Source organism: Haliotis cracherodii, unplaced genomic scaffold (assembly GCF_022045235.1).
Source record: "Haliotis cracherodii isolate W230 unplaced genomic scaffold, xgHalCrac1.p SCAF_17, whole genome shotgun sequence".
In the NCBI taxonomy this organism is placed as follows: Eukaryota; Metazoa; Mollusca; class Gastropoda; order Lepetellida; family Haliotidae; genus Haliotis; species Haliotis cracherodii.
The window spans coordinates 24,440,025-24,512,113 of NW_027266272.1; the positions used below are offsets into that span (position 1 = coordinate 24,440,025).

The 72,089-nt window shown below is 41.2% G+C and overlaps 3 protein-coding genes across 3 annotated transcripts in view; 2 read left to right on the plus strand and 1 right to left on the minus strand.

Annotated features, from left to right (window-relative positions):
• Positions 1-1,545: 1,545 nt before the first annotated feature.
• Positions 1,546-10,808, minus strand: LOC139464719 (5-hydroxytryptamine receptor 1-like). The gene is made up of 2 exons (XM_071246234.1): positions 10,735-10,808; positions 1,546-2,472 (listed from the first exon to the last, which is right to left on the minus strand). The coding sequence occupies exons 1-2, from the start codon at positions 10,806-10,808 to the stop codon at positions 1,548-1,550; spliced, it is 999 nt and encodes a 332-aa protein (XP_071102335.1). The 3' UTR covers positions 1,546-1,547.
• Positions 10,809-35,903: 25,095 nt separating this feature from the next.
• Positions 35,904-48,944, plus strand: LOC139464561 (uncharacterized). Its single transcript, XM_071246082.1, has 8 exons — positions 35,904-36,126; positions 37,281-37,368; positions 37,729-37,916; positions 40,635-40,762; positions 42,919-43,100; positions 45,278-45,388; positions 46,005-47,649; positions 48,207-48,944. Exons 1-8 carry the CDS (start codon positions 35,997-35,999, stop codon positions 48,459-48,461), a joined length of 2,727 nt encoding a protein of 908 aa, XP_071102183.1. The 5' UTR covers positions 35,904-35,996; the 3' UTR covers positions 48,462-48,944.
• A 21,956-nt stretch (positions 48,945-70,900) lies between these two features.
• The window catches only part of LOC139464720 (mucin-2-like), a 6,001-nt gene continuing 4,812 nt past the window's right edge, over positions 70,901-72,089 (plus strand). The window contains exon 1 of the mRNA XM_071246235.1: positions 70,901-70,943. Coding sequence (XP_071102336.1) covers positions 70,901-70,943 — 43 coding nt within the window. The remainder of the gene's footprint in view (positions 70,944-72,089) is intronic.

Here is a 72,089-nt window from a genome sequence, read left to right on the forward strand (position 1 = left end):
TCAGTTTATAGTGATGCCGTTCCTTTGCAGAATAGGAGAGTGAGGACGAGATCTGTTCTGTTTTGTTTGTTTGTTTGCCGCACTCAGCATTGTTTGTTTGTTTGTTTGTTGTTTAACGCCGCACTCAGCAATATTCCAGCTATATGACGACGATCTGTAAATAATGGAGCCTGGACCAGAAAATCCAGTCATTGACATCATGAGCATCGATATGCTCAATTGGGATACGATGACATGCATCAACCGCCTCTCACGGCAAGTATGTGTTGCTGAAGACCTATTCGAACCTTGAACTTCACGGGTCAGAATAGGTGTACGGTTTTCCGTATTGATACTAACAGTTTATTAATACAGAATATATCAGAATACTGTGGAATTATCTTTTCACGTTTTTATGGTGTAACCAGGCCCAGTGAGAGGGTTCGGGGTAGAATAGGTCTTCAGCAGCCCATGCTTGCCGTAACAGGCGACTATGCTTGTCGTAAGAGGCGACTTACAGGATCGGATGGTCAGGCTCGCTCACTTGGTTGATGCACGTCATCGTATCCAAAATGTGTGGATCGATGCTCATGATGTCAATCACTTGATTGTCTGGTCCAGAATGCGTGAGTGAGTGAGTTAATGCTTTACGTCACATCGGCAATATTTCAGCCATATCGTGACGAGAAATGTTACATTTGTAATGCATACATTTTTAACTTAATAAAAAACCTGTCATCGATAGACAGTAAAATTACTAGAATATCACAGTTTATTATTTAAAACTAGCATACAACTATAAAAAAAAAAGATAGCACTGTAAATTACGGTTCAATATAAAAAAGGGCTATAGTTCGCCAGCAGCTGAAGGTAGATCACCATGCTAGGGTCCATGGGGACTTACAGTACTTTTGCTACCTGCATGGACCCCAGCCGGATTTACATCATCCCTTCAGCTGTTGGCGATTAATGACAAATTTAGCCAGGTTAAATGAACATATATAGTACGATTAAAATTGTGTTAAAAAACATTACTTTGAATGACGTGGTCTGACATACCCTCTCAGGGGGACAATCATTTTACACTACTTCAACCCCCTTCAAGGGTAAAGCCACGAACAATCTCAGTTAACAAGTTTTCCGCTACCAATACTAAAATACTTATTATTTACAGAACATAGCGTCTGGTCCAGACTCGATTATTCACGTGCGCGTTTATGGTGCTGACAAACCGTGAAATAAAATCATGGCTAATCAGGGATTCGAACCCACGATCATAAGTGTCTGGCACGCCGAAGGTAGGTAACTCTGCGCAGCGAATTGCGTCGTCATGAATGACTGTGCCAACCGTTTTCTATTTGTGTTAACCAATTATGTATGAGTCAAAATTTAATGAGTGCGATACATACATACAGACAGACAGACAGACAGACAGACAGACAGACAGACAGACAGACAGACAGACACACACACACACACACACACACACACACTCACACACACACATACACACACATAAATTAATAAGTATTCCGTAGTGCATGAATATAATTTCAACATTAAGCATATTAGTGATCAATGGTGCCAACATCATCATTATTTGACCTTGTCCTGACACAGAAAATGTCCTTGACCTCGTCTCGAAAATCTTTACTACACAGCCAAATCCAAGGAAGTATGGCCGACTTCGCATACACAAGATTTCCAGTAATAAAAAATCTTGAAACAAAATACATATAACACTCATTAGGATGACAGTCGTAGGTGTTCAGCTGTAGAACGGCGAAGGGGATATACAATCCCAACGTCACACACGCCGTAACGAAAACGTCACAAGGAAAAGCTGTGTCGGTAGAGTAACCTCCCGCTTTTGTCTTAAAGTGTACAAATATCACAAATCCGGACGAAATAATAATTGCTCCGGACGGAATAAAAAACGCCAGATATATGAAAAATTTAGAATTTTCATCCAAGGTAAAGAAACAGTGGGCAGGGTCGGAGTTTCGCATCCCCATGGCAATGAGTGGCCCTAACGATACACAAGGCCCGATCCAACACAACATGAGGAGGACGGTTGTTATGGCACTTCGTAACTTACCACGGTACTGGGTGACCGCTCTGCGAAATGTGAAGTCCGTATTAAGGGCTACTACAGAAAGGCTACAAACTGTAGCAACGCTGTTGCCACAAGCCCCTGCTAGATAGCGTGCCAAACAGCTGTAGTTGACTCTCTGCTCAATCAAGATGTCGGTCCACATGGGTAGGAGTAAACCTCCATCTGATAGGTCGGCGAAAGCGAGGCTGGCGACTAAGATGTACTTGGACGACCTTCTCAGCTTCTTGGAACCGACGACTAGGAGTAGCACCAGCAGGTTTCCCAGGACGATTCCTACAGTGAAGACGAAGTTAAGCACAATCCGGGTTTTGCGATCCCCGGTTGGGGGGATTCTGGGAAGGTTGTCATACGTCATCTTAAAGTTGAACTTGACAGTCCTGGAAGACAAAAATCGCATAAAGATGATAAATTAATTCACTGAGCATCCCAGGTTTAGTAACATAACAGTGTTTATCCGAAAAGGTCGAAATGTTGAACAAAGATCAATTATTGCAATGGTTTGATAAGCTTGTACTGGAATAATATTATTATGATCGTTCTCTTGATCAGTTAACAATAATAATATAGAAAAAAATTAAAATGCCTCTCCGTGGTGGGACTAGATAGGGAGGATTTATTCCCCTGAAGTTTGTTTGTTTGTTTGTTTGTTTGTTTGTTTGTCGTTTAACGCCGCACTCAGCAATATTGCAGCTACATGACGGCTCTTACGACAACCATAGTCGCCTTTTTCCACCCCCCACAAAAATCCCTGACCAGCTCCGGCGACTAACATAATAAATGCGCCGTGAACCTGGTGAGTTAACTGCCAACAGTCGACAGGCACCTTTGCATGAACCCTCAGCTCCAACAGTAGAAGACCCGAAATTGCGGATGATCATTCGCATTAATCTCCCTAAATTACCTGACGCAGTTGTCACTCGTGACCCACATATGGGTCACAAAATGAAATTCCTGGTGGCCTCGAAGATTTTGAGTTTTCTCCCGATTCCGAACCCTCTTCTGTCAATGATCTTTCTAATGATGCGTTGCATATTTTATTTATGTCATTCTATAATCAAATCTGTGATTTACCGATTGAGAAACGGAGGCCAATTAAACAACTGAACCAATCATTTCAAACAGAATCAGCTTGATAAATTCAATTACATTCTGTCACTCTCAACGCAGACTGTTTTTTTACATGACAATAACTGATGCGTGTATGCTGCTGCATACAAAATGATCAAAACTAAAACCGGCTCCCAGTCAAACTTGGCTTGAAACTACGTTCCCCAGGAGCACCGATGTCAAAACGCCAATAATCAATTTGCAAAAAAACTAAATGCAAAGTGTGAGACAACAAAAGAGAAAATTCTAAATCAAAATCTTGATTCCTTGAATGCAAAGTTAAAGATTTGAACAGAAAAAAAAGAAAGTGGGACAATAAAATAAAAATAATTTCATAAAACAAAATAAGCTGTTCAAAACTGATGAAAAACAGTTTTATGGGCAATTAAGTGCAAACACTGGCATTGATGCGAAAAGACCCACATTTTGATTCGAGTGAAAGGTTTTGGACACAGTTGTGGTCAATCCCAGATAACTGCCACCTCGAGGAGTGTGAGTGAGTGAGTGAGTTGGGTTTAACGCCGCTTTTAACAGTATTCCAGTTATATCACGGCGTGTCAGCTTAATGTGGGAGGAAAGCCCGAAGTGATGCAGGTCTCAGACAAGCATGGGTATGGTGCTGACAAACCTAGAAACATAATTGGGGCAAACCGGGACTCGAACCCACAATCATAGGTTTCTGGCGTGTCTAAGGGACGCAACTCTGCACAGCGAATCACGGCGCCTTAGACGACTGGGCCACCCGTGCCCCCGCCACCTCGAGGAACTAAGGGGAGAGGATTACAATAATAATGTACAAGAATAAAAAGTCACCATTGTTGTGTTTCATTACACCTTGTTTCCTGAAAAAAAATTAATTAAAAAGTCGAAATACCATACGGCGCCAAGGCCTCATGGTATTCGAAACCGGTTTGGGAAAATGTTCCCATGTGTCCGAACACAATTACTGCACTGTTTATGTATACAGGGGCGGTGGGGTAGTAAAGTGGTTAAAGCGTTCGCTTGTCACGACCAAGACCCGGGTTAGATTCCCCACATCGGTACAATGTGTGAAGCCTATCTCTGGTGTCCCCTGCCATGATATTGCTTGAATATTGCTACAAGCGGTGTAAAACCATTCTCATTCACTCACTCACTCCTCCACTCTTGTGGATACAGGGGATGTTCCTCCTATGTTGTGCAAAGGTCGAACAATACTACTCCCAAAGAAAGATGATTTGACTGACCTTAAAAACGTGTCTGAACACACAGTACAAAATATTTACAGAGTGTCTGACAGATCTTGTGTCATCATACAACGCTTTACAGTATTTACATGAAGCAGAAAGGAGTCAGAAAGGGATGTTGGGGTTGTACGAGGTAGGGGTCAATTGCTGGTTCAGATAATGAGCCTTGAAGAGGTTTCCACCGTAACCCCTCAATGTGTTGGATAGACTTCAGAAAAGCTTATGATTCTGCATTTTGAAGTCACTGGAATGTATTGACACGAGCAGGAGGTGACTTCGGAACCAATTTCTATTAGAAGAGGAATATTTCAGGGCGACTCTTCTACTCCTTTGCTTTTCTGTTTGTCACTAAATCCTTTTAGCTTTTTGCTAAGCAAAGAGGATAGTTATAATCCTGGACCCCCTCAGCACAGATCACCAACACCCCTTACTCACCCCCTTTGCATGGATGACGCCTAACTTCTTGCCAATGGAGAATTAACTCTAAAAATTCTCCTTGTTGAGTCCTTTTCTAATGATATTGGCATGTCCTCGGGACTCGACAAATGCAACATTCTTCATCTGAAAATTGGTACGATAGAAAAGGGAGGATCAGTCAGTTTACCTGGGGGGAAAGCTATTGACCATCTCGTGGAAGGTGGGGCCTACACTTACTTAGGGATGCAGGTTAGGGACAAACTCCAGAATGCCCATATCAAGGGAAAACTTCGGGGCAGAGTACAAATGTAGTACTCTTAAGAAAATCAGAGTTCAGAGCTGAACGCTCACAATAAAGTCATTGCCACATATACGTATGCTGTACTCGTCCTTTCATATTATGTCACGGTATTGACAAACTCACACGAAGAGTCATGTCCGACAATAGATCCCACCACCCTAGCTTTTCCTTGTTTACCAATTATTATGAGAGGGCGTGGTTTGATTAACGTGGATGCTCTTCATGATGAAATTGTATTGTGCACTTTTGTGCACACTTATTTGTCTGATGATCCTCTTGTGAAGCATGTCAAGATGAAAACAAGACATTCATTCCACAGTTTTTTAAACACGCCAAGGGTTCGGGACATGTTGATTTTGTTGATTGTTCTGTGCTACTGGACGTTACAGAAATGAGTGTCAGCAAAGCGAAGTGCAATATAAAATCATCCCAGACACTGGATCGAGTTTATGTGCAGTGTGTTGAGAAGATCAACAATCCCGCAGAGTCCTTTGTTTGGATGGAGTCGTCTGCCTGAAAAGTGAAACAGAAGGTTTTACTGTTTGCTTTCTCACTACCAGTCACTTCCCACTTGAAACGGTCAATGCATGATTTTGCAGCAAAATGTATATGACACAGTCCCAACACAGTGTCAGTGAATTCCCAGCTTTGGCACAAACGCATTATCTTAAGTGACATGATGGAGTGGCGCGATCCTTTTAATACCACCTTCGCCATTCTTGTGGTTTTGACACAGAGGTCCATCCATGGTACGACCCATAATATGTAGAGGATGTCATGGAAAATCATAAATACAAAATTCTTTGGAATAGGCCCGTATACAGCCTCAGGCCTATCCATGCCAACAAACCTGATCTTGTCCTTTTTGATAAATCTAATGAAATTATTTATATCATTGAATTAATTTTCAGTCCCTTTTGACACAAATGTGATTGACAAGATTCAGGAAAAACATGGCAGATATGCGGACCTCGCTTTTGAAATGTCACGTTTTCATCACGAGTACCAAGTTGTCTGATTCCAAATTCTACTCGATGCCTTTTTCGGTTTGGTACCTCCAAATCTGTTGACTGACTTTGGGAGAGTACCCAGGTTTGCTGCCAGGAATACAGCCCTACTGACAATCTGGATTCCACAAATCGCTTAGAAAAGTAGACGTGAATGTGTCCAAAGTTAAGATATCATACACATTATTAATTCTTGATCTAGTTGATCCAGTTGATCTAGTCACTCAAAGGTGCCGCCATTCACATACGAGACCAACTGGTCTTTCAGGTTACAGAAGAATGCAGGTGGTGATGAATGCCACAATTTGATTAGAATTGCGTCCCTGAGGCGTGTAGACATTTTCTCATTCTTTTTCGTCTGAAAACTACCATAAAGATTTTAATAGGTATAACTGCTCTCTTTTTCATTCTGCAGATGATGTGGCCCACCTCCACCTCATCCAGCGTAGAATCGTTAATGCTCAACGTATGTTTAGGTGTCCATGTACAACATCGAATATTCTGAAAATACAGTCAACTGAGTTATTTAAAACAAAATAATTTCAATTTGAAGCCTTTAAAGGCATAGCTGCATGTGTTATGTAGACATTGTCATAATGTAAACAGATAATGCCGTCCCTGGCACAATTATAAAGGTGAGGTCAAATGTTCAGTATTCGAACACGTGGTCAGTGCGCTCATACACAATAAAGCCACCTTGAAGAGGAGGCATCACAGATCACAGATCGGCCAACGCTCCATTGTCATGTAAACATTCTATAACTTGTCGCCGAACGTCACACGTCTGATAAGGGCTACTGGAATCCGTTGCCATTCCTCAACCAGTGCTTGAGCAAGGCCTTGTCTTGTAAGTGAATGAAATGGTCGTGCTCTACACCAGCGATCCAGAAAATCTCAAAGGTGCTCTATGGGGGAGATGTCGGGAGATCTCAGCGACCAGGACAAGACGTTGGCGTACAGAAAGTTGATCGTAATCCTTACCGAGTGCGGTCTGACATTATTGGAACAGGTTGTCTGGGTAGTGCCGCAGAAATGGGAGGACAGCGGGATGAAGCACTTGATCGATACAGCGTTGGGCAGTCAGTTTGGCACCGAAAACGACCAGATCTGTGTTTACGCCACACCTGATTCCTCCCAACACCATTACGCTACCTGCACCAATCAGTGCGACCTCCCAAACACAGAAACATGCCTCCTGTTCCCCTTGCCGGCGGTGTACTCTGATTCTCCCATCAGCCCTGAAGAGTTGGAACCAACTCTCGACAGAGAAGAGAACTCTTTGCCAATTCCTGTTCTGCCACTGATTTTCAGTGTGTGCATCTCTAAGACTCTGACGTCCACGTTGGCGTTTTAGGACGGAACGGTCTATCAGCCCGAATAGGAGCTCCTAGACCCTGTCCCGCTGACTCGACGAAAAAGGGTGCTCGCAGATGATGACGTCACCATCACGAATCGGTTCCTGAGGTACAAATCCTGAAAGTAGTGGTCCCCGGTGGATCTGGTAACGGGTTTTATGCTCGTATGATTTGCCCTGGCACTGCTCCTTTTGGACGTTTATCATTATTACAAAAGAGCTGCTTCGTACGGAATAGTTTTCAGGAAATTGCAAAAGCCTCCATGCTTTTTTCGTTTTCTGCCAATCAGGTCAGTATGGCAGTTCATCACCTGAATAGACATGGGGCCATTCCATTTTATAAAAGGATGGTCAAAGTTAAGGAAGTCCTTCATACCAATTTAAAGCTGAATTTGAAGAACAAAAACAGATGGAGAAAACGTGAAACGGAGACACATATCTGAAGTCTAGCTATGTATGAAGGTGCAGAGCGGGACCACACTAGTATCCGCCAAACAAAGGCATGGAAAGGTCGGTAGTGAAACTGACAGGGTATGGGAGCTGGACACCTTCTCATTGAATGGACATCACATGTCGATTATCTTGATGTAAGTTATGATGTGAACCCATAATGGATGATGTCCTCGACTGTATAAGTGAGTGAGTGAGTATGGTTTTACGCTGCTTTTAGCAATATCCCACCATCATCACGGCGGGTACACCAGAATTGGGCTTCACACATTGTACCCATGTCGGGAATCGAACCCGGATCTTCGGCGTGACGAGCGAACGGTTTAACCACTAGGCTACCCGACCCGCATGTCCAAAAATTTAAATTGCATCTGAAATATATATAATATATGGGGAAATATATGTGAACCATTTCGCAACGAGTTGACAATTGTTTTAGGTATGCCCGTTTGCACTAAGACGGAATCCGGTCGCAAAAATGGCCACGAGAGGGGCACGAGTCACTATTCGGCTTGTCCCGGAATAACACGAGTTGGTCAAGAATGGAGTCGCTATTCGGCTGGTCCCGGAATAACACGAGTTGGTCACGAATGGTATTCGTGATTTAATTTATAACTACAAGGTAGCCATAGTAGTACAACGGTTCCCTGTGTCGTCGGGTAAAACTAATTCCGGACGGAACGTCCGAGTAAAAATGACCATTTTACTGATATTGATATTCATGTATACAACAGGACGGCCATTTTTATATTGTGCTTAGCAGAAAACAGGCATACACAATTTAAAGACAAACTATTAAACATTATAGGTTCACGACTGCCGCTAAATAGTGTTGGTATGGCTTTGTTTGGTATTGTGTTGGAGTGGGATATTCAATATAAACTGCAGTATGGTATCTCAGTGGGCTAGCACTGTAAAACCTGTATAAGTCCGGACTAGTACAAGCAGCCACACACACACACACACACACACACACACACGTGCATGCGCATTGCTATGTAAGTGCAATAATTTTGAACCCAATTCCACCTCACGTCACCCCCACCTCTCAAAATGGATTCGGTGATTTAAATTGAAATCATAAGTATATCAACGTGAACCTACCTCTGTCCTGATTATTAACCATTTAACTGACATGTGCACACGGGTTGAGCATATAGATCTGTGTCACCGATCAAATCTGCCACAATGTGTCTACACCTTCCCCGTTTGACCGTTATCTTCGCCTTTGTTAAACGACGATAACAGTGATATCGCAACAGCCGTGCACTATTTGCATATATTGCGTCTTACTTTGGACTGAGCGGAGACTTTATATCCAAGGACGGGTCTCAATGCTATTAATTAGAGACCAACATGTGTCCCACTCTGATAGAAGCCGAACAACTGAATGCTTGTTTCATAAGGCAGATACAGTAAACTACGGTTATAACGAACACGCTTATAACGAACTACGACTATAACGAACTAAAATTAGTAGTCCCCTTGGGTTCTTTATAACCGTACTTTACCGTATTTTTAGGACAAGCATGTTTATTTGGAGACTAAACCAGAGGACAAAATATTAATTTTCCAGAGTTTCCTTCAACAGATTTTTTTGAATCACATATCATGGAATCACATTCAATTTATTTATTTATTTATTTAGTTAGTTAGTTAGTTAGTTAGTTAGTTAGTTAGTTAGTTAGTTAGTTAGTTAGTTAGTTAGTTAGTTAGTTAGTTAGTTAGTTAGTTAGTTAGTTAGTTAGTTAAGAATTATCTTTGAGTGAGTTCATTGGAGTATGAATGAGGGCCAAACTGTATGAACATCGGGCTTTGTGGCGTGAATGGAGTTTGAGCTCACTAACATCGATTCATCGACAGAAAGGCACGACTAGAGAGAGTGAGTAAGCTTTACTAGAGTGAGTGAGTATGCGTTTGCGCCGCTTTTAGCAGTAATCCCGCAGTATCACGGGGGACACCAGAAATGGGCTTCATACATTGCATCCATGCTGGGAATACATAGCCACAAAATAAAATTCAAAATTCAAATGGAACCCGGAACATTCCTTAATTTCCTAGCGCTGAGGTAATCTAGACTTGCCAACTCATTCTAGACTTGAGTTGGACTCCTCATTTAATATATCCTCTTTGGCCTTGGGGATGGGGGGGGTGTGGGGGGGGGGGGGGGGGGGGTGTGTCAGGTTAGAACCAATGTTCAATACTTTTAAAAACGGACCACTAACGAACGAGGCTGTTCCTCCGCTAACGCCATTATATTCACAAATCCCTACCCAAGGGCAGATAATCCAAAAGTAACCGTTCATGGTAAACCACAAGATAAGCTCTCACACGCATTTCAATGAGGGATTTCTCACTGACGTTTATTCCAAATTTTTCTCAATTTTGTTGTGCTACACTAAAACGTTGATGTCTAGATTTAAATGTAGCTCTGTATCAGAGACCAGTAGATGCCTGATAGTAAAACTGTAGCAGCAGAACAGAACATCGCTATGATTTCGCAGCTATCATTAGAGATTTGAGACCCAATCGGCCGACCTCGCCCCTTTCGGATCCGCAATGGCTAAGGGACGCAACTCTGCACGGCGTATTGCTGCGCCAAAGTTTTCCCCACAAAGTGAGTGAGTGGGTATGGTTTTACGCCGCTTTTAGCAATATTCCTGCAATATCACGGCGGGGGACACCAGAAATGGGCTTCACACATTGTACCCATGTCGGGAATAGAACCCGGGTCTTCGGCGTGACGAGCGAACGCTTTAACCACTAGGCAACCCGACCGCCCCTTCCCCACAAACACACTAAATACATGTATATCTGTTTCGACAAAGACATATATTCTTGACTCAGGCATTTGGAATCGATTTTAAGATTATATAAGATTATACTTAAAATACACTTATGACGTCTCGGTCTTCTTTCAACTGTAGACTAGGTGAGGTGAAATTGGGTTTAACGTCGCGTCCAAGATTATTGCACTTATATAGCGACGTATAGTGTGTGTGTGTGTGTGTGTGTGTGTGTGTGTGTGTGTGTGTGTGTGTGTGTGTGTGTGTGTGTGTGTGTGTGTGTGTGTGTGTGTGTGTGTGTGTCTGTGTGTGCTTGTACTGGTCCGGACTGATGCCGATTTATAGTGCTAGCTCACTCAGATACCATGCCGCAGTTTAACATGAATACCCCACTCAGACACAGTATACTGACTCCGAGCCGACCAGTCCTTGTTTTAACCTCTTAATGCCGAGCGCCAGACAGGGTAACAACAAGTACCATCTTTTAACCTCTTTTGGTATGACGCGGACGGGGATCGAACCCCGGACCTTCCGCTCTCCGGCGGACGCTCTACCACTAGATCAACTGTAGACTATTTGTAACGAATTAACATCCGTGCCGGAGGGAGATTATTTAAATAATTCTGAAAGCTACTTAAAAGAACAAAGCTGACATAATTTATTCCGCTTGATATTTGGCTCGTACTTATTTTGTGGATTTTTATCGAGTTTTTTTCAGAAAGATATGCGCGACCATATGAATTCAACTGTCCGCAATAGTACAAAAACTATGGAACCCAGCTTGTCCGAACCCTGCTTATCCGCCTATCGGAAGACTTTTATGAAAAGCGAAAAATTATACTTCTGTGTATACAAAATGTACCATTATATCTAATCCGGACAGTAAATTTCTTACCATCAATGTAATTGCATATTATTATGCTAAACCGGCCGGTAATAATGCGTGACGGACCCGTGACGATCCGACGATCTTCAGCAACCCATGCTTTTCGCTAGGGACGACTAACGTGATCGGCCGGTCGGGCTCGCTGACTTGGTTGAAGCATGTCATCATTTCCCAATTGGGTGGATCAATGCTCATGATATCAATCACTGGATTGCAGTGAGTGAGTGAGTGAGTTGGGTTTAACGCCGCTTTTAACAGTATCCCAGTTATATCACGGCGTGTCTTGCAGACTATATTAAAGTTTCAAGGAATAATTTGTTGTTTTTATTTATTGAAAAAAGAATTGAGTGCCTGTTTAAGTTTGGAAAATCATTTAAAATAAACATGCTGGTCTCAATCCCAGCATGTTCGCACACGCACACACATACACACATGCGCGCGCGATGAAAATCAAATGGTTACAGACCCTTAAAACCCGACTCACTCACACAAAACTAGTCCTGCACCATGACTGTGGAAAAATATTTATTTTGTGAGAAAACACATACAAAAGCAAGTCTAGCCAGCTCTAGCTAGCTCTACTCCTCACTGGGATTTTTGAAAAATTATTTTTAGACTCAGGAAGGATATTAGGGAAGAGAATATATGGATGTCAACTTCTTTATTATAAGGAACACAACGGAGTATATGCTTACTCCTTCATCAGGTGAATGAATGCCATGAGGCAGAGAGCATATATATGTACATGTAAGGACAACAAAATTAATAAGATAAGGTGGAAATTAACAAAGGGTAGAAGCTAACAAAGGAAGCCAACAGATGATTGGCGCTGATAGGTGATTAGCAATAGTGAGTGAGTGAGTTGGGTTTTACGCCGCTTTTAACAGTATTCCAGTTATATCACGGCGTGTCAGCTTAATGTGGGAGGAAAGCCCGAAATGATGCATGTCTAAGACGTTTACCACTTCGGTGAAACCCACGAGCACGGGTATGGTGCTGACAAACCTAGAAACATAATCGGGGCGAACCGGGATTCGAACCCACAATCATAGGTTTCTGGCGTGCACAAGGGACGCAACTCTGCACAGCGAATCGCGGCACCTTAGACGACTTGGCCACCCGTGCCCCCGATTAGCAATAGACAATAGAAGCCAAGTTATCATAGATAGATGGTACACTGATTCACATAATATGTCAAGTGTATATTGAAATATTTCCCCTATTAAAAGACGAGTAGTATATATCTGGATAGCCCCACAGCTTCGGATTAACAAGGTTCAGCGATTTATGCTGCAAAACAACCGTCAGAAACACTCTTTCAATCGCCCAATCAGTCAAGCGTGACTTCCGTGTGACATGTCACGTACTGGTATTAACATACACCAACGTCAACAATATTCTTACAAACACCCTCCTTCACGCATGACACTCTGCCATCATCATAACAATAAGAGCGAAGTACGATGGTCACAAGTCAAGGTGAGACTGTATTGCTGCGAGCCATATTAACCACCCTATCCGTTTATAAAGCCCCGCGGAGACTTAGGCTTTCTGCCTACGGCCACCCCACCTAGCAGCTAATACATTCTATCAAAGCCATTGAGAGGTGAATGGAAACGCTCAAAGCCTATTGAACATACCCGAAGCTGTACTGTTAGTTCGATATAAGATAATTACTTTTTATGCGGGGCTATTATTTTGTGCGGGATTGATATAGAAATATAATTTACGTTTATATGGAACGTGTGTCTTCGTGGATCGTAAGGTTGTGCAGCGATTGAGAGATTCATTCCGAGCTTGTTCGTGGACAAACCCGCGACAGTGATGTGTGGAATATGAGACCGATTTGGACGGAAGGCGACCGATGTTGTAAGTTGACGTGGTACTGATTTGGAATGTATTACACAGACGTAATAATGTTCTGATTCAATTTAGGCTTGGACAGCTTGTGAAAAGATATTTATCACGACACAGCACAATACAACGTAGTGATGAGGACTACAGGTCAAAGATCGCGGTCGTTCTTTAATATGTGTATTATATTGACGATCATACAAGACTTTTGAAGAACTGGAATTGCCAAAATGCTTGCCGATGTTTCTGTGGGATTTGATGTTCAGTGGTTTTATTGGAATGCCATCGGTTGTAATTAATGTTTACATATATGAATATTCGGAATGCAGAGTTCCATTCCCTGGCCATCAGAAGACTGTGTGAAGGACATCTAAGAGGTAAGAGGCGTTTGGACCCGATAGCCTTCATTTATGGACGCAACTGGGGGCATTAAATTAACTAGTGCGATAGCTGTGAATTACTAGTAGTTGTTCCACTAGTGTGACACTGTTGCTATAGCATGAGGTGTTGGTCTTACTATTCGGGTAGTTTAACTAGTGCGAATGTTGTGTAATAATGGTATCAGTATTGTAATTGTATTTCGATAATATATACATCAACGTAGCGAGATTGAGAGAGAGAGAGAGAGAGTGAGAGTGAGAGAGAGTGTGAGAGAGAGAGAGTGAGAGAGAGAGTGTGAGAGGGAGAAAGGGAGAGAGAGAGAGAGAGTGTGAGTGAGAGAGAGTGTGAGAGAGAGAGTGAGAGAGAGAGTGTGAGAGAGAGAGAGTGAGAGTGAGAGAGAGTGTGAGAGAGAGAGTGAGAGTGAGAGAGAGAGTGTGAGAGAGAGAGAGAGTGAGAGTGAGAGAGAGTGTGAGAGAGAGAGAGTGAGAGTGAGAGAGAGAGTGTGAGAGAGTTTACAAGTGTGTGAGAGAAAGAGAGTTAACATAAGAGAGAAAGAGGGAGAGTTGTTAAGTTTGAGCAGCGTTATACGATTTTACATTCTCTCTGAATTAACCATTAAGTTCTCTTACAATGGAATAAAGTTAGGTAGAATTTGTTATACGGTGATTTAAAATAATTGAGTCTTGGACAGACTAGTGATTGATTTAGCAACGACCCATGACGCCAGGTACAATGACGTCCATTTGAACCAGACTGACCCTCAGTTTTTTTCCCATTTAATCCTGTGACCAATTCTGTCCCAGAATCACCCGGGGAGACAGACATAAGGTACTGGGGACCTATTTTTCTCCGGGGTTACCGCGGGAGACATGTATAGGGTACGCGTGACCGGTTCTACCCTGGAATACCCACATGGAGACAAGCATGGGTACTGGGGGCCTATTTTGCCGCATAATCTCCGCGGAAAGACACGCATGGGGTATGGGGGACTATTCTACCCCGAAATTACCACGGGGAGAAAGATATGGGATACTGGGGACCTATTTCACCTCAATATTTCCACTGGGAGACAAACACGGGGCACTGGGGACATTTTCTGCCCTGGAATACCCACATGGAGACAAGCATGGGTACCGGACATATTTTGCACAATAACCTCTCCAGAGAGACAAGCATGGGGTACTGGGGACTATTCTGACCCGGATTCCCCAAAAGAGCGAAGCATGGGGGACAGGGGACCTATTTTACCCCAAATCTCCACGAGGAGACAAATATGGGGTACTGGTTACCTTTTTGCCCCAGAATACCCACCAGTTCTCCAACAATGGAACGTGTTAAAACAAGCGCATATCAAACTTAATACTGTCAGCGCAAAAACGACCCTCTCACTTACATCTTTCAAAGTGCTTCTTAAATCATAACAATCCACACCTTCAAGCAAACATTACTCAAGGTAATCAAATCCGTATTTTCTCTTTGAATCTAATGGCTGCTTTCGGTTTTTTCTTTTCCTAAGTGGCGTCTTGATTGACCTTACCGTATTGGTTTCCGACTCGTCGATGACAGAGACGGTAGCGTAAAGAGCTTACTTGTGTGTCGACACAATACCTGCCCACACGTGGAAACCGTAGTGTCTACATACCTGTAATCAAGCCGTGCTACCTGTGGTTACCTGTGCGGGGGAACACAGGTACACACTTGGCTTTACCTGTAGCATAGGAAACAGGTGAGTGGGGATATAGTTTTAAAATGTTTAGAGCTTTCAAGTGAAATGTTTCGTCGCAACATTTGCGGTTTCTATAATGTTTCAATGCTTCACGAACGTGTGCATTGAGTTCCTAAGCAAGTGGTGTCAGGGCAGGTTGAATGGGAATTTCGTAACAGGATATACTCAAGGTAAAAAATAACTGTCTTAAAGACTGGGGAATGTTTTCTTTAAGTTACTTTTTTGTTATTTAAGTGTCTGTTAGAGTGTAAAAAATGTTGTCATTTGATCCTTTTTCGTTATTTAATCACGACGAATCTTTTCAAGACAATCTTTTTATTTTGATGTTGAAATGTATGACAACGTGATCCTCAATATGAATATTCATAAATACTACATTAAACATCAGATTAGGATATTGAGATATGAAAGCCTGCAGAGTTGCGTGCCTTGGGCGTGCCAGGGTTTAATGATCGTTGTTTCGAATCCCAGATTAACCTCAATGACCTCGATCACCTCCAGTTTTTTCCCCAATTTAGGTTGATCTGTCCTAATAAAACTGAAATATTGTTCAAGGAGGAGTAAAACACCATTCAATAAATCCCTCAACTCCAACTACTACAATAATACCCTGAAATGTAATGTGACACACATGAAACAATATGGCATTTACTTTAGTGCAATGTTTCAACCCTTAGCCGAACCACCCCTCCGTGGTCCAGTGAGAGAGTGTCCGCCCGAAGAGTGGAAGGTCATGGGTTCGATCCCCGACTGCGTCATACCAAAAGAAGGTAAAAGTTGGTACTTGTTGTTACCCTGTCTGTCGCTCGGCGTCAAGGGGCTAAAACAAAGTCTGGTCGGCTCGGAGTCGGTATACTGTGTCTTGTTAAACTAGCATGCATGGTATCTCAGTGTGCTAGCACTTTAAAACGGCATCAGTCCGGACTAGTACAAGCAGCCACGCACACTCACACGTGCATACACGTCGCTATATGAGTGCAATAATCTTGGACGCGACGTTAAACCCAATTTCACCTCACTACCTTAGCGGTACCAGGATCTGCTTATCTTCTGTGTGAATCATAGATACGTCACGATTATGATCCTTGGTCTGTCACGGTGGTGAACGTCTGAGGCAAGCAAGAAATAGTACACACGATAAGGTGCCTTTAAGGAGCCTTTGATAACATTTCCTGGAAAACATAAGGACTAACGTTAAGTTTATATGTCACTCATTATATTCACTCTGATGTGCTGTAAAACATGTCTTCACCTTTGTTCTTTGTGTCACGTTCGCTACTTAAAGGGGTTAAGGAGGCACTCCACTGAAACAATGTTATGCCTTCCTGTTTCCTGATGGTATATGCAGTTTCTTTTGCTTTCCTGTTTCCTAATGGTATTTGCAGTTTGTCACACTTTCCTGTTTCCTAATGATATATGCAGTTTGTCATACATTCCTGTTTCCTTATGGTATTTGCAGTTTGTCACACTTTCCTGTTTCCTGATGGTATATGCAGTTTGTCATACATTCCTGTTTCCTTATGGAATTTGCAGTTTGTCACACTTACCTGTTTCCTGATGGTATTTGTGGTTAGTCATACATTCCTGTTTCCTAATGGTATATGCAGTTTGTCATACATTCCTGTTTCCTTAAGGTATTTGCAGTTTGTCACATGTTCCTGTTTCCTGATGGTATATGCAGTTTGTCACACTTTCCTGTTTCCTGATGGTATTTGTAGTTTGCCATACATTCCTGTTCCTAATGATATATGCAGTTTGTCATACATTCCTGTTTCCTTATGGTATTTCCGGTTTGTCACACTTTCCTGTTTCCTGATGGTATATGCAGTTTGTCATACATTCCTGTTTCCTAATGGTATACGCAGTTTGTCATACATTCCTGTTTCCATGTGGTATTTGCAGTTTGTCACACTTTCGTGTTTCCTGATGGTGTATGCAGTTTGTCATACATTCCTGTTTCCTTATGGTATTTGCAGTTTGTCACACTTTCCTGTTTCCTGATGGTATTTGTAGTTTGCCATACATTCCTGTTTCCATGTGGTATTTGCAGTTTGTCACACTTTCGTGTTTCCTGATGGTATATGCAGTTTGTCATACATTCCTGTTTCCTTATGGTATTTGCAGTTTGTCACACTTTCCTGTTTCCTGATGGTATTTGTAGTTTGTCATACATTCCTGTTTCCATGTGGTATTTGCAGTTTGTCACACTTTCGTGTTTCCTGATGGTGTATGCAGTTTGTCATACATTCCTGTTTCCTTATGGTATTTGCAGTTTGTCACACTTTCCTGTTTCCTGATGGTATTTGTAGTTTGCCATACATTCCTGTTTCCATGTGGTATTTGCAGTTTGTCACACTTTCGTGTTTCCTGATGGTATATGCAGTTTGTCATACATTCCTGTTTCCTTATGGTATTTGCAGTTTGTCACACTTTCCTGTTTCCTGATGGTATTTGTAGTTTGTCATACATTCCTGTTTCCATGTGGTATTTGCAGTTTGTCACACTTTCGTGTTTCCTGATGGTATATGCAGTTTGTCATACATTCCTGTTTCCTTATGGTATTTGCAGTTTGTCACACTTTCCTGTTTCCTGATGGTATTTGTAGTTTGCCATACATTCCTGTTTCCTAATGGTATTTGCAGTTTGTCATACATTCCTGTTTCCTAAAGGTATTTGCAGTTTGTCATACTTTCCTGTTTCCTGATGGTATTTGTAGTTTGCCATACATTCCTGTTCCTAATGATATATGCAGTTTGTCATACATTCCTGTTTCCTAATGATATATGCAGTTTGTCATACATTCCTGTTTCCTAATGGTATATGCAGTTTGTCATACATTCCTGTTTCCTTGTGGTATTTGCAGTTTGTCACACTTTCCTTTTTCCTGATGGTATATGCAGTTTGTCATACATTCCTGTTTCCTTATGGTATTTGCAGTTTCGAACACTTTCCTGTTTCCTAATGGTATTTGCAGTTTCGAACACTTTCTTGTAGAAACACGGTTATGCCTTCCTCTTTCCTGATGTTATATGCAGTTTCTTATACTTTCCTCTTTCCTAATCTTACATGCAGTTTCTTGTACTTTCCTCTTTCCTAATCTTATATGCAGTTTCTTATACTTTCCCCTTTCTTAATGTTATAGGTAGTTTCTTATACTTTCCTCTTTCCTAATCTTATATGCAGTTTCTCATACTTTCCTCTTTCCTAATCTTATATGCAGTTTCTTATACTTTCCTCTTTCCTAATGTTATAGGCAGTTTCTTATACTTTCCTCTTTCCTAATGTTATAGGCAGTTTCTTATACTTTCCTCTTTCATAATCTTACATGCAGTTTCTTATCTTTCCTCTTTCCTAATGCTATAGGCAGTTTCTTATACTTTCCTCTTTCTTAATGTTATATGCAGTTTCTTATACTTTCCTCTTTCCTGATGTTATAGGCAGTTTCTCATAATTTCCTCTTTCTTAATGTTATATGCAGTTTCTTATACTTTCCCCTTTCCTAATGCTATAGGCAGTTTCTTATACTTTCCTCTTTCCTAATGCTATATGCAGTTTCTTATACTTTCCTTTTCCTAATGGTGTATGCAGGTGGTTTCTCTTTCCAGATTTCTAATGGCATCTGTAGTTTGTTTCATTTTCCTGTTTCCTAATGGAATATGCAGTTTGTCACGCTTTCTTGTTCCCAAATGGTGTTGGTAGTTTCTTACACTTTCCTGTTTCTAATGGCATATGCAGTTTACTATACTTTCCTGTGTCCTCATGACATATGCTTCTATTAGAGCCGTGTTACGGGGCAGTACAAACACAGAATACTGCTTCTATTAGAGCCGTGTTACAGGGCAGTACAAACACAGCAAACTGCTTCTATTAGAGCCGTGTTTCGGGGCAGTACAAACACAGAATACTGCTTCTATTAGAGCCGTGTTTCTGGGCAGTACAAACACAGAATACTGCTTCTATTAGAGCCGTGTTTCGGGGCAGTACAAACACAGAATACTGCTTCTATTAGAGCCGTGTTTCGGGGCAGTACAAACACAGAATACTGCTTCTATTAGAGCCTTGTTTCGGGGCAGTACAAACACAGAATACTGCTTCTATTAGAGCCTTGTTTCGGGGCAGTACAAACACAGAATACTGCTTCTATTAGAGCCGTGTTACGGGGCAGTACAAACACAGAATACTGCTTCTATTAGAGCCGTGTTTCGGGGCAGTACAAACACAGAATACTGCTTCTATTAGAGCCGTGTTACAGGGCAGTACAAACACAGAAAAATGCTTCTATTAGAGCCGTGTTTCGGGGCAGTACAAACACAGAATACTGCTTCTATTAGAGCCTTGTTTCTGGGCAGTACAAACACAGAATACTGCTTCTATTAGAGCCGTGTTTCGGGGCAGTACAAACACAGAATACTGCTTTAAATATGACCGTGTTACTATTAGAGCCGTGTTTCAATGAATCACAGGCGCATGTACCACCGTATACCAGTTACCGCCCCATGATACACACACACTCTTGTCATCATACCGAAGGCTGGCAATATGTTTCAGCGTCGATAACACATATAGCCGGGGCTGTTTACGCGGGGTTAAAACTTAGCCTTTCTGATCATTAATGACGAAGATAAATATGTCAAAACAACATAGGCTGAGCTGGAAAAGACGTCTAAACTGAAACATAAATCTAAACATGGGCATGTATCAATATATGCTCTTTGGGAACAGCTTTATCGCGCCTTCGATGTATTCGAAAAATAGACTCGATAAATATTTGAAAAAAAGTATTTTTTGTCAATAATTCAAAAAAATATACTTTGGCCCTGAACACATTTCTTTTTGTGCCACGGTTCATGTCGTAAAATGTATGATTTGATGTATTCGCATATTTTATAACCTATGTAAGTACGACGTTGTATATGAACTTACTCACTCACCCACTCATTATATTTGGAAAAAATATATCGTTTCTGAAAATGTGTACATGCAATAGAATTTGGCACATAATTAATACTTTTCGTTTCATGCTCTCCTGTATATCTCATTGGAAGTACGCTGTTAATCGTGTTCTATGTCAGAACGACGTTTATTTGCATTCACTCGGCTATTATATTTGAAAATATAAATAGAGTTTATTGTATGAGCAAATGTGTCATACTGGTTTTACGAAACAAGTGTCAGAATTCTTGTATTCCCTTTGATTGTGTAATAACCGTACATTACTGTATTTGATTTTTATTACACAGTATTTTTTTACAACTTTTTGAGCTAATCAGCCGTCTTAAAAAACCACAAATGTCGAATGACGTCAATAATCTTCAGTTATGTCGTCTTTTCTAGCATGACGTCATTCCAACCCTACGTAACAATAACGTCAACAATGCCGTCCAGATGAGGTAAAACAATACACTGTTGCGCGATGAAATGATATTTGCACTAGTTCTCATTCGATTTTTATTAACTAGTTATTTCTAACCTTATGGCAAATAAATACTATTGCGCAATAATTGTTCAAAATATATATATATATATATATATATATATATATATATATATATATATATATGTATATGTATATATATATATATATATATATATATATATATATATATATATATATATATATATATATATATATATACTGGCTCATAATCGGCGGGTCGCCAGGCTCGCTGACTTGGTTCATGCATGTCATCCTACCCCAATTGCGTGGATCGATGCTCATGACGTGTTAATCACTGGATTGTCTGGTCCAGATCTGGTCTCGATTATTTTGCAGACCGCCGTCATATAGCTGTAATGTTGCTGAGTGCGGCGTTAAACAATAAACAAACGAACAAACAAATCATAATCAATTTCGTTTCACGAACGCACACGTATGCAGATACACTGGCCGTTAATTTAAGAACATTGAATTTACATAGCTCTGTTGTGGAAATACACATGTAAACACATTGCGCGTTAATTCGAAAACATTGATTTTACATAGCTCTGTAGTGACGTGAGGCTAAGAGAATTATGATTACATTGTCTGTCTCACCAGTTTCACTGTGTAGGATTTGCCTTAACAAGGACACGCTATCAGTCGTTAGCTCGATAAGTGTAAAGTTCATTTTTCAAATACATTGCGACCAATGTCAACAGATATATTTGCGAACATGTGATAAGTTTACAATCGAATGACTAAGATTTTTTCTAAGCAGTTCGAAAACTAGAACGAGAATGAATGTTGTTTAGCGTATTATTCAAGTTCTATGCAGTACCCTGTAAATAATCGAGTCTGAACAAGACAATCCAATGACTGATATTTTGAGCAACGGTCTGACCATCTGACCATCCGATCCATACGTCCAGTATAACCCGGAATTCCTTTGGTGTGGGTAGGTTGGCTTGGACCAAGGAGGCGCGATGAGGGGCAAAGAGGGGGTGGGGGTTGTGTGTGTGTGTGTGTGGGGGGGGGGGGGGGGGGGGGGGAAGGTGGGGGGGGGGAGAGAGAGAACGGACGTCGTGAGTGAGTTGCACTATTGAGATCCAGGAGATCGAGATATCGATGTATGCTGTAGATCTTATGATCCTTATGGGACTAGTCTTCCTAATTAAAAATAACTGAAGTTGCGAGATATACTGTAAACCTCCATTTGAAACCGGTAATTGAAAATAGATATAGATACAGCACCAATGTTTCATCACAGTACTATGTAAAAGTTAAATCCTCCCAAGAGCATCGCTCAAAAAATTTTCCATAATATTTTTAGGAATAACGGTAAATATGGGGCAAAGTGACATGTGTTCACACAGGCTGTATCATGCTCGTTACAATACATAAACTTCATGCAATACATACGGTAAACAATAAAATTGCGACAACCAAAAAAGTGATTTATGTTGTTGAATTTACACTGCAGTGTCAGCGTAACATTTATACGTTACAGTCCATTCGAACACAGTGTTCTTTTTTTCGTAGGTGTCTCTACCTAGGGTCTAGCCTGGCCGATAAAGACGAATTAATCTCACAGCTACTTCTCAGCTTGACATACTGCCTATGTAATACCGCTTAACTAGACTCTGTGCTAAATATGTTACAATACACAGCTTGACAAGGCATGGGTCTTTTATTTCTTCCTTTACACCTTCATATATTTAATCCTCCTCATAAAATGAGTTCCGTGTGGGTTCATTCAAGATTAATACTACGCTACTGTGCAAAAACAATTTCCCCTAGGTTCACAGAATGCAATACGAAAGTATAACGGTAAGCCTTTGTGTTGAGTAGACTTGGTAAATGACAATGTTCACGGTGCGACGTGATTCTTCATTCAAACCCTAAGCCGAAAATAACTCCAGAGTTATGCCCCTTATTCTTTCTAGGATCCGCAGATCGTGGTACGAATCCAGATTTGCCCGTCATTATGCTCTGTCTTTCATCACCAAATCCAGACCAGAAGGTTTCTTCGCTAGAAATAGATCGAGAAAAGAATACGCTCTTCACGACACAAAAGTGATGCAGCGCAAATACAACCAGGACCCCGTCTACATATGATAAGCAGCGAGTGACACATTACTCACTCTTCCAATAAGGCCCGAGATATACATGTATATCTGTAGATATTCTGGAGTCCGTGTGTACAAAATATCGGATACGCTTGTTGATGACTTTTCATGAATGATGTGTACATTCAAAATTAATTATCGAAAGGCATATTTCTTAAACTGAATATATGAAGGAAAAAAGTGTATTACAAAACCTCACGTAAAACTATTAAGCGTTTGTATTACGAATAAAGCATTTTTTATATAAAACGTAATATATACCACTTAAAAGATGTTAAGGAACATCCGATTCTTTCATATTACTATAGTTAATCTGCCATGACGTATTAACTATGGTAGTATGAAATAGTTTCTTTAACCTCTTTTGAATAGTATGTGAATGTTTTTGCGCACATTATTTTTGTTCGAAAGCCACGAGCAAGGCTGTAAGGAATACATAAACCCACGAATTATTTTTATAGCTGTGTACATAATTCCTCTCAATTACATGTGTTGCATATACAAGTACACACAACTCCTAGATAGAGGGCAGGACAGGGTGAGGTTCTACAAAAAAAATCAAATGTTTTACACTGAACTGTATACGTGTATATTTCTTGAGTTTTACTTTTAACTTTCCTGTCTCGTATAAGCGCTTTAAGCAACCACAGAACATTATTTTGAATGATAATTATCCATTTGTCTTTTCAACACTTGCATGTTTTTAACATATAACTATGCTCTATGTAGAGGTAAGGCAGGAATGAGTCAAAAAGCTGATTTTAGAGTTCTTAACAATATTTTTTATATTTAAAATTGAGGTAGTCTTGGACCCACGTTGACTATAAGCAGATACTGATGAAACAGAGCAAAGAGGTGGAACAAAGTTCTGTTAGAGTCCTTATTGTACCTCTTAAAGTTCGAAACATTTCTCTTTTTTTCCTTAAAAAGCCATACCAGTTTCATCATGTGAAATGACCACTCGAAATCGTCCTGCCCTACACTGAAGCACACAGAACACATGTGGTGTTTCTTTAGGTAAGTGACTTTTTTCGAAATATGCCTTTGTTTATGGGTACCCGGTAGGATGAGATAATATGGCTGTTAAACTTCTAGCGCCTCAGGCAGCTTGGGTTGTATACTCCTCGGGGAGCTGAGAATGAAAATCGAGTGCACACTGATCCAATCATGGGTGTAGTAATAGATCTACTCTACTGTATGTGTAGGGTTACTGTAAAATAAATTCAGGACCACATTTGACTCGTTTTCGGCTTAGTTCTCACAATTTTGAAATTGAACGTGGGCGACATTTTAGTATTCCTCTTGAACTTAGAAATGTAAAGTTTGTAACTTAAACCATATCGAAAATGAATATCACTTTTTGGTAATTTATCCAGCTTTTAGCCATTTAAGCCAAAGTTTCATAAAATCTAAAGTTTTCATCTTTCTAAACCTTTCTGACATCGCAAGACCCTATTATCAACATGAATGCAGCAGAGTCATTGTTTTATGCGAACCCTTTAAGAACATAAATGCTCCAACTTGGATAATATGCAGTTATGTTAAAACTGAATTTGTTGATAAGAAAAGCAAAGAAATTTATTTTATACTGTTTGCACCTAAATTGTATTTCGTTCGTACAAAAAGGCCCGTGGCCAACAAGTACGGAATAAATTGATGACAAAAATAGATCTATCATAGTCCCTTTAATGGAAAGTACACTATACTTATTCATGAATATAATAAGAAGATATTTTAGAAAGAAAAGTGGCTAGTTGTCAGACAGGTTATACCTCGCCATTTCTCACGTAAACAAACACATACGCACAAAGTGTTTCACATCACACAATGCTGCACACGCAGCCATACACGTTGTGCACATAAAACAAACATGCATAAGGTTACGTAAATAAAACTGTAAATATGTTTAACATTCTGACGTCAAACTACACCCAAAACGTAGTACACATACATAACAACGCTGAAAATATACTGAACAACAAAAGTTCCTGTGACATTGAATAATATTTAATTCAAAGTTATGTTTTTTACCAAATCTGAAACAATTTCGGTTTGCAACAGATACAAGACTCCTGTAAGTGTTCAAATGGTGTTTCTGTGGACGTTAAATTGTCTTGCAACATCACGTTGACTCCATCATGCTTCAAGCGTACCAATGGCTCGCAGACGCTCGTTTTCGGACAGGCGTGGAATTTCGTAATGTTGAATAATAGCGTAAATTTGTTGTTTTTTTTCTGAGTGGTTGTTGTCAGCACGATGCTGAACAATGCATATGGAATCCCGTTAACGCACGTGTTTTTATACCCATTCTTGGGTAGTGAAATGCACGGGGCTTGCATAAGAGTCAACTTTTGCATGAAATGCATGCTTTTCTGTATCAGTTGCGTTTTTGTGAGTTGATTCCATACATGTACTACAATATTGAAAACCAAACTTTACTTGTTTGAAAAACACTAAAATATTGGTGTCACAGGAACTTTTGTTGTTGCGTATATATACAAAGACATACCGAACACGCAATTACTATGAACAACACCACATACATGAAAAGCTTTTAAATCTTCAAATATACAATCACTTCAACTGATTTAATGACACTGCAACTGTTTTCTGAAGAAAACAAGCTAAAGGTATCTTCCCCTTCTTTAAATACAGGGGCGGTCAGGTAGCCTAGTGGTTAAAGCGTTCGCTCGTCACGCCGAAGTCCCGGGTTCGATTCCCGACATGGGGACAATGTGTCCCCCGCCGTGATATTGCTGGAATATTGCTAAAAGCGGCGCAAAACCGTACTCACTCACTCACTTTAAATACAGATTAATTCCATAACATAGTGCATACCCGGGTTGTCATTTATGCTAAAGCAATGCTCTGTGCAATGGCTTGGCTTCTCACTCTCAGACAAGATATTTCTAATCACAGAAAATCAACATATTTCTAAACCCTATTGATCCGCGTTCTTATTGTTTACAAATATGTGTTTACCTACTCTTATATAGGGTATATAGTTACACCTGCGTAGAGTGTGTCGGCGCCCTTTGATCTTCAGTTTACAGGTACGACGGGCCTGTTGATCGATCACTAACAAAACTGTTGATCAAATATCGATTAGATGGCAAATAATCGCCTTTTGCACGTTATGATCGACAAACACCATCGCTATTTGCATGAGCGCTTTTCTTTAAAGCTTCCCGGGGGGTCTCGGTGATATGTTTAAGGTCAAAATGGGACTTCAGTTGTTCAGATATCAAAGGATTGATGGCATTTGCTTTAGAAGAAATCGAAAAGCTAAAGACGTGGGGATACTGTGTCTGAGTGGACTGTAGAAGGCCTAAAAATGCAAGGGAAACACACAGAATTCGTGAGTTGAAACAATGTTATATGTGAGTGAGTATGGTTTTACGCCGCTCTTAGCAATATTCCAGCACTATCACAGCGGGGGACACCAGAAATGGGCTTGGATCGATGCTCGTGATGTCAATCACTGGATTGTCTGGTCCAGACTCGATTATTTACAGACCGCCGTCATATAGCTGGAATATTACTGATAGCGGCGTTAAACAACAAACCAACCAACCAACCTCTCCCGACGGAACCGCAGATAAATTATCATGGACGTGAGTAGTCGATACAGCCAGCTTTGCTATAGTGCAAAACAAAACCCGACAAGGAAAAAATCAGCTTGGTAAAATAACAATGTTTAGCGGGACAATGTCTCTATCATTGCAATCATAATACCCCACAATCATCGGTGACACGACCGCCAGCCGTATCGACTCGGCATTATGTGCTTGACGCAATCAGTGACGTGAGGTGAATGATGAACGACCTCACGAGGAAAGCTATATCTAAAGGCCAAAGGTTACGGATCCTGAATGTCTGGTGACGTCACCAGCTTAATTTCAGACATAGATATCCCTGCGCTGGGGTTTGTGATATGTGTTTACGATACAGTGAAACCTCGTTAGCCTGGACAACTGCTTTCTGGACACCCCGCTGGACGATTACTGGTTGGAACGGACATTTGTAAGGAAGGAATACTACAACTAGTCTGTCTCACAGTCCCTGAAAGATATACTTTTCCCTTTCTCCCAGTCCCCTGTAATGCAATAGCCCGAATTGAAGCAAGTCTAGATTTTCCTCAGGTTCAGGTTCGGAATCTCCCATCTCACTGGAGCCCCTTTTCAATTTAAATTGAGTTATATGTTTTTATCAAAATTGTACAATTTCAGAGAATAAGCAGTTCGTCTATATTAAAATGTGCGTTCGATTATAAACATTTGAGTGACCTGAATTAATCGAGAATAGCATATTTCTGGCAACCAAATTAACCAGGGTTAGGGTACTCGAAATAAAGGTGAGGTGAGGTGAAATGTGGTTTAACGTCGCGTCCAAGATTATTGCACTTATATAGCGACGTGCGACTTATATAGCGACGTGCATGTACGTGTGTGTGCTTGTGTGACCTTCCACTCTCCGGTCGGACGCTCTACCACTAGGCCATTCATCATCACAGTTGCATTATTGATTCTAAGTATATAAATCAAAAATCGAAAGTTCAATTTCCTGGACGCACGTCAGAATACATGATATACTATCATTACCTAGCTAATTATATTCATTATAACATTTTATTCATGATTGAATTTATGAATGAATTTAATCTTAACGATGACGTCACTTGGAGGCTGCTATCCATTACCGTTACCCAGGGGTTCAGAAGGTATCGGCAACCTAGGTCAAGAGAATATGACGCAAATCAGTTATGAGCAAGCATTGGTCATCGCAGGTTTCTTGATTTAAACGACGAACTTATTAATATAGATTATATAAGTCCGTTGTTAAACCTTGCCAATGGTCAACTCGGGCTCAGCTGGGTTGTCCAGTGCTTGTACTGGTCCAGACTGATGTTGATTTATAGTGCCAGCCCACTGAGATACCATGCCGCAGTTTAACATGAATACCCCACTCAGACACGGTATACTGACTCCGAGCCGACCAGTCTTTGTTTCAGCTCCTTAATGTCCGGCGCTAGTCAGGGTAACAACAAGTACCATATTTTAACGTCTTTTGGTATGACACGGCCGGGGATCGAACCCCGGAACATCCGCACTGATTCTAGACTAGGTCAAACAAACACTGAGAATATTTAGCTATCTGTAATACACGTTATCTCTACAGCACTCCTATGAGTGTAGCGAGCTTGATAAAGAGCTATGTACGGATTTTGACAGCTATACATGATGAAATAACAACAATTGTATAATAATTATCAAAGTGAGTTGGGTTTAACGCAGCTTTGAACAATATTCCAGTTATTCGAGGCGTGTCAGCTTAATGTGGGAGAAAATCCCGAAGCAGGTTTTAGACGTTTACCACTTTGGTAAAACCCACGAGCACGGGTATGGCGCTGACAAACTTCAAAAATAATCGCGGCGAACCGGGATTCGTATCCTCAATGATAAGTGTCAGTATAGTGACTACGAGAATTCCAGTCCTTGTTCTAGCGCCTTAATGCCGAGCGCCAGGCAGGGGAGCAACGTCTTTAACGTCTTTTGATATGACGCGGCCGGGAATCGAACCCCGGACCTTCCGCTCTCCACGCGCAAGCTCTACCACTAGACCACGGAGGCGGTGAAATCGAACGCAAGCACTCCTGGTTTTATAGCGCTGAGATTTCCTGCCGTAGTTTAACATGTTTACCCCATTCAGGCCAAGTATACAATATACTGACTCCAAGCCGATCTGTCCTTGTTTCATCCCTTTAATGCTGAGCGTCAAGGTATCATCTTTTAACGCATTTTGATATAACGTGACCGGGCAGATGCTCCACCCACTAGACCTGTAGGAGGCAGCTGGTTTAGTCAGTTTGCTTAGGTGAAAGATCGTGATGAGGTTAGAAAGCATGAAACTTGGCATGGTTGCTGGATCATTTGTAAACATAATCAGTGGTAATGCCCGGCCTCAATAACCTCCCTCTCTCAAAATCCAAGATGGCGTCCAAAATGGCTGCCAATTATACAAATGTCCATTCCAAACCTACACAAGCGCTGAAATAATTAATTTGATGGTAAACGGAGGTGTTTCTGAATTAATGGTTATATAAACGAACACTTACGAGATGAATGAATGATAATTTATGTCAAAATTTGAGTTTTATCAACTAGAGTTTCCTTATAAAGGGGCAGTTGTTCAGTATGCGGCACACGAATGTGCACATATGATTTAACTCAATTTCCATTGCAGTTGCGTTGATCATGTTGGTCACAGATGCTGTTCCCAAATAACAGGGGCTCAGCTCTGCACCCAGACTTGATGAGTTCTGGTTGATTGTAGTGGGAGTTGATTTGGTCGCCGTAAAGGTGATGCTTGTGGATGTGGGAGTGGTCGTGGTAGCGATGGTGTTTGTAATAGTTGTCGCGTGGCATGGTAGTGGTGGTTGTTGTTAATATGATTGTGGGAGTGGTCGTGATGGCGCTGGATAAATAGTTACCGAAACTAATGACAGCAACAGTAGTATGTCACTGAAGGACATGAAAAGCCAGTCTGCAACCCTCTGTGGGATTGAATCCCCTGCCCTGGTCGCTCGGGATTAATTGACTAAAACAAGGACTCGTCGGCTCGTTTGCAGACTAAAATAATGATTCCCCATATAAGTTGACTTCAGTCCAAACGTTTATAAAATCGTTCTTTTGACTTTCAAACTTTACACTCTTTACATATTAGAGAGAAAAAACTTAAACACTCACGATAACATTTTTTTAGTATGTACCAAACGCTGAAACCTAGTACTTCTTCAAGGATGAAGTGAACCTCACTCAAACCTCTTATGGGAGTTTTCTTAGGAATAAAACTATAACTGGTAAATATAAGGTTAGCAGATGGAAAAAAAACAATTGCTACTTCATATGCAAACAAAAGAGGTAGGATTTCATAACACATTATAATAGAAGGTATGTAGCAGCCATAATGAGACTCGAACCACGGACTTTTGATCCGAGGTCCGAGGCCTTGCCTCGGGGAATTGGCTGACAAGGCTAGGATGTCATCTGTGGTACGCCCTGCTACAATAAAAGCGACAAAACCCTTTCGATAGCACAAGTTATCTCTGCTATAAGCAGTCGCTTTGCGATTCCGACTGTATCGTGAGTATGTGTTTATGATTCACTATGAAGTAGTGTTGGTAGCAGATGTTCGTGAAAAGGTGAGCAAACACATGCAAAGGCAAGTCAATTGTTCACCTAAAAAAACACGGGAACACATTGTGCGAGTCAAATTAGGAAATGTCATGTTATTTAGGTCACTTATGCGTCAAATTTGAAAAAGTCCTCCACATGTCTACCATAAAATCTTTGGAAAACTCCACTGAGTCAATTACTGTTTGGGCACCCAACACGAGAGATGCGTGTAAGTTGGTTAGATAAAGAACGACCTTTTCCTTTCATATCTTCGAAGCCCTGATTACATTGATATGACATTGTAAACCTCAACACGCAACCCCATTAGAATCAGGTTCATACCTAAAGACGTTAAAAGATGGTACTTGTTGTTACCCTGTCTGGCGCATTAAGGGGCTAAAACAAGCACTGGTCGTCTCGGAGTCAGTATACTGTGTCTGAGTGGGGTATTCATGTTAAACTGCGGCATGGTATCTCAGTGAGCTAGCACTATAAATCGGCATCAGTCCGGAATAATACACACACACACACACACGCACGCACGCACGCACGCACGCACACACACACACACGTCGCTATATAAGTCGAATAATCTTGGAAGCGATGTTAAACCCAATTTCACCTCACCTCTCCTTTAAATAAGACAATATGTTCCCTGCTCTCTATTGAGTTGAGAGGCGACAAAATTGATCGGGTGGTCAGACTCAGTGACTTGGTTCATTGCGTGTCTTTAAGCCTCGCGGGCGACGATGCTCATGATATCAGTCACTCGTTTTTTCAGATCCAAACTCGATCATGTACAGGTCATCGTGAGTGAGTATGGGTTTACGCTGCTTTCGGCAATATTCCAGCAATATCACGGCGGGGTACAACAGAAATGGGCTTCACATATTTTACCCATGTCGGGAATCGAACCCGGGTCACTATGCTCATAATATAAGTCACTTGTTTTTCATGTCTAAACTCGATCATGTACAGGTCATCGAGATGTCGCTGGAGGTTTTCCTCACTGCGACGTAAAACAACAAACAAACAGATGTAAATATATAATAAATTAATCGTTCTTGGAAATTTTCGTCTTAGTTCTGGACACACCCTAAATATTTTGTTGGAATTAAATGAAAATTACTCCCTTAAAAAATAGACAAAAAATAGATTTCAACATTTAATTTAATTTGATTTTAAAATTGATGTATCTGATGAAAAACCCAAATGTTTATAAATAAATTTAAAATAATGTCATTACCTTGTTTTCTTATTTTTGTTGTTCATTGCAATATACTTGATGTCTTTGCGTATTTCTTAGATTAAAAAACCCGGCCATTTTGGCAAAAAAGTAATTAATTAACTAATTACAGTAACACAAGTATATATACTTCATAACACAAATACCACCTCAATTGTATAAAACATCTATTCCAAAGAGATATTAATCTGTTAGCTTTGCCTAATCAATATAATTCTTATATTGGATGAATCCACGTACAAAGTCTCTAGAAACCGGTATTGCATTAAGATCGCACTGAGAATAAGAAAATATTTGAATAATTCTTCACATTGATAATAGGTTTTTCGTGTAGGGTTATTGACGATGGTAATGCACTGAGATTGATTATATCAACAATTCGTCAAAGGTTAACACTTTTTGAATAGTCTCGACATCACTGCTCTCTGAATGCTGCAAAGTCAATAACGTCGGTGCTACACACAAGACGTTAATAGGCCTCGGGAGTGTTGAAACCTGACTCCTTGCCTATTAACACATAATCACTGCTGAATATTGAACGGCGCCAAATCGAAAGAATGTATAAATATATTCATTGATTATGGAAAGTAAGCATTGTGGATATGTATATTTTGTTGTTTATAATGTTTACTATACAAACATGTATCATGAGTCATTTAATCCGCCGGAAAGTTTAGAAAAATATTTTTTTATTGAGATTGGTCGGTAAACCATTTAAACACAGGGCGTAGTTTGCATATGTACGCGTTTTAATGGACTAGATGTTCCCTTTTAAAACAGTTGGTGGTTTCGCAAATATTTATATTTATGTAAATTGAGGAGCAAAAGAAACTTGATTCTCAGTTGACTTTATCATGTGTTTGATGTTCAATTAGCAATATCTTAAGTAGATAATATTTAACAAATGACCTGTACTGGTGCTTAGTCAGTACTCAAAGAATATATCTGCATGGTTGTATTAATTTACAACAATTTGAGTCAAAGCATTTTTTTAAATTGATAGGAAATCGCATAATACACAACTGCTGACGGGTTTCTTACACTTGATATATTTGAAAATCAATCAATTTGCCTTTTTTACGGCACAGATTTACCACATTTCAAACATGGTGGGGGTCATGCGGTTGCAAATCTTTTACCAAAGTCTTCATTGAACAATTTTTCTGTTACACAAGATTACCCAGCCACTTTCTACGAGATAGACGCAGGGAGAGAGAGAGAGAGAGAGAGAGAGAGAGAGAGAGAGAGAGAGAGAGAGAGAGAGAGAGAGAGAGAGACACACACACACACACACATACAGATCATATGAGTTTTCTTAGCATCATAACAGGTAAATATAAGGTTGGCAGCCTAAAATAATGATTCTCCATATAAGTTGACCCCAGTCCGTGGAATGCAAACTTACACACACATATACACACACAGACACACAAAGACACACACATGTACACACAGACACACACATATATACACACAGACACACATGTACAAACAAACACACACAGGCACACATATACACACATATACCCACACATATATAAACACACACATATACACACAGACACACACATATACGCACACACATATACACTACATACACACACATATACACTACAGACACACACACTTACACACACATATACACTACATACACAAACACACATATACACACAGACACACACATATACGCACACATATACACACATATATATACACGCACATATAAACACAGACACACACATATACGCACACATATACACACATATATATACACACACATATACACACAGACACACATATATACGCACATATACACACACATATACGCTACATACGCACACATATACGCACACACTCACACACACTTACACACACATATACACTACATACACACAATTTGCAATTTTTTACTTTCACACAAAATTACCCAGCCACCTTTTGCGAGAGAGAGACAGAGAGAGATTATATGAGTTTACTTAGCATCATAACAGCTATACCGTAAATATAACGTTGGCAGACTATAATAATGATTCTCCATATACGTTCACTCCAGTTGGATGCAGTCAACATAGATAGGACAGTACATACAGGACATCATCACACACACACATATACACACAGGCACACACATATACACACACTTCGACACACAGGCACACACATATACAAAACACCTACACACACATATACAAACACTTACACACCAGCACACACACATATACACACACATATATATATACACACCTACACACACAGGCACACATATATACATACACCCGTATATATACACACAGACACACACATGTATATACACACAGACACACACATCTACACACAGACACACACAGACACACACATATACATACACAGACACACATATATACACACACTTACATATATACATACATACAGATATGCACACACACTTACACACACAGACACACACATATACAAACACTTACACACAGAGACACACTTAAACACACATATATACATACAGACACACACATATACACACATAAACACATACACACATATATATACACCCCCCCCACACACACACACACACACACACATATACACACATATATACACACACATGTATACACACATATACACACACAGACAAACATATTTACACATTTATACACACACAGACACACTTACACACACATTTATACACACAGACACACACATATACACACACAGAGACACATATACACACAGGCACACACATATACAAACACAGACACACATATATGCTCACATTTACACACACAGACACAGAGACACATACACTCATATATACACACACTTACACACAGACACACACAGATACACACATATACACTCACTTACACACACATATACACGCACAGACACACACATATATACACACTTACACACACATATATACACACACAGACACACATATATACACACACAGACACACACACACATATATACACACACAGACACACATATACACATATATACACACATACACACACACACACATAAATACACACAGAGACACACACCGATACACACTTACACACCGTTTTCTAAGATCTGATGGATTACCTCCGTATTTGAATAAATCGATAAACCTATTTATTATTCTCATAACGCTGTCGGTGCCAAATATAAAGTCCTGACATCGAATACATCATGTTTATCGCCTGAATAAAGGACACGTATGAAGGTTTTCTATGCATCCTGCCAACCAAATACAAACACAACCACACAAACAGAGTCCTTCAAACACCATGAAACGACCACCCCCGAAAACCAACTTTGTACTTAAAGGCAACAACTATAGATAAACGCCTCGAAACAGTTGTAAGAATCACCACCAACCCTCGCATTCATTCAACGGGACACGTAGAACTTGCACTCACAATATTTACAAGAATCAAAACCTCGTTTCGCTTGTTGTAGCACACACAAAGTCTTTCTAATGTTCGAGGTTCTATTGGAAACCTCCGCAAAGGGTCCTGGTAGTTGAAGGGTAAACGACATAATGGATATTGATACTTGGGTCGGGGAAAGGTCACGACACGCTTGATTGGTCGTTAGGGATTGATATTACACTATGAGTGGGTTGCCTGTTGAACGTTGGAGGGGATTGACATGGCGACATCGACCTACACTTCAGAGTTGTCCAACAAAGAAATGCAATGTGATGTTTGTGGTAAACATATTTTGGATACCCGGGACGTTTATCTGAACAGGCATGTGCGAATTATATTATATTATATTATATTATATTATATTATATTATATTATATTATATTATATTATATTATATTATATTATATTATATTATATTATATTATATTATATTATATTATCACATTTATATTAAATTTACATTTACTATTTCATGTTATATGTTTTAGGTTTAATACAGTTGGCGTGTGAATAATGCTATTTCTAGCAGTCGTGCTCATTTATTTTTTAAAAACGGCATTATATCACATCTTCTCATAACATTCATTTTCAATATTTCTGTTTCATCATTAATGTTTTATACCATTTGTACAGTAACAAACCCTTTCCTTGGTAATATGAAATCTCTAAGATAAGCTTGGTTAAACTGAAGTCTCACCATCCTACTTATTGTTTTCTAGAGAATAAAATGATTAATTTCAAAACACAATTGATTTTGGGTTCCGATGATCAAACACAATGATACTGTAAAGATTGGAGGCAAACTAGAAGATTCAAGGTACGGTGTCAAACAATACGTCACGTGACATGTGAGGTCACCTGTGACCAATTGATCGATCCCCATTTAAATGGGATTATACCATAAATTATTATTTTCTTTAACAGACGCAACGCTGGTGACAATGGAGTACCGAGTTTGGAGGATAGTGGGTGACGTCACACACTGACGTCAAATCCATACACACCACGTGACGTAAAGGAGTCGCCATGGCACACTTCGTTGATCACGTGATAGAGGTCATCTCAAAGCCACCGGCTCAACGATCTGATCAGGATGTGGCTGAAATATTGCCATGGTTACGTAAACGGTCGAATACCGTATACCACCTAACCAGAGGTATGTTCTGAATACCATAATGACGTCCAATAAAAGCGACATGAACTTTTCCATTATAATTTTATAAAACGTCAGTGCAAGAGAATAACCAGTCTTGGTTATTCGCCGAAACAGATTCAATGGGCGTAACAATCTCATTAAAATCAGATCTTTGTACTCGCTACCACTAAACAAAGATCTGAGGACATCCCATTAGGGGTCACGTCAGAACGACCTTTCATCCGACCAATCAGAGCGTCGCTTACCAGATCATGAAAGTGACAGTCGGAATGTGTTTTCTAATTATGCAACCACGAAATATTTAACACGGGGTATTCCGAACGACAGTTACGGACTTTATGATTATATCCATACAATCTAGGCCATCTATAAGCCATTTCAGAATGTTCTTCCTATCAGTTTTAAATTTTTTTATCGAGAATACGACAAAATATGTTTCGAAGCGTAGCCGCCAGTTTGAAACTAGTGTCGTAAAGCTCGAGAAAGCTGCCTTCTGATTGGCTTATGTCGATTTCTTGTCAGTCATTTCATTGGTCGGTCAAAATTTGCGAAAGGTCGATCTGACGTGGCCCGTAATGGGATGTCCTCAGATCTTTGTTTAGCGGTCGCTTTTAATTGTAATAAAGGGGGCACGGGTGGCTAGTCGTCTAAGGCGCCGCGATTCGCTGTGCAGAGTTGCGTCCCTTGGACACGCCAGAAACCTATGATTGTGGGCTCGAATCCCGGTTCGCCCCAATTATGTTTCTAGGTTTGTCATCACCATACCCGTGCTCGTGGGTTTCACCAAAGTGGTAAACGTCTGAGACCTGCATCACTTCGGGCTTTCCTCCCACATAAAGCTGACACGCCGTGATATAACTGGAAAACTGTTAAAAGCGGCGTTAAACCCAACTCACTCACTCACTCACTGTAATTAAGAAGTTGTTCATCCATAAATTCTTATCCTTACTTCATATTCGATTAGGCGTAAAAGACAAAATAGTGGTGAAAATTATATGAATGGATCACTGAACCTCACATGGGACACCAGGTGCTCGGGGAGACGTCACGTTTGTCCTGCTCCACCGAGTGTAGGTCATCTCTCTTGTCATTGAAAGACTCAGACTCAGATAGGTGACTGTAAAATGAATTTATTTTATCAATCTTTCTTCCAGCGGTTCTCAAAAACCTGATACGAAACTGCCATTACCGGAAGTCGCCCCCTAATGACGTCATCATCAAGCAAGGCGAGTTGGGAGACTGGTAAGACATTTTTGAGACGATAGCTTCGTATCTGTTGTTCACTGATACTAATCAATGCGAACGGTCAACGTTCACATGTGACCTTGACCCAATCAGGGTCATGGTCGTCACCAGGCAAAATAACAGGAAATTATCACTCCAACAGCAACTATGCATGTTATATATAGATCATTTGGCAGAGTGATGTCCCGTTGCTGGTAAAATGCATTCAGACCTCCACAGGACCTATACACCATTAATACCCTCAAAGCAAAATGCAAGACAGATACACCAGCGCGCGTACTTTTATTTGCAGTCTATATAAAAGAACTATTTTTATTATTTGAAACCCGGTGAAAAACATGGGAACTACTTTTTCAGTATGTACATCATCCTCCGCGGAAGGATATCGGTGTACATTGACCCGTCCATGACAGGGGAAGATGAGGGGTTCACGCCGGTCCCTTCCTCCCCCAAGAAGCACGGCGGGGTGGGGGCATCAACCGCGGAGATGAAGAGACGCAGGGCAGGGGACAGGTCTTCCTATGGGAAATTCATCATACACTTTGGTAAGCATGTGACTCGCATGGATGGTGAATGGACGAGTGATTGTTGCAGTTCTCCATTTGTATATATACTCACTTCCAAAAGAAACGCTCATATATATATTTCATTTTCATTTTCCGACATTTCATGCTGTAGGGTGTGCGTTTCTTTTGGAAGTGAGTATATTAGTACATACCCTGCCTGGAGGTCGGCATTAGGGGATAAAGGACAGGATAAAGACAGATAAAGTACGCCTGAGACGTATCCATGTTAGGCTGCATGGTATCTCAATGGGATACAGCCTCACGCACACGTGCATTCACGTCGCTGTACAAGTGAATTAATCTTGAACCCAACGTTAGACTCCCCTTTCGTCTCACCTCACCTCACCTCACCTCACCTCCAAGTCTGGGCGGTCGGGTAGCCTAGTGGTTAAAGCGTTCGCTCGTCACGCCGAAAACCCGGATTCGATGCCCGACATGGGTACAATGTGTAAAGCCCATTTCTGGCGTCCCCCTCGTGATATTGCTGGAATATTGCTAAAAGCGGTGTTAAACCATACTCACTCACTCACTCACTCACTCACATCCAATTAGGTAGCCTTAGACTAACATCGAGTCTCTGAAATGAACATATCTTACAGAAAAAAACAGTTGTTAAATTATCTTTATAAAAATATAATAAAAAGGAGCCGAGAGACTCTCTTCATTTTCCTGATACTGCAGTAACTTAGACTTGCCAAACATTACAGACTTGCATGGGCTTAATTGGATATGTTTGTATCAGGGTCAGAAGACTAAGGTAGCCTGTATAAAAACAAATCTGGGCTAACAAAACTAGGGGTTGACAATATGAGCAACGCTCATTGCCGTCGGGTGCAGTGGCATTCTATCAGCGAACGCTTTAACCACTAGGCTACCCGACCGCCCCTTTACAAACGATGGTCCAATCACTCGTCATATACAGGCCGCCTCCGTGGTCTAGTGGTAGAACGTCCAACCGGAAAGCGGAAGGTCGGGGGTTCGAACCCCGGCCGCTTCATACCAACAGACGTTTGGTATATGGTACTTGTTGTTACTTTGCCTGGCTCTCGGCACTTGGGGCTAAAACAAGGACTGGTCGGCTCGGAGTCAGTACACTGTGTCTGAGTAGGGTATTCATGTTAAACTGCAGCATGGTATCTCAGAGGGCTAGCACTATAAAATCGGCATTAGTCCCGACAAGTATATGCAGCCACACACATACACACGTGTGCATGCACGTCGCTATATGAGTGCAATAATCTTGGACGCGACGTTACACGCCATTTCACCTTACCCACCTCGTCATATACAAATTCGTTCTTCCCTTTTGTCTCATTGCGCTTCTATTAAGTTAAAAGAGCAAATCCCAAATAGTAAGTAAGCTGAGGAGCCAACAAGACCGGTGATATTACTCTTTATATGGCGGAACTTAACACATATATTTAAGTTTGCTCATTCCGGTTTAAAAAAACAAACATATACTCTTTGCCCTTTATGACCTCGTACAGTAGTTAGTGAAGGAGTATGGTTTTACGCCGCTTTTAGCTACATTCCAGCAATATCACGGCGGGGGACACCAGAAAGGGCTTCACACATTGTACCCATGTCGGGAATCGAACCCGGGTCTTCGGCGTTACGAGCGAACGCTTTAACCACCAGGCTACCCGACCGCCACAGTAGTTAATGAAGTCTTTTACATGATCAAATAGACAGTGAGTGGGTTTAGGTGAACAGTATTCCAGTTATATCACGGCGTGTCAGCTTAATGTGGGAGGATAGCCCGAAGTTAGGCAGGTCTCAGATGTTTACCACTTCGGTGAAACCCACGAGCATTAGTTCTTAATCACCATTTTAACCAGGAAGAATCTAGGGTTCGAACCCATGATCAGCAGATCCTGACACGACAGAGGGAGCGCCTTACACCACTGGGCCACCTAAAATAAAGAGGGACTGCTTAAACTATAGGACATTTATTCTGAAGTCAATGATGTTGAGTAGATCTCTTTTTTTAAACTATTTGTGTCTTAGTTCTGTGTGCATGTACATGTAGTTTAAACCAACATAACACTGGGAAAACATGTAAACGTTATCTTATTTGTAACCCGATGCGTTTTTGCACATGTTTTAAAAGCTAGAGGAAATCCCAGTTTTCAGTTCTTTGTTAAACAAACAAAGAACTGAAACTGGGATTTCCTCTAGCTTTTAAAACATCTGCATCTGTTTGTTTATTCCAGCAATATGGCGGCGATGATGTCACATTTATCCTGCTACGATATCACAAGTACACTGCCTCGTGCTTAGATATCACATTTAACCTGTGCCGTGCTGAGATATCACATTTATCCTGTGCCGTGCTTAGATATCACATTTATCCTGTGTCGTGCTTAGATATCACATTTATCCTGTGCCGTGCTTAGATGTCACATTTATCCTGTGCCGTGCTTAGATATCACATTTACCCTGTGCCGTGCTGAGATATCACATTTATCCAGTGCCGTGCTGAGATATCACATTTATCCTGTGCCGTGCTTAGATATCACATTTATCCTGTGCCGTGCTGAGATATCATATTTACCCTGTGCCATGCTGAGATATCATATTTATCCAGTGCCGTGCTTAGATATCACATTTATCCTGTGCCGTGCTGAGATATCATATTTACCCTGTCTCGTCTGTCTCACTCACTCATTCACTCTCTCACCTTCCCTATGGTTTCAGAGTCGGGGAAGAGTTTTGGTGAGGTGGCCTTGATGAGTGAGGACAACATCCGTAACGCCAGCATCATCACCGACAACGATTGTGACTTCCTCGTGGTCGACAGAGAACTCTTCAACACCTCATTAAAGGTATCCGTCGTTCCTGTACATATATTTGCCGGATTTATTTAAAAGAATACGTCTACGACCTGCGTCATTTTGACACATCATCATCATCATCATCATCATCATCATCATCATCATCATCATTCCACTGAGATGTCATTCTGCAGTTTATCATAGCCAACCAGTCCTTGTTTCAAAGCCTTGTTTATCCCCTTAATGCCGAGCGCCAGGCAGGGTAACAACAAATTCCATCTTTTTACGTATTTTGGTATGACATGGCCAGAGAATCGAACCACCAACCTCCGACTCTCCGATGCCATATACAGTAGACCACGGAAACGGTGGTCGCACTTAAAGTTGCTACTCCATGATATAGCCCACTCACTCACTCACTCACTCACCTTTAAAGCCCATATGAGGCAGTGAGGTAGCCAAGTGGTTAAAGCGTTTGATGGCCACGCCGAAGTCCTGGGTTTGTTCCCCACTTGGTTACAGTGTGTGAAGCCCCTTTCTGGTGTCACCCGCCGTGATAATGCTGGAATATTGCTAAAAGCAGAGTGAAGCCTCACTCACTCACCTCATTGTCTCATTCGCGATTCGCGACACGCCAGAAACCTATGATTGTGGGTTTGAATCCCGGTTCGCCCCAATTATGTTTCTAGGTTTGTCAGCACCATACCCGTGCTCGTGGGTTTCACCGAAGTGGTAAACGTCTGCGACCTGCGGACTGAGGGCTTTCCTCCCACATTAAGCTGACACGCCGTGATATAACTCATTTGTCTCATTCATTCATTGAACAGTAATCTGTCATACCGACCCTGAAACAAATATATTCAATACAGCCCATGCAAGTCTATAATAGTGTACTGCAGTTTCAGAAAATGAAGAGTGTCTCTGAAATCCTTTTTGATATATTTTATTAAGATTATTTAACAACTGTTTTTTGAAAGATATGTTCATTTCACAGACTACATGTTAGTCTAACTGAAGTTTCTTGTTGGCGTCGACTATATCTGTACTTCAAATATTTATCAAACAGATAAAGACAGAATCAAGGTTAAGGCTGTTACGCCGCCACTTCATTGTCCCAACGAGATTTGATCTTTCTATTCTGATAAATCTTTGCCACCGTGACCTCTTGACCCCGGGGTAAATTGAGGTACGTTAAACCTATCAGTAGTAACACATAAATAGACGTTTGGCTGTCAAGAGAGTGTCGGTTCTGAAGTCTGACCATGTCTGAAAATGCCGACGATGACAGCGACTACGGAGACGTGAGCGAAACATCCTTGTTCTGTGTGTTCGTTTAGCGCAACATATACTACTCAAAACAAGTTAAGGAGCAACCGGTTCCTTCACCATACTATAGTGAATCTGTCATGCCGTGACAGGTTAACTATAGGAATTATGAAAGAATCGGGCAGTCCTCAACTATATTTTAGTGGTATATTTATGTAGTATACTCAAGGTAAACATCGGTTATCATGCTCTTATTTATCATAATGTGATTTATTTAGAAGCACGTGACATAAAAGGGGGCACGGGTGGCCCAGTCGCCTAAGGCGCCGCGATTCGCTGTGCAGAGTTGCGTCCCTTGGGCACGCCAGAAACCTATGATTGTGGGTTCGAATCCCGATTATGTTTCTAGGTTTGTCAGCACCATACCCGTGCTCGTGGGCATCACTTCGGGCTTTCCCAACTCACTCACTCACGTGACATAAAACTCTTCTAATTTTCGTTGAGGATTTTCCAGTTTGTAATTAGACATATACTTTTCTTTCGTTAAAAACAAACATATTAAAAAAAATGGTATGTTCTTCAAACAAGTAATGGTGACATATCTTGTTATTGTCATTCGCTCTGGTGGTTAAAGCGTTTGCTCGTCACGCCGAAGGCTAGGTTTGATTTCTACATGGGTACAATGTGTGAAGCCCAGTTGTGGTGTCTCATCTGTGTGATTGCTGGTACATTGCTGAAAGCGGCGTAAAACCATACTCACTCATCCACTAACTCATGCTGACATGTATAACTATAATATACACTGTTCGAAAAACATAAACAGCTTCTTGACATAGAAGTTATTTTATATAAACGATTCACCACAACACATTATTTAATTTAATAAATATCACGTATTTTCACTTTTACAGTAAGTCTTAATTATATGGGGTTCGTTTCAGGAATATGAAGAGAGGTCGTACGCCGAATGCCGCCATTTTGTTCAGAAACATCCGTTCTTCTCTAAAATGTCCCAGCGCTTCAAGCGACTCCTCACTCTCAGTTTACGGAAGGAGCAATATGGCTTCGAGAGTACACTGGTGAAACAAGGGGAGCCAATCATTGGCCTTCATTTCATACTCAGGTAGGTCTGCCTTTGGTAGCAGATGTGAATTTTGTTCGAATGATGCCCCTGTTCACTGACACTCTTCAAGTGCTCCTGTCGTCTCAAGGCTCAGCACTTCGCTGTGCGGAGTTGCATCCCTTGGGCACGTCAGAAACCTATGATTGTGGGTTCGAATCCCGGTTCGCCCTGATTATTCCAGGTTTGTCAGCGCCTACCCGTGCTCGTTGGTTTCATCAACGTGATAAACGTCTAAGACCTGTATCATGTCGGGTCTTCAATGAAGTTGACACACCGTGATAAAACTGGAATTCTGTTAAAAGCAATGTAAATCCAAATTTACTGACTCTAGCGCCTTACGGGCTGCTTGAGTTGTATACTCCCAAGGGAGCTGATAATGAAACTCGAGTGCACACTGGTCCAGTGACAGAGGTAATACTGTAAACTACGATTATAACGAACTCAAAGAGACCACTTTTTTTAGTTCGTTATAACCGTTGTTCGTTATAAGCATACATACAGCACACACACAGCAAATGGCTGAGACAAAAAAAACAGTTCGTTATATCCGTCAGTTTGTTATAAGCGAGTTCGTAATAACGTAGTTTACTGTATTATAACCTATCATGGTCTAAGCGCAGTTATAAATTGGAACGTGTCCTATACAAATTCATTAATATAAAATTCGTCGGTTCACATGCCAGGATCTTATACCGCAAAAACAGATTTTGAAATTCCTACATAAAAATACTCCGGACACAGTCATCCTGTGTTCCGTTGTGCTTCACATGCAGATGAGGATCCAGTCTGGTTCCCTGGGTTCGCTGCGCCGGCGCTGATGAGTATCGAACCCCGAGGGACCCAGAGGGACCCCGAGGGACCCCGATCAGAAAGGGTTCCCTTCTCCATGTTTGTCGTAAGAGCAGGCGCTGATCGGGTTATCATTCTCTGTTATTTGTCTGAATGTTTGTTTGTTCGTTTGTGTGTTTGTTGTTTAACGCCGCACTCAGCAATATTCCAGCTATATGACGGTGGTCTGTAAATAATCGAGTCTGGACCAGACAATCCAGTTATTGACATCATGAGCATCGATCCACGCAGTTGGGATACGATGACATACATCAACCAAGTCAGCGAGTCTGACCACTAGCAGGTTAACGCTGGGAAATTTTACGTTGGCACGTCTGTTAACCTCTACAGCCATGCCCTTGGTTAGCGATGGTAGGTGGGAAAACGAACTGCGATTTGTTTTCATTAAAGTATACCAACGGTTGCATGGAATGTCGACCTTGACAGACGAAACTGTGATTAAAAATCACCAGGTAGAAACAATGACTTCAAAACGTGTAATCAATCAATGGCTCATGTGCGCCCTGGATACCACTTGGCTATCAGTGGCTATCAATATCATTCAAAAGTCCCCCCCAACCACTGCTTACCTGTTTATCTTGTGGTTACCTACAGTGTTCGATTTAAGGAACTTGATTAATTTAACTTGCACCAGGTGCTTGTTGAAATGAAAACCTAGTTGCACAAGACAAAACCAGATTGCACCCTGGTCCCAGAAACTTCTCTAAATAATACAACCTCAGATCTCTGATAACACTGTCATGAATTTTAATATAGTTGGTACTAACTGTTACAGTACATATTTGGCATCAATGGTAACCTTCCTATAATACATAATGATTATCATTAGTTAGATAATCTAAACATCCTTACTTGAAACGCTGGTAACTTCCGTGACCGTTCAGGCTACAGTACAAAATTTTGAAGTACCCACAGTTTGATGACGTCAAGCCCAAGGAAGCGTGACACATTACACATAACACAGGTTTATGAGTGATGTGGTGAATAAATCCTAGAGGTATTCAATGTGTTCAATATTATTTAGTGTAGACAAGTAAGGGTGAGAAAGACACAAATTTGAAGATTTTTTACATGCACATGTGGACATAAATAAATAGGTTTCAGTTTTTAATAATAGGTTGCACCGATGTATGTTATACATAGCTAATCGAGCCCTGACCTGTGATTGGTGCAATGCATACGGGTGTCTGGTATCCATGGTAGCGACTCCGACTGCGGGCACTGTACTAGGTGCATTTGTGGGACAACAAGCAGCCTACACGTCACTGCCATGTATCTGTTCTACTGATGCCAATACAAAAGAGACCGTATTACTCCTTGTTTTCCAGAGGCCAGGCCAAGTTCTTCATGGAGCCCACCCGTCATCGCCACCAGTACCCTAACCTCTGGCCCTTTGAAGCTGCTATTGATATCTACTCCATTGAATTTGATTGGTTGAGGTACGTGAGTGATTAGACTTGATTGGTTGAGACAAATGAATAATTCTATTTGAATTGGTAGATTTTAAGTTTTCAAAATTTGATTGGCTTCATAAGTGGACTGACCGCCTCCGTGGTGTAATGGGTAGAGCGGTGGTTCGATTCCCGGCATGAAGAGAATTAAACAAGGACTGGTTGGTTCGGAGTCAGTATTCTGTGTCTGGTTAGGATTAGTACAAACAGCCACCTACACACACACGTCCATGGACGTAACTATATCAGTGTGTGTTTATTTGTTTGTTTGTCATTTAAACGCCTCACTAAGCAATATTCCAGCTATATGACGGCGGTCTGTAAATAATCGAGTCTGGACCAGACAATCCAGTCATTGACATCATGAGCATCGATCTACGAATTTGGGATACAATGACATGCATCAACCAAGTCAGCGAGTCTGACCACCCGATCCCGTTAGTCGCCTCTTGCGACAAGAATAATCTCCTCTCATGGACTCGATTAATTACAGACCGCGGTCATATAGCTGGAGTATTTCTGAGTTAAACAACAACAAACAAACAAACAAAACAAAACTCACTCAGAGCATCTGGTAATTACACGAGTGTCTCTTGTTCCACAGGGAGCCAAGGAAGAACGCCATACTAAGGAAATACCGCGATCCCAACGCCCTCCCCATGAAGGTGGACAATGTGGACCTCCGACGTAGACAGGGTTACGTGGCGGTAGAGAGGAAGCTGCACGAGAGGTCTGTGAGTCTGTGTGGGGTCCAGAACGGAGAGGTCCTGGGTGACACCGAAATATGTCTGGGTCTAGGAACCTATATGCAGACTGTCGTGTGTTCCACTGACACTGAGGTTTTCATTCTAGACATGAAAAACTTTGAACGACTTGTTGGAAGAAAGAATCCAAACACTATTCAAATGATGAAAAAGCTTGTGGAATCTAAGTTAGCTATTCGTAAGGACTTGAAATATGCACAACACATACCTCTTTTAAAGTTTCTCCACTATAAACTGACTGAAGGGTCGTTACCGGAAGCTAAGAGACTACCTCCGTTAAAAGAATCCAAGGTTGCTCCGGATATTAATCACGAAAGGCAATACATCCTGGATAACTATTTGGAAGGAAAGTCTCCACTTGTGGATCCCCAGGTTCCAGGGGCTGTTTATTATAAGAATCTCATGCAGGAGAAAGCTAGAATACGAGAGAATATCCGGAAAAGGGGGTCCAGTTTCAATATTCAACATAAACAGAAGATAAGAAACCCGAACCGACGTCAGCCAAGAAGCCGGCGAGAGATTGTGGAGAGTCTACAGCAGATGTTGGATGACGACTTGCTCATGTTCCAACAGCCCCGGAAGAAGAAACCTGCCGGATCCAATGGTTCCGTCCGAACTGATGCCGCATCTGAGACGACCGTCAGCAGGAGGACAAGCTTCTCAGAGCCTTCCAGAAGCAGAGCAACGAGCTTCTCCAGGAAGAAGGGGAAGTTTGGATCCACGGGATCCTTGAACACCGATACCGATGACAAGGAGTCCGTTAAGAGTGATGGATCCTCTTCACAGAAGAGGTTCAACTCCAAATTTGTTCCCAAACCTCCATCGGAACCAAACAGTGGTAAGTCCACTCCAAGAAGAGGATTATCTCCCTTGAGTGTTTCGAGTGATGGGAAAGAAAAGGATCAGAATACGATGCATCAGTTGAATGAGCATAGCGTTAAGCTAACCCATGGACCGATTCCACCAGCGTCTTCACGAGGACCCCAGCTGACTGAAAGCAACAACGTCTTACCACCAATCCGAGAAGATACGGCAGAACAGCTTCTGTCCCGTGAACGAAAGGAAAGTGCAGTTAGCAGAAAACCAAATCTTGAATCCCCGAAGGAGATTATCGAACTTGAACTCGAACGACCCAAAAGCGCCAAAGCTTATGAACCCTTGAACGTCGAACCCTCGAAAGAGAACCCGGAGGAGGAATTCCATCTCCCAACTCTAGCGTATGTGCCCCTGTCCACTCGAAGGTCCAGCACGAGTTCAGTAAGGTCCAGATGGGAGCCTGCTAGGAAGATCATACAGGAGAGGATTCAGGATCGCATTTCGACTCAGTTAGCTGACAAGGAGCCTTCGTATGCGGATTACGACACAAGCGAAAACTCCCTCAGCTATCTGGAGTCCAGGATCAGGTCTTTTCATCTCAAATACGGCAACAAGAACAAGATGACCCTGAAACTACCCAAGCTGCGGCGGTACACTGGACATATACAGGTACGGGGGTTGTTACTGTTCCGAACTCCAACAATCGTGAATTTTGTGAGTATGGTTTTACGCCGCTTTTAGCAGTATTAAAGAAATATCACGGCGCTGAACACCACAAATGGGTTTTACACATTGTACCCATGTAGGGAATCCAACCCGGACCTCCGTCGTGACGAGTGAACGCTTTAACCACTAGGCTACCCCGCCAGCCTTTTGATAGTGTGAATGATCAGTTTGTATAGTTAAAAAAAACAATAATTTGATCATTATCCACCCTGCCATTAGCTAAGGGAATATAATATTCGAAAGGATTTGGAATCGTTTTATCTTTTTCTGTCACTGATTCAAAAACATGAGTTTACCCTATTTTTGGCCTTAACTTTCGCAAACATAATTATACTTTTCAAAACTCCCCCATACCCTAGATTCGATTTTTGACAGGCAACAACACTCACTCACTCACTCACTCACTCACTCACTCACTCACTCACTCACTCACTCACTCACTCACTCACTCACTCACTCACTCACTCACTAAGCTTCATTTTGAATCTTCCTTATTTCAGGAAACTCCCGAGTCTCAGCCTCGTCCAGGTGGAAAGGTATGGATCCGGAAACAACTGTGTCAGTTTGCTGATCAGCGCGTGCAGGTCAAAGGTCACAAGCACGTGCGGTACCACATGGTGGAATCCTTACCTCAGTTCGACCATGTGAAAAAGACCCGGATGATAATGAACTACCTTATGAGTGCCAGAAACCAAACTGACACGCAGTCACTCGGCAATAGCAACCAAGCAATCAGCTTCACCCAAGAAAGCTGATATAACGTTTAACACGAAGTATTGGGTCATGTCGGATAAATAGTATTATATGTGTGATTTAGAGCAACTATATGTCAACCAAATATCAAGGGGAAACAACGAATGGTTGAAAAAACAGGACTTGAATCCCAGTGTCTCAAATCCGAAACGAGAGCATTATGTCAACGGCACTCTGCAACAAAATCGTATTTTTTTCTTCATCAAAGTCAAAATGCGTCGACACGCTCTACCGTTTTTTTTCTCCATTTTATGTGCAACACGCATGTTCGGGAAGACGGGAGTCATAGCCCCTGTGCTACAAAAGCAGGATCGATCAAACGAAAACGAAACGAAAACTGGTCAAATGTTTGCAAAGACAAACGTTCAAATTTCTTTGGAGGATTTTGTACAGACTTGGTATATTCAAATTTGTTTGCCTGACGTCTCGTGAATTGCTGTCAATAATCTGCAAAAGCTCTTGTGGTGACAGTTTTACTAACTTATTGGGGGTTTTTAACTGAAAAATATTTTTGTAATTTGACCATATGGTTGTTTGTTATTTCTGTTATTTGTATGCAGTGAACACATTGGTTCTCGGTTTGCAGCAGGCAATCTCGTGATTCGGAACTGGTCAACCATTACCTTTGTTACAAGATCTTACAACTTAAGAATCTTACAACTGAAGAATCTTACACGTGGTAATGCGGAAACGTTTACGATAGAAGTTGACATAAATCTTACCCTATCTCCAAATGCACAATATCACTGTTTGACGACCTTGCCTGACCCTGTACATTTCGTGGCCAGGGCCCCGTTCCACAAAGCCACCTTAGCGCTAAGGTGATCGTAACTCTCATACTTTAACACTGGCTTAGTCGTAGCGCTAAGATCGCTTTGTGGGGCGGTGCCCTGGGGGATCCGGTCGTCTAAGGCAGAGGCACATTATCCGTGGGTTCGAATCTCAGACTCGCACTGTTAATGTTTCCAGGTTTGTCAGCACCATACCCGTGCTCATTCATAAACGTCTAAAGCCAGCATCTCTTCTTTCCTGTGCCTTCCCAAAAATATAGAAATGCTGACAGGTCGTGCGACAACTGAAACATTGTTCAAATTGTCATTAAACCAAGCATATCTGCACACTCTTTTATTATCCTGTGGGTAGTGCTGTAGTCTGGTGGATATATAGCGTTCTCTCGTGACACCGAAAGCACGAGTTCGATACTCCTCATGGTTACAATATTTCTGGTGACCACCAAAACTCCAACCACCCCACCACCCCACCACCCCACCACCCCAACCTATCCCCTCCCCCAAAGTAAGTCTGGACTCGCTAGAACCACCATCATTCACTCACTTGCTATCCGGGTGTGTGTGTGTGTGTGTGTGTGTGTGTGGGGGGTGGGGGGGGGGGGGTGGGTGGGTTTGGGGCAAATATTTGTCCCCTGCTTGATTCAAATAAAACTGTAATCTGTAATCCCCCACTCCCACCCCCTCCACCCACCCACGACACTGCTTGGTATGTTATCAATCGGCTCTAACATATTCCAACGTATATTACCGTAACAGTTCTGTTTAGCGCTTAATGAAAATAATAGTTTGAGGGAAACTTTGAGGTGTAAGGGAATGAGAATAGGCTGCTAAAGCTTCGAAGGGGAGGAGAATGGAATGATTGTTTTATCAAATAAATTTTAGACTCCAAGGTCTGCATGATAGACTACATACTTGTGCTAGTGGGTGACCTGCATCACTCCGGGCTTTCCTCCCACGTCAAGCGGACACGTTGTAATAGGACTGAATTATTAAAGGTGAGGTGAAATGGGGTTTAACGTTGGGTCCAAGATTATTGCACTTATATAGCGACGTACGTGTGTGTGTGTTTGTGTGACTGCTTGTACTAGTCCGGACTGATGCCGATTTATAGTGCTAGCTCACTGAGATACCATGCCGCAGTTTAACATGAATACCCCACTCAGACACAGTATACTGACTCCGAGCCGACCAGTCCTTGTTTTAGACCCTTAATGCCTTGCGCCAGACAGGGTAACAACAAGTACCATATTTTAACGTCTTTTGGTATGACGCGGTCGGGGATCGAACCCCGGACCTTCCGCTCTCCGGGAGGACGCTCTTCCACTAGACCACGGAGGCGGTCTCTGAATTATTAAAAGCAAACCACACACATGATGTTAAACTGCAGATGTACTTTGCTTTTTAATATTCAGGGTTACGCCGCACTCAGCAATATTCAGCGGTCTGTAAATAATCGAGTCTCCAGTGATTGACATCCGGAGCATCGATCCCTGCAGTCGGGATACGGTGACAAGCAATAAACAATATAAATAGTTTCCGATAAAAACAATCCTCCCCAAATTAATCCATTTTAATCCCTGTAATAAATGCACTGCTCTCTCAGTGGGGTTACCATTTTCATCATGCCAAGTCCTAAAGCTCCTTTCAGCGATATCCCGTTCGATGACATCTCCAAACCATGGGTGACGAACGTTTCACGCCCAGGGATGGAGCTTGCACGTTCCCGGCAGACAATGGGAGATAACTCTGTCAACACAATAACGAACTCATCACGGATTTTGGATTTTGATAATTCCAAATAATTTTATCAGGTGGTCTCGAAGAAACCTAAACATAGTTTTCAGAATTATTAAACGAGTCAAAACAAAGGACACAAGAAGTAACGGTGAGAAAGTCAAATTATATTATTCTTATTTAAGAAGCCTTCAGAAATTCAAAACGCCTGATGTCCTATAGGGATTCCGGGGCACCCTATGTTGATCGGGTGGTCAGGCTCGGTGACGTAGTTGATGACGTGTCTTCCTACCCCGACGGCGTGGATTGATGCACAAAATAACAATTGTCTATCCAGATTCGTTTAATATATGTTCAAACTATTCAAACTGTATTTAAAATGTCTTAGTTCAGGTTCCTCGATATTGAACTACACCCGGGAATATGCGGGTTAGAATTGGTCTTCAGCAACCCATGCTTGTCTGGAGAGGCGACAAACGGTACCGGGTGGTCAGGCTCGCTGACTTGGATGATGCATGTCATCGTATCCCTGATGAGTAGATCGATGCTCATGATGTCAGTCACTGGATTGTCTGGTCCGGACTCGATTATTTAGATACCGCCGTCATATAGATGAATATTGTTGAGTGCGGCGTTAAACAACAAACAAACAAACATTGAACAAAAGGTAAACGAAAATTGTTTCAACAAGTCAAGAGTTGAAATTAGCATAGCTGTAATATCATAGCATTTCTGTTTGTTTAGACTTTAAAATACTGTTAAGAGAAAACTCTGTTCCAGGGATTCGGAAGATAGGAATGGCTTTGGTTGTGTTTACACGTAGAAGGGGGCGGTCGGGTAGCCTAAAAGCGGCGTAAAACCATACTCACTCACTCACCCACTACACGTAGAAGACTACCCGTAATTGTTGAAATATTTATGTAAACAAAAAATTCGCGTAAATATTAGTGGTGTTTCTATTAATACAAGAGTCATCAGAAAGATGACATATCCCCCCGGCAGCTGTCTGTAAAGTAACCACAAGTAAATGTGCAATTCTGTATGTTATGAGTCAAGAGTTGAATGTTCTTGAAGAAGCATACATTGTTTACCAACAAAACATCCACCATGGTCGCATCCATATGAAATGGAAAGTAAAACACGTGTGTTTCTGTGGGTTTTTTTATGCAAACAAATGACAAATTACAAGAAACAATAACTAAACAAGCGTATAGTCAACGAAGTCATCTATATCCCCCGCCCATTTTAACACGTTATGCCCCCAAACCAGGTAACTGACCCAACATTTCTCCTAGCCCTTGTCAAAATAGCTCCAATGGAAATTCTAAAATAAACATTTCTAAAACTCCTTAATACATGTATCAAATGGCACCAGTTCAGTATGTGCTTTATATATATATATAGACATGCAATGTTTGGCAAGGAAACATTTAACAGTTTATTTGTTATACTCCATAAGTGAACCAACCTATATTAAAACTTAAATCCAACTTGTTGCCATGGAAACGTAAAAAATATAAATTTATAAAATTCCTAAATAGCAAAAGGCACCAATTCAGTATGTAGTTTAAACCTATGAAAAGTAACATGGAGAAATATTCAACAGTTTCGGAGTTCTGCTTACATAGTGAGCCTATGTCAAGGATGCTTTCATGAAAATGGAAAAATAAAAAAATTGGAAAAAATCCAAAATAGAAAAAGGCACAACTTCACCACTTATGTTATATAAATGCAAAGTTTGATGAAGAAATATTTAACGGTTTTCGAGTTCTGCTCCGGAAATGATTCGGACAGACAGACGGACGGACATGCCCATAGCTATATCCCCCCGCATTATATGCCGGGGGGATAATAAGTCACTAATTCACTCAGAGTCGTTGTCAGGAGTGCAAATGTCAAGTGTCGGGTCACGGGATCAAATATCGGAGTCATCTGATAAGAAAAATCAAATGTTCTTTTCATAACGTGTTTAACCTTACTGATCTCCTGTGTCACCGAGGTTGACTGAGATTCTGGCAGAGAGAGAGAGAGAGAGAGAGAGAGAGAGAGAGAGAGAGAGAGAGAGAGTACCAAACGCTGAAACCTAGTACTTCTTCCAGGATGATATGAACCTCAGTCAAACCTCTTATGGGAGTGTTCTTCTAGATTTTCAACAGCCGACCAAATAGATTACTGATAAGTGAATGAAGTGTGGTAAAATCTCGTCTTGTACCCATACAGATTACGTGACGTTGACACCTGCTTGGTATTTGCTTTCGCGGTGAATGGTAAGTTTAGCACGGAAATGTTCCCTTATTACAGACAGACGAAGAAGTTGGAAAGAGGAAATACACAATACACTGTTAGAACTAGTCTGTCTTACAGTCCCTGAACCACGTTATTTTCCCTTCGCGCCCAGCCCTTACTGTAATGCTATCGCTTTTAATGAAGCAAGTCTAGATTTCCCAATGGTTCAGTTCTGAATCTCCCATCTCACTGGGTCTCCTTTTCAATTTAAATGTAGTTGTTTGTTTCTATCAAAATAATATATTTTCAGAGACTTACCGTTAGTCACATAAAGCCCCGGATGAGACTTTAATAAGTCTAGGTAACATAGGTCCCTCATCTCCAAGCATTCTATTGCTGTCAGGTTCAGCGACGTAGTCTTCATAATGTCAACCACTGGTTTGTCTGGCCCAGACTCGAGTGAGTGAGTGAGTGAGTAGTGTTTAACGCCGCTTTTAACAGTATTCCAGTTGTATCACGGCGAGTCAGCTTAATGTGGGAGGAAAGCCTAATAGGTCTAGGTAGAATAGGTCTTCAGCAACCCATGCTTGCCGTAAACGGCGACTATGCTTGTAGTAAGAGGCGACTAATGCGATCGGGTGGTCAGACTCGCTGACTTGGTTGATGCATGTCTTCGTATCCCAATTGCGTAGATAGATGCTCATGATTTCAATCACTGGATTGTCTGGTCCAGACTCGATTATTTACAGACAGCCTTGATTTTACTGGAATATGTCGGACTGATACGTAATTAAACAGTGAAACACATGAACTAGAAAGAACACCAATGAGTGGGGTCAAACAGGTTTTCAAGCATCAGACTACAGCTTCCTGCTAAATGTCACATCAAGGTATTTCGACTGGAATGAAAATATCCCTAAATAGATACAGAAGAGGGATTGGGAAAGACTGCCATGACTCCGTGCTCCGAGTAATCTGTTGGCATGGGGAGGTCAAACCAAACTCAAGCATTGTTTTCACGTGCACTGGAAGTGAGTGAGTGAGTGAGTATGATTTTACGCCGCTTTTAGCAATATTCCAGCAATATCACGGCGGGGGACTCCAGAAGTGGGCTTCACACATTGTACCCATGTCGGGAATCGAACCCGGGTCTTCGGCGTGACGAGCGAACGCTTTAACCACTAGGCTACCCGACCGCCCCACGTGCACTGGAAGAATGCCTGGACAACTCGGATTTTTTTCTAAAAGATGAAGCCCCTGTTTTACAGGAGTAAAATACATATGCCTAACATTGTAGGGAAATAAAAATCTGATTTTTTCTTGCAAACTTTATTTAAGTGTCTAAAGAATAGTTCATTATTTTTTTTTTAAATTTAACAACTTAATTGAGCACATGTTTATGTTAAGAAAATAATTTGGAGATCTTAAACATTACAAAAATGCTGATCTTAAACTAACATCCTGGTTCCTCAATCATAACATGACTCAGAAAATCAGATTGTTTATGTTGAAATATTTGAAAAATGCTTCCTAGGGACCTCTAAAGCAGCCTGTTTCACACGTTTCTGTTTTACCCATGTGCGGCGGTTTAGTAGCCTAGTGATTACAGGGTTCGCTCGTCACGCCGATTCTACGGGTCCTTGATATAGCTTTACTATTGTAAAAAGCGGCGTTAAACCAGAGTCACTAACTCACTCTTACCTATGTGAGTCATAGTTGTTTGTTTGTCCAGCTAAATGAGGGCGGTCTGTAAATAATCGAGTCTGGACCAGACAATCCACTGACTGACATCATGAGCATCGATCTACGCAATTGGGAAACGATGACATCAATCGATCAGGTCAGGGAGTCTGACCCCGATCCCCTTAGTCGCCACTTACGACAAGCATTCTCTACCCGGATCTTCACTCATATAAGTGGATTGTGAAAACAATCAGTTAAGACGTATGGTATACAATGTCCTGTAATCAACGAGTCATGTTACCGAACCTGACGAGCTCATCTATTTAGTCGCCTCTAACGTATTGGGTTGCTGAAGGTCAGTTCTAACCCGGAACTTCACGGGGACATTTGGGATACAAAAACATGTAATCAATGAGTCGAGTTACCGGACCTGACGACCTGATCCATTTTGTCGCCTCTTACAACTAGCACAGGTTGTTGGGGACCTTAACTTTGTATCCTCAACCGGAGAGAAAGTGAGTTGTGTTTAACGCCGCTTTTAACAGTATTCCAGTTATATCACGGCGTGTCAGCGTAATGTGGGAGCAAAGTCCGAAGTGATGAAGGTCTCAGACGTTTACCACTTCAGTGAAACCCACCGGCACGGGTATGGTGCTGACAAACATAGAAACATAATCGGGGCTAACCGGGATTCGAAACCACAATAATAGGTTTCTGCACAGCGAATTGCGACTGCGAAGCCCGCCCTATCCACCTCAACCGCATCCCAAATACCCGGACTGCGCAGAACCTCTGACCAGACCGTGCAACCGTTTGAGAGCACAGGTCTACGAGCATGACGTTATATTGAGTCGACAACATCGTCAACAGCGACTGCATTGGTGTCGTCAACACAGGGTATGGCCTCAACTGCGATGGAGAGATGTCTGGTTCAGCGACGAATCAAAATTTCTCCTCCGTCGAGGGGATGGAAGAGCACGGGTCTACAGACGTCGGGGAGAACGTTACGCCGGAAATTGCGTACAGGAAAGGGACAGGTTTGGTGGGGGTAGCGTTATGATGTGGGCGGATATCTCTCATTATGGCAGCACAGGTTTGGTCCATATCCAAACCTGTCAAGTTTACATCAACGAAATTTTCCTTCCACACGTCCTCCCAGTTACATCCACGGTGTATTCCAGCAGGACAACGCTCGACCGAATACAGCACAGATCACAAGAGCGTTGATGTTCTCCCCCTGGTCCTCCAGATCCCCGAGTTTGAACCCGACAGAGCACCCGTGGGATGAATTGGATAGACGGCTACGCCGACGTCAACCTTAACCCCAGAGGATGCAGCATTTGGCTTTCGCGTTGCAGGCCGAGTGGGCTACCATTCCCCAGGATGTGATTCGCATACTCGTCTCGTCCATGTGCAGGAGATGTCAGGCCGCTATCGATTCCAACAGGGACATACGCGTTATTAATGGTTGCTGACCTTCACCTTGGACTTTTCCTATGTACCGATAACTAAGATGACTACAATCACCAAGTGTTCTCTCCACAAGATTTTGGCGCAATACATTGTACAGTTCCTCGTTTCAATCTCTCAAACAAATCTTTCTTTTTTAAGAGTATATATTCATCGTCAGTCAGGGTTCGAACCCTCCTGTAATATAGGTGTTATATCTTCAACAAATATTATCTGAGTTTGGATAATGTAGATTATTACTGACCAAAAACATTTAATCATAACCTAAGGAAGAGTAAGAACTTATAGATCAACTTAAGAGCTTAATTGTGATAAAGAAGTTGTTCATCCATAAATTCTTATCCTAACTTAGTACTCCAATTTCTAAATGCCTATATATATTTGGCATTACTTTATTTGGCAAAGTGATAATTAAGCAATATTATCCACTCTCAAAATAGTCGCTAATGACGTTGGTCAAACGCGTCAGGAGACCCTCAGCAAATTGAGAGGACATATTTTGTGGCGCGTTGGCGTCAGTCTAGTCAGCTAATGACGCCTCGTGTCAATTGTCAGTGGTGGCAGACAGTATACATCTACCTTCACCAACAACATCAACACCATGTCTTGCGACACCCCCTACTTAAACTACAACTACGAGACCGTGTTCGCACATTTCGAGGTGTGAATGTCTCACTGACCTGAAAAACCTTCACTCGTAGTCAACTTAACTGTTTACCGTATACATGCTGCACATGCGAAATCCAAACCCCAAGCCCTTACTATGTATATGTGAATTAACTTTGTCATGACCGTGTGCTGTAAAAAAGCTGATCATAAAATTGCACCTAGCGACATATTCAAAGATTTCCTCCAATCCAAGCTACATTAAACAGAAACCGGCTTCACGAAATCGGACCAATATAGTCACGGGAAAAGTTCAGCATCGTTTCTCATATATATATACCATTCAAAACAAGTTTAAGAACTCCCATGATTCGAAGGCCGTGTGTTGCAATACCCACCAGCCCTGACAGGTCAGCTATAGTCATATGAAAAAATCGGGTCTTCTTTTATATATACCGCATATTTCCATATAAATACTCATATTAAAAGACAGAAACTTCCCCTGCTTTTGTGTAGTATATAAAATGACCCAGTGCATGCGATGGAATGGCTCCATCATATCCTTAATTCATTACCTGATATCAAAAAAAAAGTTTTAAGATATCTTCAATTCATTTCAAGATATCTTCTATTACATTCAAGTTATCTATAATTGAAATATAATTTAAGATAATTCAAGATATCTTTAAAACAATTGAAGAATATAAGGCGCATGAATTGTCTGTGCAGAGTTGCCTCCCTTGGGCATGCAAGACACCTATGATCATGGGTTCCTCCATATTAAGCTGACACTCGATAAGTCGTTACAGAGTCATACAGACATAGTCGTTGTACCATCGGGAGAAACATACAGTGTTATTGTACTATCTGGAGGAACATACAGAGTTCTTGTACCATCTGAAGGAACATATAGTGTTCTTGTACTATCTGGAAGAACATACAGTGTCCGTGTACCATCTGGAGGAACATACATAGATCTTGTACCATCTGAAGGAAAATACAGCGTTCTTGTACCATCTGAAGGAACATATAGTGATCTTGTGCCATCTGGAGGAACATACAGCGTCCGTGTACCATCTGAATGAACATACAGTGTTCTTGTACCATCTGAAGGAACAATGTTATTGTACCACCTGGAGGAACATACAATGTTTTTGTACCACCTAGAGGAACATACAGTGTTCTTGTACCACCTGGAGGAACATACAGAGTTCTTGTACCATCTGGAGGAACAATGTAATTGTACCACCTGGAGGAACATACAATGTTCTTGTACCATCTAAAGGAACAATGTAATTGTACCACCTGGAGGAACATACAACGTTCTTGTACCATCTGAAGGAACAATGTTATTGTACCACCTGGAGGAACATACAATGTTTTTGTACCATCTGAAGGAACATACAATGTTCTTGTGCCATCTGAAGGAACAATGTCATTGTACCACCTGAAGGAACATACAATGTTCTTGTACCATCTGAAGGAACATACAGCGTCCGTGTACCATCTTGAGGAACATACAATGTTCTTGTGCCATCTGGAGGAACATACAGTGTCCGTGTACCATATGAAGGAACATACATTGTTCTTGTACCATCTGAAGGCACAATGTTATTGTACCACCTAAAGGAACATACAATGTTCTTGTACCATCTGAAGGAACAATGTTATTGTACCACCTGGATGAACATATAGTGATATTCTGCCATGTGGAGGAACATGCAGCGTCCGTGTACCATCTGAAGGAACATACATTGTTCTTGTACCATCTGAAGGAGCATACATTGTTCTTGTACCATCTGAAGGAACATACAGTGTTCTTGTACCATCTGAAGGAGCTTGTACCACCTTAAGGAACAAATAGTGATCTTGTACCATCTGGAGGAACATAGTGTGATCTTGTACCATCTGGAGGAACATACAGCGTCCGTGTACCATCTGAAGGAACATACAGTGTCCTTGTACCATCTGGAGGAACATATAGTGAGTTTGTACCATATGGAGGAACATATAGTGATCTTGTACCATCTGGAGGAACATACAGCGTCCGTGTAGCATCTGAAGGAACATACAGTGTCCTTGTACCATCTGGAGGAACATATAGTGAGATTGTACCATCTGGAGGAACATACAGTGTCATTGTACCATCGGGAGGACTATACAGTGTTCTTGTACCACCTGGAGGAACATACAGCGCCCGTGTACCATCTGAAGGAACATATAGTGATCTTGTACCACCTGGATGAACATATAGTGATATTCTGCCATCTGGAGGAACATACAGTGTCATTGTACCATCGGGAGGACTATACAGTGTTCTTGTACCATCTGAAGGAACATATAGTGATCTTGTACCATCTGGAGGAACATACAGTGTTCTTGTACCATCTGGAGGAACATATTGTGATCTTGTACCATCTGGAGGAACATGCAGCGTCCGTGTACCATCTGAACGAACATACAGTGTCCTTGTACCATCTGGAGGAACATATAGTGATCTTGCACCATCGAGAGGAACATACAGTGTCATTGTACCATCGGGAGGACTATACAGTGTTCTTGTACCACCTGGAGGAACATACTGTGTCCATGTACGATCTGGAGGAACATACAGTGTTATTGTACCATCTGAAGGAACACACAGTGTTCTTGTACCATCTGGAGGAACACACAGTGTTCTTGTACCATCTGGAGGAACATACAGTGTTCTTGTACCATCTGAAGGAACATACAGTGTTCTTGTACCATCTGGAGGAACACACAGTGTTCTTGTACCATCTTGAGGAACACATAGTGTTCTTGTACCATCTGGAGGAACATACAGTGTTCTTGTACCATCTGAAGGAACAATGTTATTGTACCACCTGGAGGAACATACAATGTTCTTGTACCACCTGGAGGAAGATACAATGTTCTTGTACCATCTGGAGGAACACACAGTGTTCTTGTACCATCTTGAGGAACACATAGTGTTCTTGTACCATCTTGAGGAATATACAGTGTTCTTGTACCATCTGAAGGAACAATGTTATTGTACCACCTGGAGGAACATACAATGTTCTTGTACCACCTGGAGGAAGATACAATGTTCTTGTACCATCTGAAAGAACAATGTTCTTGTACCACCTGAAGGAACATACAGTGCTCTTGTACCATCTGAAGGAACATACAGTGTTCTTGTGCCCTCTGGAGGAACATTCAGTGTTCTTGTGCCCTCTGGAGGAACATACAGTGTTCTTGTGCCCTCTGGAGGAACATTCAGTGTTCTTGTGCCCTCTGGAGGAACATTCAGTGTTCTTGTGCCCTCTGGAGGAACATACAGTGTTCTTGTACACATTGAAAATTCGATATCTAATACTATTTTCAACGCAAGTAGTTATGATGATAACTTTTTACTTAAATAAATGTCTCTGTTAGACATCCTCCGTGTACCTCCGTGTACACATATACCTCTGTGTATATAAAAATGTTTGAAGTCTATCAATTATCATATTGTAAACACTTAGTCACTTAATAAAAACAAACAAAAAAGATTAATCATATTCATTGTAAAATGAAAAACATCGAAATCAAACCTGTGAAAAATATAGTCTAAGCTTGGCGTTGGCTTGAGGGTGAGTGTGTTCAAAGTATGTTAAACTACTTACTCTCATATTAAGTACTGTCATACTTACTAAAGAAGGTACAAGATTAATACGTGATTATTCTAGCCTTAGTTTAAGAGTGTCAGAATAATAAGTATTTAAAATGATTTAAAAATATTTTAAAATTGTATTGTAGGTGAGGTGAGGTGAAATTGGGTTTAACGTCGCGTCCAAGATTATTGCATTTATATAGCGACGTGCATGTACGTGTATGTGTGTGGCTGCTTGTACTAGTCCGGACTGATGCCGATTTATAGTGCTAGCACACTGAGATACCGACCAGTCTTTGTTTTAGCCCCTTAATGCCGAACGCCAGACAGGGTTAAAACAAGTACCATCTTTTAACGTATTTTGGTATGACGCGGCTGGGGATCGAACCCCGGACCTCCGGGCGGACGCTATACCATTAGACCATGGAGGCGGTCTCAAATTGTATTGTACATAACCCTACCATATATATATGCAGTGTCCATGCCGAGTTTGCTCTATACTGTCTTAACAGTTCCTGTTTAACATTCGTAGGTTCGGTGACATAAGCATCGGGTCTGCTGGCCATTGTGATGTACTATCTCTAAAAAACATCCCTTACCAAATTTCATTGTGGTGTGATATTCTCATGTTTTAATCTATCCATAGGATGTCTATTGACTATACCTTTTACGGTACAGCGTCTTAACTGTTCATCGAGTGAAGACAATGAAAGGTGTTACCTGGTCGGGGATGAAGAAACGCACTAATTCTGAAGTCACTTCCATGTGTGATAAATGTCGTACAAGAGAGGCGCGTTAGGGGATGTCAGAGGTTTGTGTGGTCAGTATATGATTTGAGCTTTGCAATCAAGTCATCTCTTTATACACATTGAGGGCTACGTATAGTAGGACTATATGCCAGGAACAGGTATATGTAGAAAGATCATGCGATATTCCTGTGACAAATCAGCGAACTGTCTCACTGAAGTCATTTTTTAGCTAACCATCGGAGAGGGTTAAGCATTGTGACTATATATTCAATTCATCATTTAAGTTCAGGTAAGTTTCTACGATTTTCGATGTTAAGTAACACCATAATTACCTTTTTAAAGGTATTGTTAAAGTATAATTATTTATGTAATAGTGCATGCATTCAGTGTAAGATTGTTAATTATAATAAATAATTGAATGATAGCTTTCAAACTTATACAAAGCTAGGCCTTTTAGATAAATTACATTGTTAGATCTAATTTCATACTATATAGATCAAACTTGAATTTTAAGGCTTTTCAATGGAAATGTTTTAAATGTAAAATACTTATAATTCATTCAGTTAGAGCGGTGCTTCCCTAGTTATCTGGACGTACCAGGAAAGTTGTTTCTAAAATATTTGATGGATTAACTTTGAAGACATTTATTCTCACAGAAAGGTATGATTTATAATATGTATTTTATTCTATTGTATTGTCTTTGTTTGAATAGGATAAAATACTTTAACATTATATTACCATTAATGCTATTTGGTTTATAAAATGTGTTTATCTCTAATGATAATCTAATAAACATACATTTCTTTATGTTTCAGCTATTCCTGTTTGCTAGACATAATTTTTATTAAACTTTATTATATATTCTAATATATTACAAATGGTACTATAAAATGTCAGTCATTTACTCCTTCCGTATTCAGCTGTGAGTTTTGTAAAAAAAATATGGTTCAAAACGTCCGTTGGTAAGGCATCAACGCAATTGTGGCCCTTTTAGTCAGTCTTTCGAATGTACAGTGTGTTCAAAATCTTTCACTCAACAAAATGATTTAAAAAGGCAAAGGAAGAACAATAGATACATGACAGGAACAATAACCGAGAACAAAGCCAATCATCAAAAACGTGACTATAAAGAATAGATTTCAATCCTCAATCCTCATCATAATCCTCAAAAGGTGACTATAAAGAATAGATCTCAATCCTCAATCCTCATCATAATCCTCAAAAAGTGACTATGAAGAATAGATCTCAATCCTCATCATAATCCTCAAAAAGTGACTATAAAGAATAGATCTCAATCCTCAATCCTCATCATAATCCTCAAAAAGATGACTATAAAGAAAAGATCTCAATCCTCAATCCTCAATCCACAATCCTCATCATAATTCTCAAAAAGTGACTATGAAGAATAGATTTTAATCCTCTCTCATCATAATCCTCAAAAGTGACTATGAAGAATAGATCTCAATCCTCACTACTCGTCGTCCTCCTCATGACGTGCTCCTCGCTCTGTCGTATTGTGGTTCAGAACAACGGTTCCTTTATCATGCATTGTTATGCCAGCCGTCGTGCTGTGGTTCGTAACAGTGGCTCCTTTATCATGCATTGTTATGCCAGCCGTCGTGTTGTGGTTTGGAACAATGGCTCCTTTATCATGCATTGTTATGCCAGCCGTCGTGATGTGGTTTGGAACAAGGACTCCTGTAACCTGCATTGTGACAAAAAAAAGTGTATTGCATCAAATCGTGATTTTGCAAACAACACACCTCATTTCGTAGACTATAATCACATGCTTTCTCATAATGAGTTTGAATCATCCAATCTTCTTTATTGTTATTAGATTCTATATAGACTTGTTTATCCTGATACTGCTCATAGTCATCTAGTACATCTACTTGTCAGTATCAGACTCTTGGTAATTGTTTTAGTTTCAACATGTCAAGGTTCTGTCCTTATGTGGGGGCATGGGTGGCCCTGTCGTCTAAGGCGCCGCGATTCGCTGTGCAGAATTTTGTCCCTTGGGCAAGCCAGAAACCTATGATTGTTGGTTCGAATACCGGTTCGCCCCGATTATGTTTCTAGGTTTGTCAGCACCATACCCGTGCTCGTGGGTTTCACCGAAGTGGTAAACGTCCGAGACCTGCATCATTTCGGGCTTTCCTCCCACATTAAGCTGACACGCCGCGATATAACTGGAATACTGTTAAAAGCGGCGTTAAACACAACTCACTCACTCACTCTGTCCGTATGTTCAATTATATGCAGATAAAGAAGATGGACAATATGTGAAGCAGGAGCTTGACGTGTCTATCATGGAAGAGGAACTGGATTGTTTACGGATCATTACAGAGGATAGAGAACAATTTGAAGAAGTCATCATCAGGATATGCGGGAGAGAATTTCAAGAGAAATGGAACATATCAAATCTTTTCAAGGACATATGTGAATTATTTTCAGACTATGATCAAGTCTATCGAGCTGGTGTAAGACAGAGTCAGTCCAAAGTCCTCTTTGACTTGTTAGAAGTTGCTCTTAATAAATGGAATGAATTGGTTTCCAAACTCCCATATCGTTACTTTACCACAATGGAAAGAGAAATGAGAGTGATTGAATTGTCTAACCCTTTTGCTTACTCTGAAAGATACAAGAGATGGTACAAGCTTCTAAAAAAGGCGAGACCTAATAGACATTTACCAAAATGAGCTCTATGTAACTTGTATTTATTTCCAAAAGATACAAGGAAGTCCTGTATATAGGAACTTCTACCATGACAATGAAGAATGCTTGACTCTGGTTGGTTACAAGGAGGTATTCTTTTCTTCTTTCTGATACCTCTTTTAAGCCTTTTCACACAAGACGCGCGTATGAAAACTTCGATCCATCGACAGCCTACGCATCGATGCAAATGACAAGGGCTGCCGATAACCTATAAGAATATTGTATACGTTCGATGTCAGAAGAACAGCCTATCAAACCTGAGCGCTCGACCCAAAATTCAAATAGGAGGTATCTAATCTAGAGTCGAACCACGTCAACTTTGAAAACACAGCAGGTTTATCTCTTCAATATAGTGGTGCTTCACTTTTTTCCATGTGCATATTTTCGATGTAGCGAAGCCAAGCTGCCTTGTTACAGAATACATGTTACATGTTTATTGGCATACAATCACGGCCCTGATCGTGTACTAGTCTAAAACTATCAAAGTGTTTTATGTCTGGGACATCTGCGACGCTGGATGGTATTTGCTTGCGAGTTGACTCAGCAATCATGACCGACTCCCTATGTTTGCCACAGTCTTGAAAAAGCGTCATACGCACATATTTCGCGTGGTTGAAATTCCCTTAGGTGAACAAGAAACTCGTAAAGTTTGTTTTCCCCTATACTTGGTTTAATTAGAGAGAGAGATTTTATATTTTCATATGTATGGTATTTTTCACGTATATGCATTATAAACTCTATCATCTATCTGCATGAGACCGCCTGTGTGGTTGGACGAGTGGATAGAGCATGGTGGTTCGATCCGTACCCAAAGACGGTACTTGTGGTCACGTCGTCAGTATACTGTGACGAGAGAGAGAGAAAGAGAGAGAGAGAGAGAGAAAGAGAGAGAGAGAGAGAGAGAGAGAGAGAGAATGGTTTTACGTCTTCGGCGTGACGAGCGAACGCTTTAACCTCTTGGCTACCAGACCGCCCCTGGTTTAATTAGAATGTGTGAGTGAGTGAGTTTGGTTTAAACCGCTTTGCCCAGAATTGCATCTATATCATAGCGTGTCAGCTTAATGTGGAAGGAGGGCCCGAAGTTATGCGCCTTAGACGTTTACAATTGTGTGTAACCCACGAGCACGGAAATGGTGATGACAAACCTAGAAACATATATTAGGCGAAACAAGATTCGAATCCACAATCATAGGTTTCTGGCGTGCCCAAGGGACGCAACTACGCACAGCTAGTTGCGGCGTCTTAGACGACTGGGCCAACCCTGGGCGTAGACCCCGACACTGAATCACATGTACAGTAAACTACGGTTATAACGAACTCAAAGGGACCACTAATTTTAGTTCGTTATAACCGTATTTCGATATAAGCATATATAATGCGTATATACAACAAATATCCGGGACTAAAAATAAGTTCGTCATATCGGTCAGTTCGTTATAAGCGTTTTCGTTATATACGTAGTTAACTGTAGTACATTTGGTGTCTACTTGTCCAAGTGACTTTGTTCGACATGTGCCGCTGTTTGCCCTGCAGTAGGCATGGGTCCCCGGTGGGGTGAAATAGAAAAGTAACTGTTAAACTTCTTGCGCCTGACAAGGCAGCTTGGGATGTATACTCCCCAGGGAGCTGAGAATGAAAATCAAGTTCACACTGACCGGGGTAATAATGTTAGCTGCAGTGTTTGAAGGCTAGCGCAATATAAGTAGCCACGTTATTATTATAAGAACCGACCCGTGAAGATCAAGGTTAAAATATGTCTTCAGCAAACCATGCTTGCCGTAAATGGCGACTATGCTTGTAGTAAGAGGCGACTAACGGGGTCGGGTGGTCAGGCTCGATGACTGGATCGATGTTCATGATGTCAATCACTGCATTGTCTGGTCCAGACTCGATTATTTACAAACCGCCGTCATATAGCTCGAATATTCTGAGTGCGGCGTTAAACAACAAACAAACATATAAGAACTCCTTATCTTCCCTAAATGGTAACAAGGACTTCGTCATATCATATGTTGCGAAGCAGTGGGAAAAAAATAATTGGTTATCGAACAACTATTGCCATTAATAGGTTCAAAATATGTAATTGGATTTCAGTACAGTATTTCAATATGAATGTAAAAACAAATGTAAGAAAATTTATAATCATACTTTTTTAATAAAGATTACTGTTGAAATATACAGAAAGTGTTTTTTTAATTAGTTTGTGTATTTATAGAAAATGTTTAGAAATACAGATTGCTTGAAAAAGATTCATCAAAAGCGGCGGAAAACCATATTCACTCGCTCACTCACTCACTCACTCCAGTACCAACAGGCATGCGAAGGTGGGGCTTACACCGTCCATATCTATACAAACACAACGTGACCTATCTTTACGTGATTGACAGACAGTAATCGATACCTGTGAGACAGTACTCTACAGCGTATACTTTCACAAGAAGCCTCGGAATGTTTTGGTTAACCATGGACTTCAATATATACTCCAATATATACAATTTTCTTGAACATATTTCTTTGATAACAGGCATCTCTGGACTTGTACACAAAAAAACGTAAATTTCATAATTGACGTATCTTTTTATAAGTTTCAAAAAAATCAGTAAATGTATTATCGTGTCACAGGATGTTATGCTTCATTTAGTCCTTATTTGTGGTTTGTTTGTAGGCTGCCGTCGCGTGGCAGGAGTTCTGTTGTACAATACATGCTTCTTACTCGTAATGCACACTGTGAGCGAGTGAGTGAGTATGATTTTACGCCGCTTTTAGAAATATTCCAGCAATATCACGGCGGGGGACACCAGATATGGGCTTCACACATTGTACCCATGTCGGGAATCGAACCCGGGTCTTCGGCGTGACGAGCGAACGCTTTAACCACTAGGCTACCCGACCGCCCCTACTACACACTGTCTGAGTGGCGGGTGCTGCCGGTAGAGCGGGACATGCTTACTATTTTCTTTGATTGTTTGTTGTTTAACGCCGCACTCAGCAATATTCCAGCTATATGACGGCGGTCTGTAAAATAATCGAGTCTGGACCAGACAATCCAGTGATTGACATCATGAGCATCGATCCACGAAATGATGACATGTATCAACCAAGTCATCGAGCCTGACCACCCGATCCCGTTAGTCGCCTTTTACGACAAGCATAGTCACCTTTTACAACAAGCATAGTCACCTTTTACGGCACGAACACCTGGAGTCATTACTAGTTTTCAGTGGTCCATTCATAAAATTTACAGCTTTTTTGGCATGTACAACAAATTTTAATCTGTTTCAGCCGATAGTCTGGACTTGTTATTCTCTTGCATTGACAATTTTAATTAATGTACCTCTATGGTAAACCAAGAGGCGATACATTTCCACCGTTAACCAAACACAATGTCTCTTTCTGACTTCACCATCAACTACATCCCTCAACGTTTAACCTGGGATCTGCCTCTCTCTTGTTAACTAAAAACAAGGTTTTTTTCCATGGCGAAACGTAAACACAATATATCTCCAAGGTAGGGTGAGGTGAGGTGAAATGGGGTTTAACGTCGCGTTCAAGTTTATTGCACTTATATACCGATGTGCATGTGTGTGTGGCTGCTTGTACTAGTCCGAACTGATTTCATAGTGCTAGCTCACTGATATACCATGCCGCAGTTTAACATAAATACCCCACTCAGACACAGTATACTGACTCCGAGCCGATCAGTACTTGTTTTAGCCCCTTATCCCGAGCGCCAGACAGGGTAACAACAAGCATCATCTTTTAACGTCTTTTGGTATGATGCGGCCGGGGATCGAACCCTGGACCTTTCGCTCTCCGGGCGGACGCTCTACCACTAGACCACGGATGCGGTATATCTCCAAGATAAACATGACAGATACAACATATCTTAAAGCCGCCTCTTCACCTTTACAAAATAACCTCAAGATCATTGGTCTAATGGTAGAGCATCCGCCCGGAGAGCGGAAGGTCCGGGGTTCGATCCCCGGACGCGTCATACCAAAAGACGTTAAAAGATGGTACTTGTTGTTACTCTGTCTTGCGCTCAGCATTAAGGGGTTAAAAGAAGGACTGATCGGCTCGGAGTCAGTATACTGTGTCTGAGTGGGGTATTCATGTTAAACTGCGGCATGGTATCTCAGTGGGCTAGCACTATCAAATCGACATCGGGCCGGACTAGTACACACACACACACACACACACACACACGGTGCGCAGGATACCATGAAATGTTTATCTGGTACGCGGGTGCCAATATTTCATAATTGATATCTGTCCATAGTTTGTGAAAATGCGTTCTCTCTTCATTCTCGGTCGTTATAATTAACACATAACCAGTATCGTCATTTGAGTCCCGATAACGTACACGTGTGTATGTGAACATTGGTGATGTGTCAAATATATACACTACTGCTCACAAATACTTACCTCTTTTTGCGAATTTTTAGCGATTTTTTTTCGTTTGTGTGTATAGTTTAATACCGCATTAAGCAATGTTCAACTGATTTGACGGCGGTCTGTAAATAATCGAATCTAGAGAAGACAATACACAGTGATTGACATCATGAGCATCGATGAGATTTTTCTGCGATACCATTACGTACCGCATTATTTCAGCAAGCGTATTCAAATTAATTCAGCAAACGTACTGCATTATTTCCACAAACGTACCACACTCATTCCGCAAGCGCACCAAAGTAATTCCGCAAATGTGCCGCAAGTATATTTCCGGAAATGCCCCTCGATATAAAGGTAAGTACCGTATTCGACGTCATATGCGCCTCGCTATAATAGGCGCCCACGGCGATATTTGCTAATATACTGGCTAGTGAACAATCCCAATTTGCACCCCTTCCAATTGATCAATGTACAAGAACTTATTTATTCGCATATAATATGCACTCGTGTATTATATGCACCCTTATATTAAATTCTTGAAAAATATATCAGTCGTATATAAACAGTTCAGGCTGTCAGCATAAACCAATAAATTTTTCTTTCAACTCCAAAACTCACCAAAATTATATTTATTATAGAGCCCCCTATTTCTAATTTTGTGAGCGCACTGGGCGCTTATTACGTCTAATACGGTAGTTATGTGCAGTAGTGTAGATACTCAATGTATGTATCGTGCACGGCGTGTTCGGGAAGGCAGTGTGGTATCACATCACCTATACACAAATTAATATCCATCATAAGTCTGTATATAGTCTCCTGAATAATACATGCTCTAATCTTTACGTTCCATTAGTTCTCGGATATTTTCCATTATCATGTTGAGTGTTCCTGCAGTAAACATATGTATCGGAGCCGGAATGGTTATGGAACAGTGGAAATGGGGAATTCCGGGTTAGAATCCCCAGCAACCTATGCTTGTCGTTAAAGTCGACTTACTTGGTGAGACCCGTGAAGATCCGGGTTAGAATAAGTCTTCAGCAATCCATGCTTGCCGTAAAAGGCGACTATGCTTGTCGTAAAAGACGACTAACGGGGTCGGGTGGTCAGGCTTGGTGACTTGGTTGATGCATGTCATCGGTCCCAGTTGCGTGGATCGATGCTCATGTTGTCAATCACTGGATTGTCTGGCCTGGTTATTTACAGACCGCCGTCCTATAGCTGGAATATTGCTGAGTGCGGCGTTAAACAACAAACCAACCCAAAACCAAAACTTACTGGGTGAGGCTGTCACTTGGTTGAGTGCGTGTCTTCGTCCTGGGGCGTGGCTCATAATATCAATCACTGGACTGTCTGGTCCAGATTCGATTATTTACAGGCCTCTGTCATACAGAAGAAATATTTCTGAGTGTGATCTCAAACAACCCATACAAAAGGATATTTTAAAATGGATCAGTTTGCAAGTAGGTTCGTTCAGCTCCTTTGAACCCATAGAATGAGTGAGTGAATGGTGTTTAACGCCGTATTCGTTTACAGCAATTCACTTCGATCTATTAACAACTGGAGTTTAGAAAGGACAAGCATTGGGTGGTGATACTGCAATCCATGATTCACTTCGATCTATTAACAATTGGCGTCTGTTAAGGTTTGTTTGTTTGTTGTTTTACGCCGCATCCAGCAATATTCCAGCTATATGACGTCGGTCTGTAAATAATCGAGTCTGGACCAGACAATCCAGTGATTGATATCATGAGCATCGATCCACGCAATTGGGATCGATGACCTGCATCAACCAAGTCAGCGAGCCTGACCACCCGATCCCGTTAGTCGCCTTTTACGACAAGCATAGTCGCCTTTTACGGCAAGCATGGGTTGCTGAAGACCTATTCTACTCCGTATCTTCACGGGACCTTTCACAAATGTTGGGTGTCGGCGTCATTAGTAACATACAATCAGCGAGTCACATAGTTTTATGTCCACACAGTGAGTGAGTGAGTGAATGAGTTAGGTTTTAGGCTGGGACTGGTCCTGACAAACCGACATGTAACTGAGATTTTGTTTGTTTGCGACGGACTCTATATTCCACATTTATGACGGCAATCTGTAAATAATGGGGCCTTGACCAGACAACCAGGTGATTGATATTATGAACATCGATCTACGCAATTCGGATACGATGACATGCATCACACACGTGTTCGAGCTGGACAACCTGATCCCGTTCGTTTCTTCTTTCAAAAAGCATGCGTTGTTGAAGACCATTTTTAACCCGGACCTTCGCGAGGTGCATGCATGAATGAGGATACATTTACAACTTGGGGATGTCATTATCAAACAAAATCCGGCTGCCGCTTCTTTCATGCTCGGTTGCAGAATTCCTATATTTCAAACACCATGATGCTTAAATGTTATTAAAGGCATATCTACGCTTTGTTGCAAACATGCGACTTGAAAACGTCGTCCCCAAAGCGGCCCTCGTGGGAGGTGAGGTGAAATGGGGTTTAACGTCGCGTCCAAGATTATTGCACTTATATAGCGACGTGCATGCACGTGTGGCTGCTTGTACTAGTCCGGACTGATGCCGATTTATAGTGCTAGCACACTGAGATACCATGTCGCAGTTTAACACGAATACCCCACTCAGACACAGTATACTGACTCCTAGCCGACCAGTCCTTGTTTTAGCCCCTTAATGCCGTGCGCCAGACAAGGTAACAACAAGTACCATCTTTTAAAGTCTTTTGGGATGGGCTGGGGATCGAACCCCGGACCTTCCGCTCTCCGGGCGGGCTCTCTACCATTAGACCACGGAGGCGGTCGCCCTCGTGAGAAGAAACACATTATGCCACTTGATTATGTTAAGGTATGACAAGAACCCTTAGGGCCTGCTTAAACTGTATAATTTAAGAAATAATAAGAAGGTTCTGAAGTGTTTTCATCATCTTCAGATGTGCTAAATATGAAAGAAAATTGGTTTTGCTCGTTTCAACACTAGCATGGACAACGCCCATAGGTTATATGCCAAAGTAAAGCTGAATTTAGCACTTTTCAAAAAAGCATTCTTTTAATACTTGATTATGAGCAAGCCTTTGACTAAAACTTATTTTAAAACATATTAATGATCAAACATTGGTGACAATAATTATGTTGAGTCAAGGAGTCGTTCTATTTTTTAAAACCGTTTTTATTTCATTCATTGTAGTGTTTTGCGATGTACTATATTTTCAATGACAAACATATTAATGATCAAACATTGGTGACAATAATTATGTTGAGTCAAGGAGTCGTTCTATTTTTTAAAACCGTTTTATTTCATTCATTGTAGTGTTTTGCAATGTACTATATTTTCAATGACAAAATATCAAAGTTTTCATATTAGACATTTTAAGAGTCCCAAATCTAGGCCAGATGGTGGGACACTCCTCTTTACAATGTTGAGTGAGTGAGTGAGTGAATATGGTTTTACGCCGCTTTTAGCAATATTCCAGCAATATCACGGCGGAGGACACCAGAAATGGGCTTCACACATTGTACCCATGTCGGGAATCGAACCGGGTCTTCGGCGTGACGAGCGAACGCTTTAACCTCTAGGCTACCCTACCGCCCCTTATAGTAAGTTGAGAGTGATGT

Excerpts from the sequence above, each read along its gene's own strand:
- LOC139464719 (XM_071246234.1), bottom strand. The coding sequence starts at position 10,808 with ATGCCTGAGTCAAGAATATATGTCTTTGTCGAAACAGATATACATGTA. Across the intron at positions 2,473-10,734 it reads GTGTTTGTGGGGAAGGGGCG|GACTGTCAAGTTCAACTTTA; the intron begins GTCGGGTTGCCT and ends TTTGTCTTCCAG.
- LOC139464561 (XM_071246082.1), top strand. The coding sequence starts at position 35,997 with ATGGCACACTTCGTTGATCACGTGATAGAGGTCATCTCAAAGCCACCG. Across the intron at positions 37,369-37,728 it reads CAAGGCGAGTTGGGAGACTG|TATGTACATCATCCTCCGCG; the intron begins GTAAGACATTTT and ends CTACTTTTTCAG. Across the intron at positions 40,763-42,918 it reads TCTTCAACACCTCATTAAAG|GAATATGAAGAGAGGTCGTA; the intron begins GTATCCGTCGTT and ends GGTTCGTTTCAG.